Source organism: Cheilinus undulatus, linkage group 16, assembly GCF_018320785.1.
Source record: "Cheilinus undulatus linkage group 16, ASM1832078v1, whole genome shotgun sequence".
In the NCBI taxonomy this organism is placed as follows: Eukaryota; Metazoa; Chordata; class Actinopteri; order Labriformes; family Labridae; genus Cheilinus; species Cheilinus undulatus.
In genome coordinates this window covers 36,543,761-36,597,274 of record NC_054880.1, presented here as the reverse complement: position 1 = coordinate 36,597,274, position 53,514 = coordinate 36,543,761, and the positions used below count along the sequence as shown (strand labels likewise).

General features: G+C 39.6%; 2 protein-coding genes across 4 annotated transcripts; one reads left to right on the top strand and one right to left on the bottom strand.

Annotated features, from left to right (window-relative positions):
- Positions 1-23,133: 23,133 nt before the first annotated feature.
- Positions 23,134-36,299, top strand: sp4 (sp4 transcription factor). Of its 3 annotated transcripts, none has more exons than XM_041809153.1 (7): positions 23,134-23,719; positions 23,974-24,044; positions 24,900-25,259; positions 25,349-26,549; positions 26,879-27,077; positions 28,709-28,908; positions 34,077-36,299. In XM_041809153.1, the coding sequence occupies exons 1-7, from the start codon at positions 23,713-23,715 to the stop codon at positions 34,346-34,348; spliced, it is 2,310 nt and encodes a 769-aa protein (XP_041665087.1). In that variant the 5' UTR covers positions 23,134-23,712; the 3' UTR covers positions 34,349-36,299. The 3 variants fall into 3 exon arrangements, with proteins under 3 accessions (XP_041665087.1, XP_041665088.1, XP_041665086.1); XM_041809154.1 differs by having other exon boundaries at positions 25,343-26,549; positions 28,715-28,908; XM_041809152.1 differs by having other exon boundaries at positions 25,343-26,549.
- Positions 36,300-42,186: 5,887 nt separating this feature from the next.
- On the bottom strand, positions 42,187-52,425 carry cdca7b (cell division cycle associated 7b). The gene is made up of 10 exons (XM_041808067.1): positions 52,249-52,425; positions 50,750-50,872; positions 50,548-50,648; positions 49,872-50,085; positions 49,688-49,750; positions 46,878-47,060; positions 46,510-46,683; positions 46,284-46,433; positions 44,107-44,243; positions 42,187-43,067 (listed from the first exon to the last, which is right to left on the bottom strand). The coding sequence occupies exons 1-10, from the start codon at positions 52,264-52,266 to the stop codon at positions 43,046-43,048; spliced, it is 1,185 nt and encodes a 394-aa protein (XP_041664001.1). The 5' UTR covers positions 52,267-52,425; the 3' UTR covers positions 42,187-43,045.
- Positions 52,426-53,514: the final 1,089 nt, after the last annotated feature.

The following is a 53,514-nucleotide window of genomic DNA, read 5'->3' as shown; positions in this document are numbered from 1 at the left end:
ACTAAATATATGAAACACTGAGTTGCCAACATGTAACAGACAAAGAAATAATATGCTTTATCGTTACAAGGTCTCTTATACTAGAACAGAGGAGGGAGTGGCACCTGTGACAAATGCTGGGTTAAACATGACAAATTGCAGCAGATAAGGCTGTAAAAGTCTGTTATTATGGTCACAGCTGGTTCTGACACACTAATTCAGACAAATCAAATCCACATGCATGCACACATCGCCATCTCTGAATCACACACACTCAGATAGCGCCGTGCTTCGCACACCAGGAAGAAAGATGGGGTGAGAAGGAGAGAAGATGAAGAGTAGAGGATGAAGATATGAGAACAGAAAGCCTGGTTATTCCATACGTCAGACATGTTTTCATTTTTTAATCTCTTTTAAATCCATGGAAAGATTTTTTTTTACTCAGCTGAATTTGCTGATGTTCTTCAGCACCAACCTCTGAGGAGCACACCAACTACTCAAGTTGTTCTCAGTCTCTCCTTGATTAAATCCTGCTCTGACCGTGATCTCTGTTCTTCTCCTCACCAATAACGCAGTTCATCCCTCTTTCTGCTTCCCCCCAACACACACACATAACATGCAGACACGCACATGTCTCAGACAGGGAGATTAATTTACTCGTGTTCATTTTTCAACTTCTTCGTCTTCTCTGTGTTTAATGTGTGGTCGAATGCGTGTGTGTCAGCTGATTGATGTGTAGAAGCCCAAGAGCATAATCATACACTTCCAGACGTCATTTTTCACTTTCAGTCCTGATGGATGGACCTGATGCGTCTGATCACTGCTTCCTCAGCGTGGGGGGTCTAGGTCGTACTCGAGCTGTTTGTTGGTGTCTCCTTGGCCAGAAGTCCATCCGTCCATCGAGGTAATGTCATGATTGAGTGGACTTTCCCATCCTCATCAGTGGGCCTGATGGTGGGTCTCTTCTTCCCTCTCTACCAGCCAAAAGCGTGTTTTTATGTGCATGAGAAACACTAACTCTTAGCAATGCTAACTTAAAATATAACATTTCTCTGAATTACATGCCAACATCTGCATCTCAAACACTGTAAGAAAGCTCACTGCGGTTAAATGCCTGACCTCATATGCAAACAACAACAACAACAATAGCAGAGATAAACCTAATCTGACTTGGTCTTCTTTAAGGTAAAATTGACAGATCTAAAGCTTCTGGAAATGATTCCTTTCCATATCACTCACTGGTGAAATTACCTTGAATCAAGGTAAAAACATACGGCTGAGGCTAGCATGTTTCAGACACCCCCTCTTGCAGACCACTTCTTTGAGACACCGCCACTGTCAGGATGGAAATGCAAGCTTAAACATTCAACATAAAATTCAATTAAACTTCTGGTTAGGGTTAGGGTAGGGGTGAGGATACTTAAAGTTAAAAGTCAAAAACTTGACCTACAAAAAGAACTGTGCAAAACATTTAGTAAAGCTGAGTTAACAGATTGATTACAGGAGAAAAGCTTGTCCTCCATGAAAACACTCCAATTAGCTCTATATCCTAAAGCTCATATGGCTAAAGCTAACATAGCTACATTGGCCTTTTGTAGTAACATTTACTATGTAGCTGGCGTAGCTACACTAGCTTAAGCAAAAGTGAGCCACTGTCTGCGTCTACCTCTGGTAAGAGTGAAGGTAATAGTAAGGATACCAACTGTTAAGCGTCAAAAACCTGACATATACAACCTTATTAAAAAGCGGTTGATAAAACCCAGTAAACAGTCTGCTTACAGGTAAAAAGCTTGTCCTTCATGAAAACACTCTAATACAGCTAATGTAGCTTATATAGTTTATGTAGCTCCGTAGCTTACGAAGATACTTAGCTAAAGCTGAACTCACAAGCAGCTAAATATCTGGGTTAATCACGCACGGACCCCAAATTTTGTCAGCTAAAACGATGACTAAAAATGTTCCCTGACAGCCTTTTTCCATGATAACAACTAGATAAGACTCACCAAAACAGATCTGTGATGACTAAAACTAACAAAAAGTAAGCTTAATTTTCATCAAAATGACTGAAACTAGACTAAAATTTAAAATAGTTTTTGTAGAACATTCAAAGTCTGTTGTATTTCTCCACTGTGGGTAAATCTGTCAAAAAACAATGTAGCTGGTGCTATTCTGCCTCTCAGCTGTAGAAAGGAGGGACACCAGGTTTGGCACAGAACACACAAACATGATTTGGTACCAGATTGAAATTAAGAGAATAAATTCTTGGACTAAACGTAAAGACTAAAATGTGAGGACTTTTGATGGACTAAAACTAGACTAAAATGTTTTTGAGTTTTCGCCTACGACAACAAGACTAAAACTAAAATGACTTAAATGTGACTAAAATTAAAAGACATTTCATCTAAAACTGAAATTAAAAATAGCTGTGAAAATTAACACTGACCTATAGATAATGCAGCTACATAGCTAATGTGACAAACAGCTTCATATCTGGCTTAACCAAGTTAGCTTTAGCTAAACCCACTAAATGCCACTTTGCTAAAGTTAACTTAGCTATTTATAATGTTGCTACATAGCTAATGTGGCTAAAGTAGCCAAAGCTAAGCTCATAAAGCAGAAAAATATCTGGGTTAAACACATAACTTAGTTAGCTTTAGCTACATAGCTAACATGCTAAAGCTAAGCCCACAAAGCAGCTATGTAAGCTATGTAGATACATTACCTCTGTAGCTATGGTTTTAGCTACATTTACTAAAGCTCACATTACTTAAGCTAATTAAGCTACATTTTCTTGTGTAGTATCATTAATCACGTAGCAAGTGTAGCTATGTACATTTTATCTAAAGTGAGCCAATGTTCATTTAGCCTGTTCTTAAACAGGTTTACACATAATTAAATCCCCAAGTAGACCTCTGAAGTTTTTCATTTCATTTATGAAATGTTGCTTAGTCTGTAATGTTATGCACTGTGCTTATTTTATGAAGATGACTGCCAGACTTTGTTTATGGATACAATTGATTTTTTAAAACTGTAAATACATTATACGGGCAAATGATGGCACTTCTGCTCTGACAGAGGCGGCATCTCAAATAACGGTCTGTGAGAGGGGCCTGCAGCCAGACTGTCTTGTGATCTTTCATGACATCATTATGTTTGTTCTGTGTCAAGTAGAAGCTCTTTAACCCAAATGATATTTTTAATGCTAAAATATAATTATTATTGTTATCCATAAATTTTCAAATTTTTACTGATTTACAAAAAAAATGAAAAAATAGTCAAGCACATTAATATTTCTTGATTAATATGTCAAATTATAGTTATTTACTTGCATTCGTGAACAGAAAAATGAGTTTTAGTGGTTGACTGGTATGCTTGATTCATTTCTGACTCCTCAGATAAGCCCAGTGAGCCAGCTCAAATTTGGATGAATTCAGTTTGAAATCCCTCATTCCTGTTCAAAATGGTAAAACATGGAGCGCTTACTGAAAATGAAAGAGTCCGCATTAAAGCACTTCATGATGCTGGATGGTCTCTGAGACAAATATGACAGGTGTTCTAATAAATTTGTTAACTATTGTATATATGCTATACTTGGTCCTAAAACATTGTTATGAATAGGACACGTATGCCTCATTCTATATTAACCAAGCATTTCATTGCACAAACTCGTGCAATAACACCCAATCATGCACATGCAAAAATAACCACACACACAGACACACACTCTTCATGCTTTACTCCTACGGGCTCCTCCCACTCATTGCGCTTCACCTCATTACAATGCCTGCCATAAAATTGGGGGGACTGAGGGAGCAGAAGAAGAAGAATAAAAGGGGGTGTTAAGAAAAGCACTGAGAGATGGTTTGATGTTAAATTGACTGGAAAAAAGCTGCCTGCTTTTTCATGCTAATTGCCATGCAACAAATTGTTAATTTATTCCACAAAGCCGTGGAAAACAACCTCAGTTTAAGCTGAAGATGTGGGCACTTTTAAAGACACTTGAGCTTAAACGTATTAACTTTGTCTGCAACAATCATGTATTATACTTAGAGAAACACAGAGGTTATGCTTTGGGTGGATGGAGGCGTGAAAAAGATTAGAGAGAAAGCGTGCAGGTCACTACACATCCTCCACCCTCCTATAGTCTCTATTCTCACATGCACACACATTTTTACACCCTTTCTCGGACCAGGTTCAGGTGGTTTTGAGGTGATTTCACGGTTGCCGTTTTATTGATGGTTCCCGTCAAACATGAAACGCTTCTTTTTCCCACCTAACCGCACACACACATGCAGAGCCTCTAGGCTGTCATTGAGGACATACACAGACAGCCAGAAACAAGCGGTTGGCGTCAGCTGCACCGGGCCCGCAAGTCACGTCAGGTCCTGCTCTGAGCTACTCACACATTAACACACTTATCTTGGATCTTTACGGTGTGCTGCACCCTCCACTTAGCAGCGCTGTAAAAAGGTCTTCCTGAACTCGTACTAGAGGAGCATCTTCAAAGAGGCCTATGCACACACCGACTTCTGAGCGGACTTAATCATTTCACATTTAGCTTCAAAGAGACTGTTTAAACACTCACTGCTCACTGTCTGAATCACAGCATGGGTCCTGTCTCTCTCACTTCTGCATCTGTGGATTCATGGGGACACTGATATTTGAAACTGTGAAAGAAGAGAGATAATGGAGCACACACTTCCTCTGTAGTGTCTTCTCAGTCTTTGTGTGCACTCTCAGCTCATGTAAGAAAGGCAGGAGGTTTCAGTGTCCAGGACAATACAGTAGCTTAATTTGGTTTCTATTTACGTGTGTTTACAGAGGCGAGTTAATCAGAAGTCTATTCATTCCTATAAAAATGTCAGCAATATCCACTGGGACTGCAAAACTCCTCACAGCTGTAATATTTTCATCCTGAACGCCTGAAGCACAGGAGCTTTTTAGAAAGAGCTTTTGCTTTTAGAGAGTGATGTGCTAGATAAGTTAACGGGCTGTTAACTATCTAAAAGGCTATTTCCTTTGATTCAGTCACCAATGATGATTGTTGAGTGAGTTTGTACCATTAAAAAGAACCTGTTTATCTATAGTAAGATCCCCATGACAGTTTACTAAGCATTTATCCACTTGAATAATCTGCAGTGATTTTTCCAGTTACAAATATTTTCCTCAAAAAAGTGGAAGTTTTTTACATTCAGCCAGAGCTAAAAAGCATACTCTCCCAAGAGTTCATTGCACAGTCAAATGCTGTGCATGCAATTCTCTGTGTTTATATTGTTGTTTTTGTGTTGGAGAGGTGTGTCTCTCTTTCACTGCAGGCTGGTTGGTGAGTGCAGGAGCACTGGGCAGTCAAGACCGCAGCAAGATCTCCTTTTAATCACCTCGTGTTCAACCTTCCAATGCCAGAGTATACTGCAGCCTCCAATGTGGTAACCAGGCTGCTTCCTGTCTTTGAGTTTAGTGATTTTCACTAAGACCAGTCCAGGGCATACCCAGGCCCCTTGCCCAATGACAGCTAGGATAGGCTCCAGCCCCTTGCAACACTGAACAGGATAAGTGGAGTAAAGAATGGATGGATGGATTTATTATTTTTCTGCCTTATCTAACACATTTTTTGTCCTCCTCCTGGTGCCTCCATCTCTCTGTCAGTGCCTCTACTAACTAGCAGCCAGTACAGTCAAAATCCTTTGCACTATTGTTCTTGTGAATAGACTCTTTTAACCTATCTAGTCTCGTGCTCTAGTCCTGGGTCCTCCTACAATGTTAGTCACAATTATCTTTTTTTAATATCAGAACACTAATACCGATACATTGGCAAAACCCTCATTTGTTGGTGGTGGAAAGGAACCAGAGAGAGAATTATCTGTTTAGAATAAAATATAGCTTCACATAAAGCATTACCAGTTTCTACATGGAGAAAAGGTTGTTTTATGAGTGATGATGACTCACAGGTCACTGCAGGCGCCACTGATCAGTGATGTTGTGGGTAGTGTTGTTTCTTGTCTTTTCCTTTTATTTTAAATGAAGATTATGGATAAACTATTTTTTTAAATCTTAAAATGAGGTTAATAACTCACGAGCTTGTGTCTTGTACATGAACGTATCGTTTCCCCATTGAAAGTGTTTTTTTCTTTTTCAAAATGACACCAGTAACAGCAGAAAGCAGAACTTTTACAAGTAAAGCCTGGCTCAACCAATCAGAGATAAGACTGTAACGGCAGTATGATTGTAGGATTTTTCTTAAAATGAGGTTGATAATACAGAAACTGCTGAAACTCTGGGGTTTTGTCATGCTTTAAAATGACGCTAATAGGACTTACAGCATGATAGTCCTCTCAAATTTAAAAGTTAAAAAACATTTATGCATACACAGGAATAAAACATCTATATGTGTGCTAATTTAGTGCTAGCTTAATAAGATATTTTAAACTCAAACAGGGTAAATAAATGTTATTCATTCTTGTACATGAGTGTGCATACTTCAGGCCACCCCTGCATAAATCACTTTGACAGTTGGACCACGCCAGTCAAAAAGTCTGGCCACAGATCTGTCATGTACGTAAGTCATGCAGATAGTCTGGTGGATTTTGTGGCACAACTTAAATCGGGAATCATAATTAAAGAGGAGGTATTAATTTTCCATGCTATTTGTTTACAGCAGAACTAATTTGTTTTTAGCAAAAATGTATGATTAATGGGGTCACGGTTAGCCTCAAAGTTCAGTCTCAGTTCAAGGTTTTCACTACTATCTCTCTTAATGATGACCCATCTCATCTCCTGTCCTCAGGAGCTTTTTGCTGTGACCTTTGACCCTCTGGAAGCTGACCGCAGTCTGACTTTTCCCCTCTCCTGGTGCATGTGTAATGTCTCAAACGCCACCTGATTGTGTGTCAGCATCTGTAAGAGGTGAGAGGAGAAGAAGCAGTCTGCTGTATGGACACAGATAAATAAAATGCATAACGCACACAGCAGGACACATGAATGCTCGTAATAAATACCTGCAGTTGTCGCCAGAGCACACATTCTGCAAATTCTGGTCCTTCAGACTCAGGCTTTGAAGGCGCCTTCTGAGTCGCCAGTCTTGTAATTATGCTGTTGGAACAAAGAGTTGTAAACAGAGCAAACAGTTTGTTAGTATGTGAAGTCATCTGGGGAATGTTTGCATGCAGGGAAGTATAAAGCTGAGACAAAAGGCATTACCTGTTAGCAGTCAGTATTTCATAATCACTCATACCTCAGATTATCTGGTCACAAAGATGGAGGTCCTGAGGTTTGGCCTGTTATTAGGAAGTTTCCCTTTGCATGTTTCTCTTTTCATTTCATTTTAGTCTGTGTGCTCATGATGATGAGTATTTTCTGGTTGTTTACGCAAGATCTCAAGTTATTCATGTTATCTTCAGTTGGTACAGCTTAATCTAAATCATTTAGTAGGATAGCTGCCAAGGACCACCACTAATCTTGACATACAGTGCTGGTTTTCTATGACAATGGATACATTTCAGATTTTTACTGAGATCTCAAGAAATTTACTCTTTGAATTATTAATATTTTTCTGTCAGTTTACGATAGTCATAGTTAGTTACTTGTTCATAATACTTTCTACAGATTCATACAACTCATAGCAAGCTGGACCTTTTCTTTGCAGCACATATGTTGTGATGGTTCAAAGGTTTTAAACACAATCAAAGATGTCTGATCATCCTATCAGACAGAGCAGCATAAACAGATGTTGGAGTTCTCCTTAAGTGAAGGTTTCACCCCTACCCCTTACCATTCTGTTTCAAGGGGCGGGGTAGACGAAGGGGAAGAGTTACCACAAGGGGTAGAAATGGGATTTGCCCTTATCGTATATGTGCTACATGAGAAGTTAGTACAAGTAGGTCTGTCGTGTGTTATGTTCAGTCATGTTGTCCTGAGGTCAAGAAAAAATACTGGCTGCCTCCTGTTAATTCTAATAGTACGAATCCTTCCTCTTATAAGAAGAATATATGCAACATACATCCTTTCTAACCTTGCAAAGCAGATGGATACGCCTGTTTCCTTGTTTTTCACTGGTGAATTCATCTTGCAAAGCTCCCATCTGAACTGTTTGGGCCCGGTTAGAAAGTGACAGAACCAATCAGCGACTAGGGGCAGTACTTTCAGGCGCAGCAGAGTTGTGACATTAACAAGCATCACTATGAGCTGGTGCAGTTATGGAGGAAGAGCTTAGTGCGGATGCTGCTAAAGTGCCAGTTTTATCAGAACTTAACAACATTTCTTTGTTAAAAGAAGAGCAAAGAACAGCAGTGAGTTGTTTTCTTTTCAAAAACGACAAAAGTCGAGTACCTACATGTCTATAGTCACCATGTTTCGCATTATTCCTCAGTAGCTGCGCACACACAGCTCGATAGCGGCTAAGTCACGTTTTGTTGCTCTGATTGGCCCGTAGAGATGTGACAGACAGAACGTTCACCCAACCATCCTCCGAGTTTTTTTCAAAGCCTCTGCCTTTTCTCAGACGTTTCCTGTTGAAGCTTTCCCAGATGGATGTGTGAGACAAATCCATCTGGCGTGTCAGGTTACATCCTTTCTGCTCTTTAATACAAAAAAGCTGATGGCAAAGTTGTGAAAATCAGAAAGATGACAAGAACAAGGCCACAGTATGTAATGATGGCTTCAACATATGCTGCCAGCCTGCCACAAGCCTGTTTAGCTCAGCTTTTGTGGTTACCTGTTGTTAGCCCAAGGGAGGCCAAAGATAACTTAGGCCTCCCTTGGGCTCTGGGGTCTTAAGGTATTAGCTTTGTGTTGCTGCATTCGCAGGTGTTTAGAAAGATCTGAACACAGCAGTCAGAGAGTTGTTTTTGGTCTCGGCTTTGTTTACACTTCACTGTCACGTTCTAGTCCTTTTTGCACAACAAATCCAAAGCAGTGTTCGTATCTCCACACGTCTAAAGACGTCCTTATTTGAACCGCTTCACTGTTTCCCTCTCCCTGCTCTGTGGACTGTCTGTGTTGCCTTTGTCTTTTGTTCAAGATTATTAAGGCAACTGCTGTGATCTAATCACAACTGTACCAACACACAACAGGTTTGGAAAATCCAGCTTCCTTGCAGCGGAGTCACGCGAGATGAGATTTTACGAGAATTGCGAGGCCCATGCCCAAAACTCCCTTCAATGGAAACACATTCAAAGCGCATTTTTACTTCAACATAATTTAAGGAATATTGCTTTGTGGAAAAACTGTAATGGAAACCCAGCTACTGATGCCTGCAATACAGTTCCTTATACATTAAAAGGACTTCCTTTAGTCTCCAAAAAAACTCAAATAGCACCCCTGAAATATTTCACAGGATTAACTTATGAGTCCTTTAAGTCTAGAGATAAATTGGAAACCATTTCAGTCAAAAAGACAGTATTTTGTGAAAATTATCATTTCTAATTAAAGCTATCCTCCCCTGCAGAGAGGCCTGATTCACTCATTATTTCACAATAGCACATCTAATCTGAATACAGTATACACACTGCATGGTTCAAAAGGACACAGTAAAAGCACACAGGGCTTCAGAGTGACCTTGGCGTTTGTTGAAGGGACACTTCTTCTGAGGGTTCAAATCAAACAAGAAGAGTTGGATCTAAAGTGAACTATGGGATAATCTGGGTGAAAGTTTTTCTCCTTGGAGGTCTTTGGGAGTTATTTCATTTCTGAGTTGAGCCCAGCAATCACAAGCACATGCACACAAGTACAAAACCATTCATTTTAAGGGCTAAATTGCTCCAGTTGTACTTGAGAAAATAAATCGTATTTGATAAATGTCTCTGGTATTGATGGCATCTGTCTGACTGTATCCTGTTGACACACCCCTTCACTAACACACACACACTGACACCAACTCACTCAAAGTATTGCTGTTTGCTTTAACAGGCACACACCTTCTATCAGCCTCATGAGACAGACTCGTAACATTTCCAACAGAGAGACGATGGGCCTGCTGATTCATAACAGTTCACTACTTTGCCTTCATGTCTGAGCTGAATCATTTGGATGAACTACAGCCCTCTGTCACTCTGACTCTGTAGTCTGTCTAAATTTATGATTTGGAAGTCAAAGGTGATGGTAGTTTCTTGCCTGTTCAAGATAAAAGATGTAAGAGGTAGTAAATTCAGGCAAAAAAACATTTAGAAGGTGCTCAAAAATTCCCCCCAATTCAAACATCAAAAAGTAAATCAATGAAGCAACAAATTCCTCTCTGTACAGTTATTGTGTAAAATTTGTGTCATGTTTGCAGAGTTGTACTGGTACTGTCTACACGTACTAGGGTGCACTGGGAAAAAGCTGCAGCTTCAGGTGAATGCATTCTAAAAAGTGAAACACTGTCAAATAAATCATCTGTACTCACATTTTCAGAGGATTTTTTTGATGAGTAGAGGAGTGATTCCCATAGTGGGGGTCATGACTAATCTTCATTTTGTCAGCAGAAAATTCGTCAAACGTTTATTAACTCACTGTTCTCCATGAGGAAGACAGATTTAACCCTGTATAGGGAGGGATTGTCCAGGTTCCATGTCTGTCATCATGCAAACCCATCATTAGCTCCGGTCTAAAACTGTTGTGCCAGGTCTGAGAATGGATCTGACCAATCAGTGTCATTTGAAGAGAATAAGGTGGTACGTATTCTTATCATTTCGTATGCATCATATACCATACAGATAATACATATCGTATCATACATATCACATTGTACTTATCGTAACGTATTTATTCTATTGTGCATATTTTATCATACGTATCATATCGTATGTATCGTAAAGTACATATTGTGCCATACATATGGCATCATACATAGTGTAAAGTACATGTCTTATAGTACATATTGTATCATATGGTATGTTTCATATCATATCTTATTGTACGTACTGTATAGTACATATCGTACCGTACATATCGTATGTATCGTATATATTATACGTATTTAATAGTATGTCTTGTACGTATTGTATGTATCATACATATTGTATCGTACATATTGCACCCTATGTATTGTTTGTATCGTATTTTAAGTAACATGTATGTAACGTATAATATCATAACCTATCATAGGTATTGTATCGTGTGTATTGTATCATACGTGTCGTATAAGACCTACCATATTATAGGTATCATCCATATCGTATTTTTCTGATCGTAGGTATCATATCTACATATCGTACATATCATATTGCATTGTACATATCGAATCATACATACCCTTTGTATCATATGTATTATACATATTTAACCGTATGTAACAAACAAATTCTATTGTATGTATCATACATATTGCATCATAGGTATCATATCGTACTTTCGTATCATACTGTACGTATCGCATGATACTTAAAATTGTATTATTATCATATTAAGATCATATTGTACCATATCGTATGTTAATCATATTGCATTATAACTGTAGTCTTTTCATATCATTAAGGGTCACAATTTTATTGCCACAACCACGCCATATCGTACTTATGTTGTGAGACACATTTGGTTTATGCTGGATTCTGCCCAAAATTGCTTTGCAGGGGTTTGGTATAAAGTTGCAGTTGAATAATTCTGGGAAAAACTTTAAAACATCTGACCAGAATTTATTCTGTTTAAAGCAAGATCAGAATAAATGGCCGAAAGTGCACTCTGCTGATTCACACTTTAGGAAGTTTGACAAGAAGGACGGGTAAAAAACTTGGTGCAGGAATAATGAATCTTGTGGAGCATTTTGAATTAAATTAGTTGGTGTCTAGAGCTTATACAACAACAGTAAATGTTTTAAGAGAATTTTTACAGGTTTCATACTCAATAGTTACACAAAGATCTTTTCCCAGGCTTCTTTTAAATTTTGCATGGAGATTGTGTTATGTGCTGTTAAAAAAAAATCAACTAGACTAGTTATTTTGAATCAGGCTTCTGGTTAAAAGGATTATGAAATTCACACTGGGTTGGGTTTTGACTGAAAGTTTAAAACGCTTGACCCTTTTTGCTGGTTTAAACCAATTTCCTGCACTTTCTAATCCCATTTTACCACAGTATGCCACTGTTAACATTTTTTATACCTTTAAATGCCCTTTTTGTCCACTTTGTCCCATTTTTGCAACTTTTAACCCATTTCTACTACTTTTTAAATCCCATTTCCCGACCTTTTACGCCAATTTTTGCCATTTTTAACCCATTCCAGCCATTACGAAAAGGGATTTACATTTTTAAGATGGCTGTGTACTACGGCACAAATGAATTAAACAAGACATTTGTATCAGTAAGAAGGGTTATTATTCTGGTACAAAAATAAAATATGGCTTTCACATGTCAAATTTACAATGGACCAATGGGCCCCCTGTTTACCTGGGCCCCAGAAAGCTCTCCCCAATATCCCCCCTTATGGACGGCCTTGTCTGCACGTGACTATTTTTGAATGTGCATGGCTGTGTTCAACCACCTTCAGGTACAGTAGGGGTCCTCGGACTCTGGCACCTTTATTATGGGGTCACGAGCTGAAAAGTTTGAGAACCCCTGATTCAATTAGTAAAAAAAAAACATGAAATCCCACTAAACGGCATATTTCCAGATGTTTCTTCTTTAGTTTCTTTTTCAAAATTCTTTGTATACGCCAATGTCAGTGCTCTAAACTGTGATTTCTGAGATCTTCTACAAGTGATAATTGAAAAACAAGTTCCTAAAGATTCACTGAAAATAAAAAAAAATTCTTGCAAGAACCTGTGGTTGCAAACTGGTCTGATGGAAAGTGAGCTCCCAAGCTGGCATGTCAAAACAAAAAACAAGAGTTGCAATAAAAAGACACTTAAACTATTCAGACAGGGAGACAAAAGGTGTTTCTCACTGTAGGTTGCATGCACATCCTGTCCAAACCCTAAACTGGCACCGTGCCTACTAAGACACACCAGTTTTTTTTTTTCCTTTAAATCCAGACACCAGGAAGCATCAATCATTCAGCCATCATTAGAGAGGCATGCTGCCAACTTTCACAGAGATAAACACTGCTCCAGTCCAGTGGAAGTGTGTCATGTTTCAGTATATCACACCAGCATGTGTCAGGTTTAAATTTTATTCCTCATAACATAAAAGTGTGGAAATTATTTCAGTTTCTCTATCCTTCACAGCAGTAAGTGTATATAAATGTAGGAAGTTATGAGCCACAGTGAGGCGGTGACATCATCCATCTCATTCATATTTACTGGCACTAAAGCGTGAGCACTGAATGACTTTATATCGTGTCGATCCTTTTATAATCACTGCTTGTAGCTTGTTACAGGAAAGTTATGTGAGACACGTCTGTTATCACCTGTCAACAAGTTCCCCAGGTCTACACACACGCAACACACACTGTTTGTATGACCGACAGAGGCATCTGCCAAAACATTAACTCATGGTAGTCATAAATCTCTCTGTCTTTACAGCCTAACCTTTCGGAGAGGGAGACATCCTGACGCCAGGACCGCATGTGACAAACACACACCTACGCATACGGCTTAGAGTGTATGCGTGTGGAGAATGTTTGGGTTCATCACGCCAAAAAGAAAAAAATCTGACTCAGATATGACGCCATTTTCATGTAGCTACAGACACTGAGGTGGACAGTCAGCATTATGTCTGAAAGACAAGGTGGATGTCTGAACTATCACATTAAAATGTGTTTTATTCTCACTTACTTCTCGTAGGACGACAACCTTTTCAAAGCTGATTTCGGCCCCTTTTGATGACAAAATGGTACCTTCTACTTATGCTGTCTTGATCATGCTTAAAATAAGGTCATTGTACAAGAACATTTTTACTGTCTTTAACCAGCCAAACATACCATCTTTGCTAACCTTTAACAATTTAACAACTAGAATAACTACATAGAAATAATCAGTCTTCATGCTGATTGTCTCTCTTGCTTTTGAGGTTCATGAAGAAGCCTCAGGATAAGTGTTATCACAAAAAACTCCTTACATTAGCTTTAAATGAACCCTTAATGCCAAGACATTATTAGTTTAACATTAACTTCTTTATGTTTGTAGTCGAAAGAGCCCAATAGATTTAGGCTACACTGTAGTGACAAAAGTATCCTGGCACCTGACCATTACACCAACATGGGTACAGTCATGTTGGAATAGAAAAGGACCTCCCCCAAACTGTTGCCACAACGTCAGAGGCATAGCATTGCCCAACGTGTGTTGGTATGCTGAAGCATTAAGATTAAGGGGTCTAGCCCAAACCCTGAAAAACAGCCCCATACCATTATCACTCCTCCACCAGATTTCCCAGTTGGCACCATAGAGTCAGATAGGTAACGTTCTCCCAGCATCTGCCAACCTCAGACTCACCCATCTGACTGCCAAACAGAGAAGTGTGATTTGTCACTCGACAGAACACGTTTCCACTGCTCTACAGTCCAGTGTCTGCATGCTTCACACCACTGCATCTGACGCTTGGCGTTGGACTTGGTGATGTGAGGCTTGCAAGCAGCTACTCTGCCATGGAAACCCGTTCATAAAGGTCCCTCTGCAGTGGAAGTTCAGAACACCAGTGATGGAGTCAGATTTTACTGGTCTCCCGCTTCGTGGCTGAGTTGCTGTTGTTCCTAAACGCTTCCGCTTTCTAATAATATCATATATCCAGCAGGGATATTTCACAATCTTATTGCAAAGGAGGCATCCAGCACAGTACCATACTTGAAGTCACTGAGCTCTTCAGAACGACCTTTTTAGGATCACAAATGGAGACTGCATGGCTTGGTGCTTGATTCTGTTCACCTGCAGCTACAGGTCTGATTGAAACACCTGAATTTGATAGTGAACAGGTGTGGCCAAATACTTCTGTCCATATAGTGTAACTTGAGTGCAGTGTTAGTGGAGAGGACTATAAGAAAAAGAAGATCAAGGTAACCACTATCAAAATGATGAGAAAACGATGCAATCATTTGACATCACTACCCAGAGTGCTTTGCACAACAATGGATTTATTTCTAAAATGTTCTCAACATATAGACAGCTAGTGTGTTTCTTTGTATGACACACATTTAAAAGACACTTATGTTGATCCAGTAATTTCAACATGTCTTCATATGGAGGATTCTTTTTAAGCAAATTTCTGTCTAAATAAAATCCTACTTATGTCTAAACGTAGAAATACATATCAGCTTATTTGCATGAGCATTTTAAAATGACAGCTCCCTTTTTTTCCCACTTTTCTTTGCAGATTCTGGATGATACTTAACTTTCTTAGACAGTTTCAAGGCCTTTGCTCTCAGCTGGAGTTGGCCGGAAAGAGATACAAACTGCCAACTAAGAGAGCACAGCTTTGAGGATAAGTCAGCCTTACTCCTAGCTTTAATCTAAAGTAAGGATGTTTTTCTTGTGAGCTTAAGACATTCACATCGCTCACACGGTGTCGAGGTTGCCAGTAAAATTATTTGCATTAAAAGTGATTTGTCTCAAATGTTTTATGAGAGTAAAATCTCAGGGTGAAGTCATTGTACAGTCCTGAGTGTCTGCTGTATCTACTGAATCTGAACTCCGACCCTTTAACAGGAGACTTTAGGCCAAATCCAACTGGATAGTGTTTTTACCTGGCTGTAGAGAAAATTTCCCCCTGGAGACAACAAGGCTGAAGCTGGAGTCATCATTTCTTCTCTCTTCACTTATCTGTGTTTGCACATTCCAAGTCATGACCCGGACATTTGTTTACACATTCATTTAGTTTTGTTTTGTATTTGCTCAGTAATTTTGTCACTTATGAAATTGCAAAGCAAACAGGGCGTATTGATGGAAGAGAAATGTTAATGGCATTATTGTTTACATATATATGCATTTATGAAGAAGGGGCATGAACCTCTACACTAATGTTGATGCAAAGCAACGATTATTCAAACCATGCAGGCTATAAATGTTATTTTATGTTGCAGCCTGATGCTATAATTGTTTAAATTCATTTTTTCTCATCTCTATAAAGGCCTTAAAGCTGACAATGTATGTCAGAGCAAAAACCAAGCTATGAGGTCAAAGGAACTGCCTGCAGAGCTCAGAGACAGGATTGTTGCAAGTGGAAGATCTGGGGAAGAACACAAGCAGGGATTCTGCTGCACTGTAGGTTCTCAAGATCACAGAGGCCTCCAGAATTCTCCAAAACGAAGACATTTGGCACAACCAGGACTCTTCCAAGATCTGGTTTTTGGGGATATGTTTGTATATTCCAGTGAGTTCTATTAGAAGCTTTAAGGAAAGTCTGCTTTAACATTTTTGGGGACTTTCATATGAATTTTGAAAATTTGTTTTAATGTTTGGGAAAATATGCTTTGTAATTTTTGGGTATTTCTACTGAATTTTGGGAAATTTATTCTTATTTTTGGGAATCGATTTGGAATTTAGGGGGATGTCCTTTGAAATTTTTAAGAAGTTTTACAGGAGTTTCAAGGGAATTCATGTGGAATTCTTGGGGAATTTTCCATCATTTTCACCATATTCTGGGAATCTATTTGTAAATTTGGGGGAAATTCAAAATTGATTTTTTTTTCAGGAATTTTAATGAAATAAAAGGGGAAATTTTACTGGAATGTTTAGGCTTTATGATCATTTTTTTCCCTGAAACATTTGGTGAGTATTTGAAGTAATCCTGGGGTACTTTTTAAGGGAAACTTTTTTTTTTTAAAGAAATGCTTTGGTAATTTCTTCAAAATTTTAAGAATTTGTGTGTGTATTTCAGTGTTTCATTTGAAGTTTTGGGGGAAATTTGCTTTTAAATTATTGGACATTTTAATGGAAATTTGTAAAATTTATTTGGAATTTCATTGTGAATTTGGGGGATATTCTTAGAAATTTTCAAGAATTTTCACATAAATTTCAGAGGAATTCGTTTGGTGTAATTTTCCATAATTTTCATCAAAATTTGGGGAAATTTTACATTTGTGGGAAATGTAAAAGATTTTTTAGGGGGAGTTCTTCAGAGTTTTGGGGAATTTGCTAAAAATCTCTCAGGAATTTACATGGGAATTTGTTGGAAACATTTTTTTTTTTGGCTATTTGATATTTTTTTTGGGGGGGTGACTTGAAATTTTGGGGAATGTCTTTGAAATTTTCAAGAATATTCATTTAAATATCAGGGAATTTGTTTCAAGGTATTTTCCATCATTTTTAGGTAACTTGGGGAAAGTAACTGTACATTTAAAAACATTGATAAGAAATGTCAGGGGGGATTTCCTTGAACATTTTCTGGAATTTACATGGATTTTTTTGTGGGGGAATTTTTATGCAACGTCTAGGCTAGGAGTAATCTTGAGGTTCTTTTTATGGAATACTTTAAAATACACGTTTAAGAATTTCACAGAAATTGTTGAAGTTGTTGGGATGTTTGGAGGGATTTGCCATCGTTTTCATTAAATTCGGGGGAATGTATTTTTAGAAACTGAATTTTTTCAGGGGAATTTGCTTTGAAATTTTCAAGGAATTTGCTTGAATTTTTCAGGAATTTACATGGAATTTTGTGGGGAAATTTTATGAGAATGTTTAGACTTCATGATAAAGTTCACTGAAAAATTTGGAGAACATCTGAGGTAATCTTGGAGTACTTTTTATGGGACACTGTAGAAAGTACTTAAGAATTTTCACAGAAATTTTAGGTAATTTCTTTAAAATTTTAAGGAAATTGTGTGTATTTTGTAAATTATTTTAGAACTTTTAGTGGTAAATTGTGTTCATGCTCATACGTCTTGTTTATTTTTCTATTTGCTCGTAAAATATACGATTTGTTGTGGCATTAATGCATTTTTCAAAGGGAAATAGTAAAGTGAAGAATGTCCAGGTGAGGTTTTCTTTCTTTCTTACTCTGTTCTTTCACCCCTGTGTTATAGATAATATTTGTCTTTTTCTGTATTTATGTTATTTTGCTACTGGAAAATAAAAAAAAAACAGTCCTTGTGGTCCATCATGAAAATGACTCCCATGACTGACGCTGTTTATCACTGACTGACTGACAAACTTCCAGCACGTGCAGTTATGAAGCTCCGGCTGGTAAATGGCGCCATCTAGTGGCCACTACTGCAAACAACTTCTAACAACCAGTGTGACTTTCCTCACATGAAAGGGTTAGTTTTTTATTTACCATTTCATATCCAAGTTTCCTTCTGCTCTTCTCTGACTTTTGTCTCCTATGTGAGCTAATTGCTAATGTAGCTTACCATTCTGGATGATTTACGCAGATTTTCACGACAACAAACAGTTTTACAGCACTGAATATTAAAAACAAGCTTTCTAAATGAATGTACGGTGTGGTTATCTCTCACGGACGATAGCTTTCTCTCCTCAACACCACCTTTCATCACAAGCACACAACCACCACAGTCAGACTCAAACAGACAACAACCCTTCTTCAGACCAGACCCCGTTGCCTAGCAACATCCTGCCGAGTGGCCCAGGGGGCGGGAACAAGGCGCGCGGCTTCCACAGTAATTACAGTGCATGTGATTGTATATGTGTGTTTGTGGGTCAGCCCAGGTGTGCCTGGTTGTCTGTAGTTTGGCTGTGAGCACGTTTAGAGTACAGACAACATCAGCACTGAAACAGAGAGATCACTACAGGAGAGTAGGTTTACTGTATAGTCCAGGAACTGTTACCCTATAGATCCAAAACCTCCTGACACCTGAGTTTTAGTTGAATATTTTTTTTTTTATTTCTCCCTCTTATTAAGGATAAGTAGGAGCTGATCAGTTTAAAACCTCAAGTAGTTTTTTTATATCATAAATGATGTCCAGGTCCTGTTTCTGCAGAAAATAAAGACCTCGATCGGTTTTAGAACAGGTGTTCAGGCTGTTATGGGGGTTTTCAGTTCGTCAGGACTGGTTTCAGTTATTGAGAGAGGGACAGGGGAGTCATTTTAATGATGGACCACAAGGACTGGTAAAGGCCAAGCATCAACAACACTTCCACTAAAGTTCTAAATGTCTTTGAAATGTTCCTCGACATCCCTTAAAAATTTCCCCACAGAATTCTTTGGAATTTCCAGAAAAGAATCAAGAAAATCCCCCTTACGATTGTCTATTAAATTCTTAAAAATGTACAAATAAATTCCCCAAAATTGCTTGAAAACATGGGAAATACTTTCAAACATTAAAATTCAAAGAAATCACCTAAAATTTTGGTTAAAAATGTCTTAAACATTACTATCATCCCACAAAAGTACTTTAACATTCATTTTAATATTCCCCAAATGTTTCAGTGAAAACGTATCATACAGCCTAAACAATCCAATAAAATTCCCCCCTGAATTGCTACATGTTTCAAGCAAATTCCCCAAAATTTACAAATAAATTCCCCCAAAATACAAAAAAAAAAAAAAATAATAATAATAATAATACATTCAAACATCCAAACAAATTCTTTGATATTTTGATGAATATTCTGGAAATTTTTAAAAAGACATCACCCACAATTCCCAATAAATCTCCACAAAATTTAGAGATAAATTTCTCAAATTTCCATGAAAATGCTTGATAAATTATATTGTACATTTTCCTCCAAAGAATGCAAATCAAATTCCGAATAAATTTCCCAAATTTCCATCAAAATGCCACCTGAAACACAAACTTATCCCCAAAAATTTCCATGAAAATTTTTAACCCAGTATTACAAGCAAATTACCTGAACTTTCATGGACATTTTATCAAAAAAAATTCCAACAGCAGAAATGATCACTATGTTGTAGGAAAGCCAAACTATACTGTCCTTATATGCAGAGTCTTGGAGGTTTTAAGCCCTCAGGTAAGAAGAAGGCTGACTTCAAACTTAGTAATTCTTGACTGTTTGACTTTAATGTCAGTGCCAGACTACTTTAGCCACCACCTTTGCTTTGTCTGACAGCCTCTAAGCCTCAGTATTTCCCCACAGTGCCATGGGCATATCCTCAGTAGGCTGCCTGCTAATGATGTTTTCTGCTTGGTGAACCAGCGCTGTGACTCCACTCAGCTAAAGTCACTCAGCTCAGGGAGAGTTGTTCTAAAGGAGAGGAGGAGAAACCAGTGTCTGAGAGTGAAGCCTACTAAATCAGCAGTCACCCTGTCTGCTGATATGAACTGAACACAACTGCCATTCAAGAGAGTGAAAGACATTTTGGTGTGTGGGTGGGATACACGACTTCTGTTCCAGACTGTTACGCAAACTCCCGACAAATGACTCCTCTCTGTAGGCCTAATGTTTGCTGTTGCTCATCCTTTTCTAACAACGATTCAGAATTTGACTTGAATGCTCTCCAAATGCATTTATTGGCAGAGTAGTTTTCCAAATAATAATTACTCTGTCTCCTCCAGGCCATCTCATCGGTGTCCTGGTCCAGCTTCTCTGAACTATACTCCTCATCTGATCCAGTATCACTCATCATCACTGCCACCAGTGTCTAGACTCCATAGAGGGGATCCTATCCTGCCGATTGCCTCACTACCCTCCAAGTACATGATGTTATCATGATGGAGTCTAATCTTCAAAGACATTGCACCTCCCTTTCATCAAATTTGAAAATAAATAACTGTTCGCTCATATCCAAGTCTCCTGATTGAACTGGCTTTGGATTGACTGGTGACACTCCATTAAACATTTGACTATGCCACCTTCCTCCTGTTTTTAAGAATATATCAGTGTCTTCAGAGACATTGATGCTACTAGGACAGAGTTTACAAGGGGACAAAGTAGGTTTACAGAGATTAACAACTTTGCTGATGCCTCAGTGGCAGTGGCCATTCATTTAACATTGTGGACCCCAAAAAACTTACCAAGTGGTTTTAATGCATCTGAAAGCAAAGCATGCCAATCAGTGCTAGTAGTCTCACAATTAGTGAAATGAGGATCATTTGAGGGCAGTGAAAGTGTCTTAGTGAGTGTAGTATAACAACACCTGTGTCTAGAAGGTCCAGTCACTGGGTAATGAGTATTCCTGGCTACCATTACACCATGAAGACAAAAGAACACTCCAAGCAACTCAGAGAAAAGGTTATTGCAAGTATAAGTTGGGATGGGTACAAAAAAAAAAATCCAAGGCACTGAACATCAATCCATCATCAAGAAATGGAAGGAATATGGCACGTGTTCGTCTGCCTAGATCAGTCCATCCTCACAATCTGAGTGACTCTACAGAAAGGAGACTAAAGAGAGAGACCACCAGGACACCTGTGACTACTCTGAAGGAGTTACAAACTTCAGCAGCTGAGATGGGAGAGACTCTGCATACAACAACTGTTGGCCAGGTTCTTCATCTGTCAAAGCTTTATGGGAGAGTGGCAAAGAGAAGAGACCAGTGTTAATTATTAATATTAAAATAAAGACTTTAGCCTACTATAATAAAGACCAGTGTTAATCAGTACAGTAAATAGATTAAATTAAATCAGTAATTTGGATGGTGAGTAGGTTCATTAATGCAGAAAAGCATATGAAGTGAGACATTTTACCACAGAGAGCCTTCCTATAGCATTTGAGTTAAAGCAAATAGATTAATTATAACAGCATTTGAGTATAGTAAAAGATTAAATTATTAATTAGTACAGTTAATACATTAATTAGTGCAAATATGCATATGGAGTGAGGCATATTACCACAGAGAGCCCTATAACAGTGCTTGAGCTACAGTGTATAGATTATTTACTTGCAGCATTGGAGTACAATAATTAGATTACATTAAATTGGAAACTAGTATGGTAAGTTCATTGATTCGTGCAAATGCATATGAAGTAAGGCATTTTACTACAGAGAGCACTTCTTTAGCATTTGTGTTACAGTAAATAGATAAGTTACATAAGGTTTTTAAGTGTGGTAAATAAATTAAATTAGTAATAAGTATGGTAAATAGCTAAATTATGAATTATTACAATAAATAGATTAATTTGTGCAAATGTGCATATGGAGTGAGGCATTTTACCACAGAGAGCCCTCCTACAGCATTTGAGTTATAGTGAATGGATTCATTATTGTAGCATTTGAGTACAGTAAACAGATTACGTGAAATTAGAAATGAGTATGGTAAGTACATAAATAACTGCAAATGTGCAAATGAAGTAAGGCATTTTACCACAGAGGACTTACTTTACAGTTAATAGATTTAGAGCTTACAGCATGTGAGTGTGGTAAATAGATGATTAATATGAATATGAATTAGTACATTAAATAGATTAATTAGTGCAAACGTGCATATGGAGTGAGGCATTTTTTTTTACCACAGAGAGCCTCCTTACAGCATTTGAGTTATAGTGAATTGAGTATTGAATAAGTATTTAAGTGCGGTAAATAGGTTAAATTAGTAAAAAGTATGGTAAATAGATAAATTATGAATTATTACAATAAATAGATTAATAAGTGCAAATATGCATATGTATATGGAGTGAGGCATTTTTACCACAGAGAGCCTCCTTACAGCATTTGAGTTATAGTGAATTGACAAATAAGTATTTAAGTGTGGTAAATAGGTTAAATTAGTAAAAAGTATGGTAAATAGATAAATTGTGAATTATGATAAATAGATTAATAAGTGCAAATATGTATATGAAGTGAGGCATTTTACCACAGAGGGCCATCTTAAATTATTTACAGTGTTGAGTTACAGTGAGTAGTGATCACCACTGGATCTACTACTATTATTACTACTAATTATAATAGTAATTTTTAAAACTGTCTCTCAATCTCCCTTTTAGAAAAACTCATTTCTAATGACCACTGTTTGTTGAAGGGAGCAGGTGTTGGTATTTAAAAATAATACAGGACATTTAATTTCGCCATTTTACCACAACAGTAGACTTTATTCAGCCTATCATTTGTTTTTCCCCCCAAAGAAATAGAGATGAGCCGTAGTGAATCTTTATAGCTTCCTCGTTCTCTCACTCCGACTGTCACCCTGTGACACCACGGTACACGGAGAGTGGAAACAAACACACATACACTCACGCCTCCTTTTCCCGTTCGCCCAACCCCCCACAGCACAGAAGTCACCGCCCTTCCCTCTCGCTCTCACACCAACATGACTACTAAACAGCCCCGTTCTAACCGCCCGACGCGCCAGAGCATCATGGGAGGTGTAGTCCCGGCCGCCCAATCCAGTTCGAGAAGGCAGGGCCTTAGCAAAATACAACTCCCATCTCGACCCTCGCACGCCGAGCACTGTCGTCCAATCTGAATAAGTGGGAGGAGCGCGTCCGCCCACAAAGCCACATCTATCTCCGTTTCTCCCCTTTTAAAAAAATCACGAAAATAACGGAATACGCGAAAAATACAAACAGTGGTGACGGGTTGATTTCGGTGCACGACGGACGGCGACGAGGCGTCCCCGCGTCGTGCTGCGAGAGAAAGGTTGGCGCCAGGCAGGAGCAGCGGAGAGGGTGTTGTCCTGATGCTTAAATGGAAGTGGGTGGGCCTCTACGGTCACACACTGCCAACTTCTCTGTGGAGATCATTCTGACAAGCGCTCGTTTTCTCCTTTATGGACTGCTTATCCGGTGAAAGAGACCTACGACACAGGGCTGCGAGGGGGCCAGCGGGCCGGGGACGGTCGCTGGGTTGTCCGTTATCTCCCTCATTGTGGGCTGCTTGATTGTGCCTGCGCTTGGCACCGCCCTTCCTGGCCGGTGGGTGGTTTCGTCAAACGGGCAGATCCGACACGGCCCAGCGCCGAACATATAGGCCGTCCTCCGCCTCCGTACCCGGCCGGCCTTCTACCGTGAACTACACCCTCTCCCTCTCGGTATATTAATGCGTTATGAGTGGTAGGTACCCTCCCCCCTCTCCGTCTCCACCCCTCTCTCTCTGTCTGACAGATAGGAGGCTACATCCCCTTTGATATTGATGATAAGGTTACCTCTGCTTTCACTGATCATCTTTCTTATCATACATCTGCACTTTTTTCCACTCTGCATAGCATCTTCATGGCTGTGACTCATACTGGAACTTTGCACTATTCAAGCATGTGATGATGATGATATAACTGGGAATATTTTTACATTTGACTCTCCTCTCGCAGACTCGAAGAAGGAATCATCTGGAACTGAAGGAGGGAAAGCATCTAAAAAGGGGAAAAGTTCTGGATCACAGGTAAAAGACATGAGAGTTTATAACAGTTCATTACTTTTGCTTTGCCTGGAGGCCAAAATATGTACTGCCTCCCCTCCTAGCCAGAGCAGACACCTCTGGGGGCGTTTCTCTGGTGAATTCCACTTCCTGCTTCTGTGCAGCCCTGCTGAGAACCAGCCTAGAGATTCTTGAATAGGCTTTACACGGCTGTCACACTTCAGCCACTGTACTTTTGATTTGTCTGTTTGAATTAAGGTCAAATCGGTTTAATTCTGTGTATGTATTTGTTTAAAAATCAGCCGCATGGCTCTCCATTTGGCTATATTAATCTTCTCGTGGTTGTGTTTCATTTAAGCCACAAATTAAACACATAATAAACATTTATGACAGCCATTGTTGCTCTTATTCCACACTATTGTGGCACCATCAAGGCTGTTTGCACACAAGGTTTAGAGGTGTATAGCATTAAAAATTTGCCTGCGACCTAGTTCCTTTGAAAGGGAGGAGAGCGAGAGAAGGCGGCATTTTCTTCCAGTGTTCTGAGAAAAGAGAAATGTGGTTCTCACACGCCCACCCACTCGCTTCCTGTAATACCGCCCACTTCCACTGACAGCTCTCTCTCTCTCTTTCTCTCAGCTTTTTTGTTTCTTTTTTTTCTGCACCATGTTTCTCTCCACCCCTCGCTCTTTTACTATTTCTCCTCTTTGTTTCCACTGGTGCACACTGTGATGGTGCTTCATAATATCTGCCCATCTTTTTTACTTCTGCGCTCCTCTTACCCAGACTGGCTTCTCCTCCTCCTCCTGTCACTCCTTTCTCTCTCCTCCCCTCTCTTCCACATCACCTCCACCCTCTCCTCTGCCGTGTCGCCTCCAGGATTCCTCACAGCCCTCTCCGTTGGCTCTGCTTGCTGCAACCTGCAGTAAGATCGGAGGGCAGGGGGGAACTGAGGGGGCCCAGGCCCACACGGGGGCCCAACAGATCCAGGTCCAGGCGGGTCAGATCCAGCTGCAGGCAGGTCAGCTGCAGGGTCAGATAGTGGTGGACACAGCTGGAGGCCAGGCTCTGGTGCCCCAGCAGCTGGAATTGGTCCCTGCTCAGTTCACAGGAAACGGCTGGCAGATCATCACAACAGCGCCTACCATGGCCAAGGAGACCACCAATCAACCTGTAGCTGTAACCGTGGCAACCACCTTGGCCAATGACAGCTCACCTGGAGGACGGAAGGTGAAGGAGGTAGGAAAGTAGCAGGTTTATGTTAATACTTCTTGTGTGCTGTCTTTTAGTGTTTGTTTTCATTGCCCCTGTCCTGTTGGCAGGTGAAGCCAGTGGGTGGGACCAACAGTGTTGCAGCCAATCAACAACAGCAGCAGTTCCAGATTATCCAGGTTCAGAACCTGCCCAATGCCGGGGGCGGGGTCCAGTATCAGGTCATCCCTCACCTGCAGACTGCAGATGGACAACAGATCCATATCAGCCCAGCTCAAACAGCCTCCATTGGGGGTCTACCAGAGCAGGTTCAGCTCATCCAGACCCCCAGTCCAAGCCAGCCCCAGACCATTCTCCAGCCAGCCAACCAGCAAGCCATCCTGACGAGTACAGCCAATCAGACGGTCCCACTGCAGATCCGTCCTGCACAGTCTTTCCCATTGCAGCTGCAGACTCTGCAGGGCTCCCAGACTCCTGTTATGACCACTTTACCCATAAACCTCGGCGGTATGACGCTGGCTCTGCCTGTGATAAATAACGTCGGAGGGGGTGGGGCTGTACAGCTCATCCAATCAGCAGATGGCACATTCTCCGTTGCCAATGGCAACCAGCTAGTGACAACAGCAGTGACTGGTACAGCTCCTGCCACAACATCAGCTGGCTCCACAGTGGCTATAGCCGAAGGTGACAGCGTGTCTGATGGGACACAGGTGGTTTCTGCTTCATCAGAGGCCACACCAGCTGACACCCAGGTTCAGAGCAGTGAGGCGGACTCTCAGAACCAGAACCAGCCGAACGGGGTGCAGAACCAGACAGAAACAACAGGAACAATCCAGCAGGTGATCGTAGGCCAGGTGGGGCACCAGTTGGTGCAGCAGATCCAGCTGCAGCCTCAGACTCAGAGTCAGGCTCAGGCTCAGGGCCAGCAGCAACCTCAGCACATTCAGACCCTCCAGCTGGCCCCAGGACAAACCCTGCAGCCCATCCAAGCCTTCCAGAATCCAGCCCAGGTCCTTATTCGTACTCCGACCCTGTCCCCCTCTGGGCAGATCACCTGGCAGACGCTGCAGCTGCCTGGTGGAGTCTCCCTGCAGGGTGGCCTGGGGACAGCTGTGCCACAGCAGCTGACTTTGGCCCCGGTGGCTGGTGGGACGACAGTAGGGAGCGGAGGGCTGGTCTCCCTCAGCGGAGCCCCACTGACGCTAAGTGCAGCCCAAATCAACCCAGGGTCTGGGGTTCAGACGGTCAGCATCGCAGGGCTGGGCACTGCCGGGGTTCAGGTGCAGGGAGTCCCCCTCACCATAACTGGTCTACAGGGTGAGTGCGCACCAAGAGTTACTGTGTGAATATTTACTGACTGATCTATAACTGATTTATTCAATAATATCAATAGAAATGTGGCAGGAAGAGGAAGCTCTATGATCCTGAGAATATTTAAGCACCATCCAATCTTCCAGTATACAGTTGTGTGTGCTCTAAAGCCGGCTTTGTTTTGAATATACCATTATGTCCGTTCAATAGTGTGTCTGAAACTGCTCATGAACCTGAATGTAATTTTTTTCTATCACATAAATGCTCCAGAGATCCCATGAGCAATACATTGTTCATGTGTGGTTCACATTTTGTCTCTTTCCATCTCCTCTAAGGTCAACCACAGGGTCAGGATGGGGTTAAAGTTCAGTCATCTCCTGTAACGGTCACTGTCGGGAACGTGGCATCAGGCTCATCGATGAGTCCAGACCAGCTGGGCTCCGTACAGAGTTCTTCGGACCAGGAAGGACCGCCAAGCAAGCGCCTGCGTCGTGTCGCCTGCTCATGTCCAAACTGCAGGGACGGGGAGGGAAGGTATGACACATTAGAAACACAGACCGCCATTTGGAGGATGGAGAAACTACAATCAAACACACACACTTGAAGGGAATTACAGGATGAGCGTATTCCAATTTCCAGATCGAAATTACATTTAGCATTTGGTTTAATTGACAGGATTTGGAAAGGCACACACCTCTCTATGGAAGGCTGCAAAAAATTAAGGACAACCATCACTGCAGCCCTCCAGTGATCTTGGCTTTATGGCAGAGTGGCTACACAGAAGCCTCTCCTCAGTGCAAAAGACACGAAAGCTTGCTTGCAGTTTGCAAAACGCTCCATGTGAAAACCAAGTGGACTTTCATGTGTTTTGCACTGATGAGAGTCTTCCATCTATCCGCTCTGCCATAAAGCCCTGATCAGTAGAGGGCTGCAGTGATGGTTGTCCTTCTGGAATTTGGTCCCATCTCCACACAGGATCTCAGGAGCTCAGTCAGTGACCATCAGGTTCTTGGTCACCTCTCTTTCTAAGGCTCTTCTCCCCTGATTGCTCAGTTTGGCTGGGCGGCCAGCACTTGGAAGAGTCCTGGTTGTGCCAAATTTCTTCCATTTGAGAATTCTGGAGGCCACTGTGCTTTTGGGAACCTTTAGTGCAGCAGAAATGTTTCTGTAGCCTTCCCCAGATCTGTGCCTGTCAACAATCCTGTCTCTGAGCTCTGCAGGAAGTTCCTTTGACCTAATGTCTTGGTTTTTGCTCTGATATGCATTGTCAGCTGTGAGGCAGTCTGTAGAGAGGTGTGTGTCTCTTCAAATCATGTCCAGTCAGTTTGATTTAGCACAGATGGACTCGAATCAAGGTGTAGAAACATCTCAGCAATGAATGCACTGTACACTGGTGCTCTAAGGATTTGGGATCATGATTAAATGTTTCATCCTGTTGAAAATGGCCAAACTTTTCATAAAAGGAAAGGGACATAAATTTCACAAAGACCCTTGATAATTATAGTCAGTCTATTTTAATAGCTTCTCTGTGATTCTATACAGCTTCAGTATGTCTGTTTATTTGTAAATATATTTTTACTATACAAGCATTTATTTTAACTGGGATGTATTTAGAAATTCTGATTTTAAACTTAAATGTCAGAGGGATATTGTCAGAGCTAAATAGGATGACCTGTTTTTTATAAATGCACGCTCAGAGTTAAAAGTACAGTTAATTTGACTAATTTCCAAGGAAACTGGCTTTTGTCCATCAATGTTCTCTCTAAGTTTGCTTTTTTCCTCTGTTCACATTCAGACCCTGAAGTCAAAATAATTTTGTTATTACTGTGATTTTTCCGAAATAATCAATACATTTCATGTCATTGTGGGACAACTGGTTTGACAGATGGTCAGAATACAGTGCAGCTTGTATCACAAAGTGAGAGATCAGACCTCTCACCACCCAGCGTGTCACAGTGTAAGAGGCAGAATCACCCTAAAAATATGCAGAGGCCCGTCACATATATCTTTCCAGATTACTCATCAAATCCATTTTTTAAAAGTTTGACTAAATTAGTTTTTAGAGATTAAAACACACTTTATTTTTAATGTTTTATTGGAAACAAGTTGTTGTTAATATAAAACATACCCTCTAGACACCTTTGTAACTCAAGTGTCTGTTGCAGAAACAGCGGTGACCCCTCAAAGAAGAAACAGCACATCTGCCACATGGAGGGTTGCGGAAAGGTTTACGGCAAGACATCCCACCTGAGGGCTCACCTGCGCTGGCACACCGGTGAGAGACCGTTCGTCTGTAACTGGATCTTCTGTGGCAAGAGGTTCACCAGGAGCGACGAGCTGCAGAGACATAGGAGAACACATACAGGTAGGAGAGGACGGTGATGTGGTTCCCCCTGGTCATGCTGGCAGGGTATGGCTTTGGTTACAAATATGAGTACAGTTCTAAAGTGGATGTGGATGCCATGGATCATTTTGGTCATCATCAGTTAATCTTAAATTTATAAATCTGAGTAAATAATCCTAATCTGTCTACATGCCTGGACATCATTCTCTAAAGTGTTTGACTTGCAGAAGAAACCTGAAGGAAATTCGGTTTCCAAAGATGCATGACAAATGGTTTTAAAAAATAAATACACAAAACTCCTGAAATTTCAGGAAGTCATTACTGGGTTGAGTTGCATTTGTGAATGCAAAGAGTTTAAATCTTCACCCTGACTTTACCCAGAATTTTCCTGCCAGCCCCTTAATACATTTTCTGTGTGAGGTTGATTTGAGCTAATGTTAACCTGCCACGTCAGATAGACTGTTTCATAAATCCATCATATTAATATATATTTCACATTCATTTGGGCAACTTCCCATACAAAGCGTTTGGGAAGGGCAGGACTTTTCATAAAGGTAGCTGGAAGAACGTTCTGTCACATTTATAGTTGTAGACCGTAACCTTAGCTTGACAGTCAGGCGCTGCCGTAGTTTATGCATGGTGGATCAAACTCATCAAACCCAGGCTGGTTAGGACAAGAGTGTAAAAGTAGAGTATTCACCAAGAGAAGCTTTCAGTGTGGCTCTTTGCTTTCTGTTATAACCCGCAGCTGGTGTAAAGTAATTTGTTACATTCACGGCCTGACCAAAAATGTCAGCATACATAAATAACAATAAAAAATATATGATTCATATTTTTTCCAACTTTTGATTTACAAATTTTGATTTATTTGGGGAAATTAAAACCTTTAAATCCCAGTTTAAGTGCAAAACCCAGTTTTTTGTTATGTAAAAAAAAAACGCAAAATTAGGAAAAATTTGTTATAAACTGCATGCAAATTTGATTTTTTGAGGGGGATTAACACAGCCTTAAATATGTTAGTAATGAGCAACAACTTTGATTTTCATGCATTTTTTTAACTCAAAGATCAAAGATTTTAATTAATTGTTACACTTATATTGTTCAGGACCAAAAATGGATGCCGTACATAAATAGTTCAAAAAATAAAACACCTTTTTTTTGTTTTTGTACTGTAAAAAAAAAAAAAGTAAATATTTTTTTATATACTACATGCTCATTGGATTTCCTTGAAGGGGATCATCACAGCCTTGAATATGATATGAATGAGCAACAACAGTGATTTTTATTCATTTCTTTTTTTATTCAAGATTTTAATGAATTGTTACACTGAGTGTGTATGTGACCAAAAATGAATGCCATGCATATAGCAAAACAAAACAAAACTATCCTTTACATTTTTCTTTTTTTTCCCACTTTTTTACATTAATTTTTTCGATCAAAATCAGACCCGATCATAAATATGTATATTATACATTTTGGAATTTAATCCTTTAAATGCCAGTTCATGTGCAAAACTTTGATGTCTGTAATGCAAAAACACATAAAAAATATGTATATTAATCAGGGCTGTCAAAAAACTTAAATTATTAATTGGGCCAATCTCTTATTTCTGTAATTAATCGCGAATAACCACACCCTTTTCATCATATTTAAAATATTTTGGAATTTAATCTGTTTTTGTGCCTTGAATGTGTAAATAATGAACAACAACTTTATTTTTTTTTATACTTTTTTTAAAATGGGTGTCATACATAAATAGCCAAAATATCATCAATTTTTTTCTACTTTTTGCATTTTTTTTTTAATTAACTTAACCTGATCATGAATATCAAATATTGTTAATTTTGGGGGGAATTTTACCCTTTCAATAACAGTTTAAGTGAAAACATTTTTTTTTTTGTAATGTAAAAAAAAAAAAAAAACATTAAAAGACTGTTTGTTTTTTTAATTATACATACAGGTTGAATTTCCTTGAAAGGGGTTATCATGGGCTTGATAATATTAATAATGAGCAACAAGTTTGATTTTTATGCATTATTTGAATATTTTTCTTATTTTGAGATTTTAATCAGTTGGTACAACAGTTTCCAGGAAAAAAAGCATGGAATTTCCCCTCATGCTGAATATGGACAAATGGCTGACATTTGGAAATGAACAAAAAAAAAACTGCAAATTTGAGTTAATGGCTACAGAATAAAAGCCTCATATCATGTAATGCATGTTTCTTTTTTTTTTTATTTACTGTAATGACTGGGGAATCAGAAACTGTGGTTTTAATGGATTCAACAGGGCATTTTTGGTCACGAACACCCCGAGTGTGTGTAAAAAGTCTACAGAGCTCATTAATGACCCATTTAAGGTTCTGATATTAATATTTTATTGAAAAAAATCCCTACCCTCCAAAATGTATGTTGTCAGCATTAAAACAGAATAACAAAAAAAATAAAACATAAATGACCAAAAAACTGAAAAATGGCCTCAACACCCTCTATTGGTTAATAAATAATGTGGTCCAGTTCTTCTAAAAATGCTGCTTTACTATAGCTACATCAGAGCTTAATGCTACACCAGCAGCAGCCTCTGCTGTCAGCTTCCAGTACCCTGCCTGTAGCTACAACCATGTTCTCCTCAAACAACGCTGATTGGGCACAGATGTTGCAGATTGAAGCTCTGGTGAATGGATTTGCATGATGACAGACATGAAATCTGGCTGATCCATCTGCTTTGCAAGGTTAACCTTTGGTTAGGAACGCAGGAGGGAATACTCAGATGGTTCACTTCAAGCAGGTAGACGGGGATGAGGATCTTTATCAACATAAACAGTGTGATGTAGTGCAGCAGCTTCGCCCTTCTTTGCTTTCCACTTCTTCATTGGTATTGTAAATATGTCAGTTACATATAACTTGGAGTATAAGTTGCGTGGATGTATAAAATGCAGTCCATCTTTGTGCTGGTTTCAGAAGGTTTACTTTCTGTGTGATCATTTCCGTTGCAAAGACCACAACGTCTAGTCGCTTCTGTGAAGCTCTGCTGCTCTTTCTGTCATCATCCATGACTAATTTTCCTCCAGTCTAGTCTAATGTTTTCTTGATGTGAAGTTAAGATTTCGATAATTTTGAGTAACTACATTTACTCAAGAGCACAAAGAGTAGCTTAGTCAGCTAATGTTGGCTGTGTGAATAAATGTCAGAGATGTGATGCAGGCAGCTCTCGGCCACTTTCATTTTTTCAGAGTGGCTCTCAGATGAAGAAGGCTGGAGACCCTGGGCCAGACTCATGAAACCCACATCCACTGCTCACTTGTCTTTAATGTAGAGCCTTGTCAATCAAAGCAGCTCTCATCAAGGTTTATTTTAGCCCTGTCAAACTATTAAAGTTTCAATCGCAATAAATCAGAATTTCTGTAATAAATTGGAATTAAACCCACCTTTTTCCCATATTTTAAGAAACATTTTGGTTTCATGTGGACCCACGGGTGTCTGCAGGTCTTAAAAAGTATTAAAAGCTGATAAAAGTTGATTCAGCAAAAATTCAAACTTTTAAAAGTCTTAGATACAAGACTTTAAGGTCTTTTTTACTGTTTTTATATAGCTTATTCATATAAGACATTGTAGGGTATTTTTTGCGCTTTGATTTTTATATTTAATCACACCTGAAACTTTTTGTCAGATCTGACCTGAATTCTTCCCAGACTGATGGAGATAGATTATTGACATAAATACATTTCATTGCGCTAGCGATGGCTGATCAGCTTCAACAGTAAAGTAATGCTTTAAAATCTGAATTCAGGATTACAAGTGTCCTGAAATTGGCAATCTTACCTTGTATTTTGTCTTAAAACCTTGTTGTAGGCTGTTTGACTTGTTAGTTTTAGCCACAGTGCTTGTGATTGGGCATTCCTTGATTGTAGTGTAGGTTCTTTGCAGATGACGTCATGCAGCAGTGGAGAACTCCCCTGGGGGGCAAGTAGTGATTTCTGCATACAAACTACCAAAAACGTCATGTTTTGAGCTTTTTAGGACTTTGCCAAAGGTTCGAAGTGCGAATATATAAATATTATTCATTCTTAAGCTACTTTAGTGTCCTGAAAGTTGTGAAATATTCAAGCAAAAATAAAAATTAAAAGTTTCAAAACTCACAGAGAAAAGGCAGCAGGGAGGAATTCTCTAAAGCCTCAACAAGTGGGGTCACACAATGCTCCGTATGGTCCGGTTTGTTTGTCATGGTTTAGTTCATAAAACTCTGATCTTACCCTTCAACCTCCAGTCTCACTCATGTGACAGGAAATCTTTTTAGAGATCCAGCTCATTTGGCTCAGCTCAGTAAAACTGGTTCTTTTGCTCCCAACGCTCTTCATTTGGTACCAGTTTGACTTTTTAAATGTGAACTGAATAATGACAAAGGATGGAGGAAAGGAAACTGGCAGTCACACAGAAGCTAACTACCGCAGCTAACATAAATGTGCTGTTTCGTAGAACAGGCTTGCCAGTTTGTGAAAAAACGAGGATTTTTCTATGTTAAAGGGGCTCAGCTAGCCTCTTAGCTCAGTACTAGACTCATCTAGACTCTTGTCTCCCTTTATCTGGCGACATTACACGTTAGGAGGTCTGCAGTAAGATGTGATACTGATAGCCTCCCTGCCAGGTAAATCTGTTAAACTGTGGTAAAATCCTTTTTTGTAAAGTGTACTGATAGTATTCAATATATCAAGAAATGTTCTGATGATAATTGCAGTGTACAGGTCCGTTCAGAGCTATAAAGTACTAACTTTTCTCTGTTATTCTTAATGGCTGTTCCCACTTTCTGACCCCCAACGGACATTGGGAATCATGTGATTACAAACAACCTATAACTGCTGTAAAAATAAGACCTTCCATTTATCTACCTTATAGTATCAGGTCTTTTTTCTTATAGTCTAAACTTGAAATGCTCTAAGAAAGCTTCATTTGCATACCATAATAAAAATACCTCTAATATTTTCTATTCTTTTGGTCACATTTTTGTCTTATCAGCACAAAACATACATAAGTGTCTTTAAGGTAACGCTTATGCACAGGCCTTAAAAAGTATAGAAAATATAATGCCAGATTTTCTGTATATTTATCCTGGGTGCCAAACAGGTGCAAACCAAAGCCCATCTGAATGTAGAAAGTTGTTTTTTACATTTGTCTCTACATGTTTGTCTTTAGGAGAAAAGCGTTTCGAGTGTCCTGAATGCTCGAAGCGCTTCATGCGCAGCGACCACCTCTCCAAGCACATCAAGACCCACCAGAACAAGAAGGGTGGGGCTGCCGTGGCAATCATCACCACTGATGACATGGAGGAAGACGCACCCGTAGGCCTGGGCGCCATCCCTCAGATTGTCACCGTGGCGACACTCTCACGTGACTCTGACCCTGCCACACCCACCACCTCTAATCACATGGAGGAAGAGGAGGAGGAAGAGGAGGAGTTTGAATAGGCTGGAGGCTTCTGTCTCTGTTGAAGGCTGACTTCCTGTTTTTTTGGGAGTCTTTGCATGGACCGTAAAGGTGACAACCTTTGTTTTTTATTTTTAATTTGACATCATTTAAAAAATGTTCTTTGATGAAAGGACTCAGAAGAGACGGGATCATGCAATGAAGAGAAAGCGTAAAATATAAGCATCTAAAAAGAACTAACACTTATAATAAGAACTAAACTTAGTCTAATCTTGTGACAGATTAGTTTGGCATTTATAAAATAAATCTATGAGAAGTCCATTCCTGATGGAAGAGAGGAACAAAAGTGTGTCTAGATTAGCACAAGACAGGGGGACCTGCTGAATCAAACACCATCAAACATCAAGAGACATTTTCCTAATCGCAGAATCTTTCTCTATGCACAAAGTTGTGTTCCTGTTTCCTGTCAGACAGCGCTGAGGGTCAATCATCGAACAGGAGCCGTGGTAGAGCAGCGGCAGAGCAGAGGCAGTCTTGGGTCGGTGTATCAGGCATGTGTGTGTGCGTGTGTGAATGAGTGATTTGTATTCCCATGCTGTCATGGAGAGGATCTACCTAATGTGAGGTTTATTTATGGTTCAGGTGAAGTCCTCGGATCAGATTCAGGTGTCGAACCTTCGGAGACCAGTCTGTGGATAAACTGTTATTGAAAAGGAGAGTGGATGGTTCTAGAAAAACAGAAAAAGAATAGTAAAAAAAGCACATATGAGAAGATTTATAAATAATGCATTCCTATTGAGGCACAGTGGCCATGAAAAAAGGTTTCTATAGAGGAAAAAAACAATCTAGCTTTCTACAACTTTGTTTGTGTAGTGAAAGCAATACTTTAATGACAATCTTAGTGAAACCATGTTTACATTGTCAGGGGAAGTTTTCTCTGTTATAAAATAAGCCAAGGCGAGGGAGAACATCGAGAGCAGCGCTGTCGTTCAAACAAAAAAGCCAGTTACTTTGCAGGTACCACAGGGTGGCTTTAACATCGCAGCTTCAGTCCATCCTGTGTGGCTTCGTCTTTTTGTACTGATCCTTTAACATCCGATGGTACCTGGTGGATTCAGTGACAGCTTCGTCTGCACCTTCACTTTTGCTCTCTGTGCTCCTTCTCGACGTACGGCATTTGCCTTAACACAAGCTGTCGTACGGAGGGAGTGTCAGGTGGACGGTGGGCGGCGCACAGAGAGGGAAACGTGACCAGAGGGTGGGAGTGGGGCGGGTATTTAGCTCTGTGGATATTATGAGATGTGTTTGGTGGTGTTGCTCTGTGTTAGTTCAGTGCGTACATTCTTTTTCAATTTAAATAATTTTATTTGACAAAGTTTATCATTTGTTTAAAAAAATCCCCTCCCACAATGTTAACACACATGACCCCTGTGTGTTGGGCTAATTTATTATTTATCCTTAATTTGTATTTTTGCCTTTTGCTGGACTTGTATTTGTGTGCGTTGATTCTGAGGTTGTGTACAGCATGTTTCAGTTTTTTGCCGTAGTGCTGCTTCTTTTCTTCTTTACTCTCTGTGCTCAGATTTTCTTTTTCTACGTCTGACCATTGCTGTTCGCTTCTTCTTCTTCTCTTGCGCCATAACGTGTTTTTGAAGAAATAAAAAATAAAAGAAGAAGAAAGCAAAAAAAGGCTACTCTTGTTTAAAGTTGAAAAAGGTTGATACCAAACAAATTTAGATGTTTTTGGTAATATTTTGTGTGACAACCAACTCTTTTGTTTTCTTTGATATTTTGTAGTGACATCTCATTTGTAAATCTTTTTCTAAAAGATGTTTGTTCGTCTCCATGACATTTGATAATGGGTTTTTTGCCGGGTTAGCCTCAAAGGCTCCAGTTTGTTGATATTTTTAAAACTGGTTTGTACAAACGTCTTATGTCAATTTAAAAAAGGAAAAAAGATTAAATCGAGCAGAAAACGTTTGCCTGCGTAACACTTGACAATAAAGTGATTTAAAAATGACTTTATTTCTTCTCTGAGGTGTTTTTTTGGAGTCTAAATCAATTAGAAGGAAACCAATTACACAAATCACACAATCAAAAGCATCATTGTAATACTCTGGGGCTTTAAAAACAACCAATTTTCTTTTATTATCAAATGCAAACAAAAGAAGGAAAGCTTAGTGATGGAGAGGAGCTAGAGGGAGCCAGACAGGGAGGAAAGCAAAGCAGTTGAACTGAAATGATAAATAATTTATTTAAAAAATAACATGTAAAAGTTGGCTTTGTGAAATAGAAACATGCCACTATTGACAGGCAGAAATGCCAAAAAAACATAACAAAAACTAGAAAATAGAGAACCACAGCAGACGCTACCACACACTGCAGAGGAAATATTTGCCCCTTCCTGATTTTTTTTTTGCATTTTTGTCACATTTACACGTTTAAGATCATCACACAAAAATTTCATTATAAGACATACAGTACTGTGCAGAAGTTTTAGGCATGTTTGGGCCAAAATTTGAGGCTGAAGTAAGGCGTGTAATGGCGAGAAAGCCCACCTGAGGGCACCATCGGGCAGGAAGGAGGATTGACACAACCCAGGTCATAATCTGGATGTCTTTGCACATTTCCAAGAGCATGGGAAAATTATCTGATGAAAACAAAACAAAAACCACAGCTTTAGGGCAGTATTATGGGTAGATGTGGCACTTAAACATAGTTTAGGGTACTGTTAGGGCGGGTAGGAGGGTTGCCACAACCCCCTGGTTGTCGTGTGTATGTTCTAAACACCTGGAAACTGTTGGTGGTTGCTGGGCGTATTACCAGGGGTGCAAAGGCCCGGACAAAACTGCTGTTAAGCTCAACCTTGGCTGCTGAGCGACACACATACATGTCAAATGTGTTGACATTAACTCTAGCCGCCCTCCCTCCTCTCCTCAGCCCGGGGCTGTGGAACATCAAGAACCGTCAGCGCTCTACATGCCTAAAGCTTCTGCACAGTACTGTGGATACCCAAAGTAAATATAAAATGCAGTTTTCAATTGCTGATTTCAATTAGAGAGGGATTAACGTCATCCAAACCCACCTGGACCTATGTGAAAAAGTCATTCTTCCCTAAACCTAATAACTGCTTGTTCCATCTGTGGCAGCAACAACTGCATGTAAACATTTGCAATAGAGTCTTTCACTTAACGATGGAGTTAAGCTGTTAAATAAGGCCTTCCTGGTTCATGCTGTTACCTACTGGCAGCATTAACCAGAATGGCTGCTTTAAACACCTTTTCTCTGTCATTTTGTAAAATTCATCCATGTAGCTTTGGGGATAGAACGTGCCAATAATGGCAAAGAATTATCGTGATCTAATTTTATTAAATGAAAACACTTCAGTACAAAAATGTACATATACCTTTAATTTTGCAATCTATGTTTTTTTTTTTTGCAAAGTTATTGTATAATTAGTTTCTTAACTGTATCATATTTAAAATGCCTGTAAAACTATTCACCCCGTTGGATGTTTTACCCTTTTATTGATTTTATAAATCAACAGTGGTCAATCTGATTCGGCTTTTTTGACAAAATAGATTACAAAAAAATAACTCTTTGATGTCAAAACAAAAACAGATTTTCTACAAAGTAATGTCAATTAAATAAGAATATGTAAGGTAAAATAAGTGGCTGCATAATATTGACCTTCTTTAAAGTGACTGACCTAATTCAACAGAAGCCCAGCCAAATGGTGCTAGTAGTCTCACAATTATTGGAATGGGAATCTGGTTAATCAGTATTCCTGGATGTCATTACACCACAAAGATAAAAGAACACTCCAGGCAACTCAGAGAAAAAGTCACTAAAAAATTGTCAGAGGATGGGGACAAAAAAATTCCGAGGCACCCAACACCGTCCAGAGTTCAGTTAAATCCATCAATAAGAAATCAAAGGAATATGGCACATGTAAATCAGGCCGTCCTCAAGAACTGAGAGACTGTGCAAGAAGAAAACTAGTGAGAGAGGCCACCAAGACACCAATGACTACTCTGAAGGAGTTACAAGCTTCAGCAGCTGAGATGGGAGAGACTCTGCATACAACTGTTGCCTGGGTTCTTCACCAGTCAAAGCTTTATGGGAGAGTGGCAAAGAGAAAGCCACTGTTGAAGAAAACTCAGATTTAATCTGGACTAGAGTTCATCGAAAGGCATGTGGGAGACTCTGTAGTCAAGTAAAAGAGAGTTCTTTGGTCTGATGAGACCAAAATGGTGCTTTTTGGCCATCAGACAAGACACCACACACACCATCCCCACTGTGAAGCACAGTGGTGGCAGCATTATACTGTGGGGATGATTCTTGGCAGCCGGCCATGACAGGCTTGTTAAGGTTGAGGATAAAATGAAAGTGGTGAAATATAGTAAAATCCTGGAGGACAATCTTATTCAGTCTGCAAGAGAGCTACAGCTTGGGAGAAAATTGTATTTTCTAGCAAGACAATGACCAGAAGCACACAGCGAAAGCTACACAGAAATGGTTTAAAGAAAACAAGATGAATGTTTTGGAGTAGCCGAGTCAAAGCCCAGACTTCAGTCCAATAGAGAATTTGTGGCTGGACTTGAAAAGGGCTGTTCATGTCCAATCTCCATGCAAACTGACAGAGCTTGAGCAGTTTTGCAAAGAAGAATGGAGTAAAATTGCAGTGTCTTGCAGACTCATTGCTGTGATTGCAGCTAAAGGTGACTCTACTAAACACCAACTTGAAGGGGGTGTAGTATTTATGCAGTCAATTATTTTACACGTTTTTGTTTGACATTACTTCGTAGAAATCTGCTTTCACTTTGACATTAAATAGATTTTTTTGTCAAAACATCCGAATCATATTGACTATGACTGATATAAAGAATCAATAAAAGGGTAAAACATCCAAGGGGGAGAGTACTTTTTATAGGCACTGTGATTTTAGAAGTCTGGCAAACTGACAGGTCTATTTCTAACCCTTCAGGCCCTCAGCACTGAATAAATGTTAGCTCTGTTGTGAACTGTCGCCTTTTCACTGTTTGATGAATGCCTAAATTGCTGGTGCAACAGTCTAACCTGTGATCATGCCTCACTATCTGCCCTAACAACGGAGTCATTTCGATTTGTGCGGAAGGATAATTAGTCAACAAACCACCAACTTCACAGAGTTTACTAAAATGGCGTAGCTCAGCAGTGATCAAAGGTTGACTTGTGAGAGTTCATCGCCAGTTCACCCTCAATTTACTAAAAGCATCACGTAGTCGTCAGCTCATGAACACCTTTGACATGTCATGCCTTTGAAGCACTTCAAAAACACCAAAATCTACAACCTCTGTGTGCACCCTCGGGTGTTTTGTGAAAGGTAAAAGGGAGTTTGATGTAATGAACCATCAAAGTATCAGGGCAGGCTCATTTTTCTTGTTTTGACTCAATTTTTTTCATAAGTTTGGACATTAAATGATGCACTGAATTACTCAGACTGCAGAATCACCTGTTGTGTTGCCCACTGTTAAGATTGTAAAGACACCTGTGATTAGATAAAAGTGTTTCTTGTTCTCACGCCTATGCACAGCAGTGATTCTCAATGAGAAAGCTGGGACCTAAGGGTGTCACCTGACTGCGCCCTGCAGCAGACGTACCTGGTGATTACATGAGGTCAGCTGACTGTCTCTCCCTGGTTGATTAACCTGGACGTGGCCCCTCTCACCTGAGACCTGCAGCAGCTACACAAACATACACATCTACAATTAAGCCTTCCACTCAGACAACTTTATCATCAGAAATGTGGAGCTGCAATTATTTTCAGCTGTTTTGATTGTACTGTTGGTTTTACAACCCCAATTCCGAAAAAGTTGGGGTGCTGTGTAAAATGTAAAAAAAAACCAGAAGTCAATGATGGTCAAATCTCATAAACCCATATTTTATTCACAATAGAACATAAACATGTCAGATGTTGAAACTGAGACATTTTACCATTTCATGAAAAATATTAGCTCATTTTGAATTTTGATGGCAGCAGCACATCTCAAAAAAGTTGGTACAGGGCAACAAAAGGCTGGAAAAGTAAGTGGTACGAATTAGAAACAGCTGGACGAGCATTTTGCAACTAACTATGTTAACTGGCAAGAGATCAGTAACATGACTGGGTATAAAAGGAGCATTTTAGAGAAGCAGAGTCTCTCAGAAATAAAGATGGCCAGAGGGTCACCAATTTGCAAAAAAAGTTTTGTCTAATGATTGTGGGACAATTTCAGTAAAATGTTCCTCTGCAGTCGGCAATATAAAAATCGCTGTGCACAAGAAGGCAGATACTGGCTGCTCATGATTTTTGGTTTAAAAACAGGCATGATTCTGAATGGGCTCAGGAGCACTTCAAGCAATTATTATCTGTCATCACAGTTCAAAGTGCCATCCACAAATACAAGTTTAAGCTGTATCATGTAAACAAGAAGCCATATGTGAACAGGATCCAGAAACTGTCTCATGATCAGAGGAATCAAAATGTGAATTCCCTTTGGAAACCATAGATGCCATCTCCTGTGGACTTAAGAGGAGAGGGACCATCCAGTTTGTTATCGTGGCACAGTTCCAAAGCCTGCATCTCTCATGGTATGGGGTTGCATTAGTGATTATGGCATGGGCAGCTTACATCTGGAAAGACACTATCAATGCTGAAAAGTAGAGGTTTTAAAGCAACATATGCTCCCATCTATTCTCTCTTCAGAGAGTCTCTTTCAGGGAGGGCCTTGACTATTTCAGCTAGACGATGCTACATCACATCCATCACAACAGCATGGCTTCACAATGGAAGAGTCCGGGTGCTGAACTGGCCTGCCTGCAGTCCAGACCTTTCACCAATAGAAAACATTTGGACCATCATGAAAGGGAAAATCAGACAACCCAGGACTGTTGATCTGATATATTCTTGTATCAGAAAAGAATAGGACAACATTCCCAAAAACACCCAAAACTCCGGCAACTGGTCTCACTTCCCAGACATTAACAGACTGTTATAAAACCCTAAGCCTTTACCAAGGGGTGCGGGTAGCCAGCTTAAAGAAGAGAGGATGCTACACAGTGGTAAACATGACCATGTACCTACTTTTTTGATGTGTTGCTGCCATCAAATTCAAAATGAGCCAACATTTTTCATGAAATGGTAAAATACCTCTGTTCCAACATCTGTTATGTCATGCTCTATTGCAGGGGTCAAGATGTGGAAGGCCTGATCTGGCCCCGGGACGCCAGTTGATTATCCCTGCTCTATTGTATATAAAATATGGATTTATGAGATTTGACAATCATTAGTTCTTATTATTTACACTGCGCCCCAACTATTTGGAACTGGGGTTGTGTATTTCTACTGTTAAATATGTTAATACTTGTCAGAGTGATAGCCAAGGGGTCAGCATCAGGTTTATGGGTTGTCCAACAGAGTTTTAACTCACTAAAACTAGACTATATAGGTCAAAATGACTAAAATGTAACTAAAACCAATGATCACTGTAATCTAAAGACTAAGGCTAAATCTAAAACAGCTGCAAAAATTAACACTGGTTTTGTGATATTACAGCATGCCTTTGATTGCAGGAGTGGAAGTAACTAACACACTACATTAAGGACAGGTCATGATTCATTGTGAAAGCTACTTGGCTATCAAAAGTAGCTACTCAGTACTTTTAGTAAATTTTAAATGATTTACTTTTACTTTTACTGGTGTAGATTTATAGACCAGTACTTTTACCTCCACTCAAGTAAATGTAATCCAGAGTATCTTATCTCTTTTATCTTTTCTCTGTGTGATCTTGTTTTGTCAACCACTCTCAGCTGCAAAAACAACAAACATCAGTTTTAAAAAAGACATGAAAACATGGCAAATCTTTCAGAAGATGCTATTTTTATTAAAATGTACAGTGAACTGACAAGAAAGATGTGACTTTACTCACTTACAGACAAGCTTTTGCTGTAGAAGGCTACTTTTGCATCCGTATTAAAAACAAAAACAAAACCATACCTCACTGTGGCTCTAAAGCAGTGGTACTTAACTGGTGGGGTCCCTTTTGGGTCCACCCAAAAGGAGGTCGAATGGCTCTTTCCAGTGGGTCACGAGTTTGTGCCATGATAAAAAAAAAGGGCAGAAAGGCTATGTACATAAGCTGTAAGTGCATTTACAGTAAAATAAATCCCAGATTTTATAGGTTTTCCTATGTTTTTCTCAAGATTTCTACTTATTTGGATAGGAGCAAATTCCTCCAGAAATTACCACATTCCCATGCTGTCTCTGAAGATGGAGCAAAATAAGATGCATGCGTGCTTTTAAAAATGTTTGCTTTGTCCTGACTTTTTCATTCATTTGGGGTCCAAAGAGTAACATTTTTCATGCAACAAATTTGAATGGTTGGAAATGTTAAAAACTTGGGTCACAATTTCACTTAAAGAGTTGGTGGTGGGTCCTGAGGACATGAGAGCAGAAACATTCAAATGAAAACATTCAGACATGAGCTCTGACTTAAAAACTATAAAAAAAAAAGACAGCCCTGCATCACATGCAGCCTTTATCAAGATATATAAAACATATAAACAGTGTCTGTTCCTTATGTTAAGGGGACATTTTAAAAAGTTTTTTTTTTGGAGAAAGACAAAAGGTCGATTGAAACTTTAAAAACATGTGCGTCACAATGAGCTCTACAGTACTGTGCAGCTCGACAGCTGGCTCAGGTTCTCCTCTGTGGACCTTACTGCAGCTCCTTCTGGATGCTGTGATGACAGGGAAACAAAAGATGTACCTGCTATTAGAAGAGGTCTCAGTAAATCTACAAATTAAAATGCTTTCATCAAAAATTAATCAACAGCTACATGCTATGTTTTTGTTTGCTGTGAGGCAAAATTTCCAAATCTATCAGCGACAGTGGCCTACGGGTCATTGAAAGTGTCATAATAGAGAGATCTGTACCAGAAAACAGTAAATTTAGTCCCCAACGTCTGTCTCTCTGTTCTGGCACATGGCCAGGCAGCTGCGCTCTGATCATAGGTCATCATAAGGTCAGGGGGAAGGCTAATTGCTGGAGTGCTTGTCTATTTTTACGTGAACCAGATGCAGCAGGAACAAACATCTTATTTGCTGAAGGTATGTTTTACAAATGAGATATAAGGAAAACCTGAAGAGTTAAATGCAGGATGAGAAAATGAAATGTTTTAGCTCTAACCTGTCTGCCTGTCATGACATGAAAGTAATCGTTTCTCTGATGAGCTGTAAAATAGCAGCATAACAGACAGATGATTCCTCCTGTCAGGTTGTATAGCATTTTTTTAAATCTAAGAGGATGGCATTTCTCGTGAGTGGGCGTCGATTCAGCTAATTCAACAGACCGCCCACACCATCCTAGAGCAGAGTTTACTGCCTCTTTTCTTTCATGATTTTGAAGCTTTATTTTATAAACTTAAAGATGTTTTCACTGAAATCTGGCCTGGTCGGTCATACAACAAACCTAAAAATATTTTTTTCACATTACAGGGACTTTAAACATCGGGAACACTACAAAAGCTTATTGAAACTAAGAATTACAAACCCCCAAAACAGATTTTTTTCCACTGTTATATAAACAAATATTAAAGTCTTATTGTATTGTTCTTCCAAGAACAATGCATAATCAGACATTTCCAAACTGCTTTTCTACACTTCTTAAATACTGCAGAATTTCTCCATTTAATTCCCTTTGTTTTTAGATCCAGACAGTTTTACTACCGCCTCTAGGTCTGTCTTGTTGAACTGTGCAGTGAGAATGAGTTGTCATACCTCTCCAGATACTCGTGGACGTTGTCATGGCCGTTGTAGCGAGCCAGTCCCACCAGGATGCCGGTGGCACAGCGGCCCTCCTTCTTACGACACAGGCTGCAGTTGCACATCCCTCGGCAGATGGGACACGACCAGTCCTGCAAATTAAACTAAAGTTAATCTTTTTTTCCACAGGAAATTTAAAAGACAAGTTAAACAAGTTGAGGATTTTTGTTCTTTACCTAAACCGCTGTCCTTTCCTGTTTCTAGAAAAGACATTTGTAATACTAGTGGTTGGTATTTGTGTCAATAAGACACACACAATGACAAATGTTTGCTTCCTCTAAGGTTTTTCCTGCTTTTCTAATTTGGCAGGATCTTTGTTGATAAGTGGGCACTGCTTTGGACTACATTTCTCACTGAGAAGGTTTCCAGACTGCCACTGTTTCATTCCAAGTATTAACTATTTATTTATAAAAGTAAGCAAAAAGAAAAACACACAAGGACACAATTCAAACAGTTTAAATCACAATCTAATAAATAGGGTTCATATACTGTATATCATATGGTATGTGTGTTTCTTTTGGTATCACAGCAGCCACAACAAGTAAAAGTGCCTGTCTGAACTATGACGTTGACTCTGACATCTGTGTCGCCTCTTTGCTTTGGACATTCAGCCATGTTAGCTTCCACTGCTCCTGCTCAACAATCAGGATATCTTTTATTAAAGGTGTAATATGCTGCTGTGAGGGCAGATGTCCACTAGATGTCGCACCAGACTCTCAAAACAAAAACCCTCAGCATCCTCCTCCAACCCCCACTCAGTGTTAGGTGGAGACTTGGTGCAGCCGTTTTTAAAACCGAGAAGATACGCAGCCTTTATGAGACATGGACCCAGTTTAGACTTTACATTAACACAGAGTAATGCACATTTTGGGATCCAGATTTCAGTCCTTAACCCTTCATCTACTGAGTTTAAAATGGCGATTTGGACAGATTTTGTTATTATGGCTGGAAGTTTGAGAGCTTTGGTCCCTTTTTTCCCCAGGAGTATTTGAACTTGACTTTTTAACATGTGGTTAATGATTATTGCACATTATATGGAATTGTCAGCAGTTTAAAAGAAGAACAATACAAAACTGGTGTTTTGCTATGAATGTCCATGTCATATTGTTGTGAGTACTGTAATGAGCCACACATGTACACATGCACACAATTCGCAGCTTTCCAACACCTTTGAAATTATTCTGATCGGACAAACTTTGACAGAGTTATGGTAATAATACTCCGGACATATAAAACACATCGCCGGCGCGGGAACAGTAGGTAAAGGGTTAATGTTAGCTCAATACATCCTAAAGACAATCTGATATCTAATAGTCCTGCATTGTACACCTTGATTGGAGTCCACCTATGCTAAATCAAAGTGATTGGACATGATTTTGACAGACGCACACCTCTATATAGAACGCATCGGCCTCCATAGTTCTCAAATGGAAGAAGTTTGGCAGAACCAGGACTCTTAAAGGGCACGTTGCCTAATCAATCTGAGCAAGTGAGGGGGAAGGGCCTTAGTAAGAGAGTGCAAAATGCATGAAAGCCCTCTTGGAGCACCTGAAGGGCTAACTGTGAGAAACAATACTCTCAGGTCTGATGAAGAAAGATTGAACTGTTTGGCCTAATTCTATATGTTTTGTCTGGATGAAATTAGACACTGCTCATTACCTGCCTACTACCATCTCAACAGTGAAGCATGGTGGTGGCAGCATCATGCTGTGGGGGTGTTTTTCAGAAGCAGGGACTGGGAGACTGGTCAGGGTTAAAGGAAAGCTGAGCAAAGTTCAGAGAGATCCAGGATCTCCTGTTCTGCAGCTCTCAAGACCTCAGACTGGGCTGAATGTTCACCTTCCAACATGACAATGATCCTAAGAGCATAGGAGTGGCTGAAGGACCACTCTAAGTGTCCAAAAAGGGCCAAGCCAGAGTCCTGGCTTTAACCTTATGGAATGTCTCTGGAGGGACCGGAAAATGACTATCCACCAACAGTCCACATCTAACCTGAGATGATTTGCAAAGAACCAGTGGTGCTTAAACCTGACATGTAACTAACTCACTTTTCTTTGTGACATAATTCTTTAGTTGATTGTTTGATTAAACTTATTTAATCTAATTTTAGAAGAAAGAAAATGAGCACTAACCGGGTCAAGCAGCACTTCACGGACGTCCTCCCCGTAGCGGTTCTTCAGGCACGGTCCACAGAACTGACCTTTGACTCCCACACAGACTCCACTTCGACACACTGTCTTGGTGTCCAGAGTCTTCTGTCTGCACTGGTGACACGAGCTGCCCTAAAGAAAAACACACATATTAAAGACAGCACTAAGACCTGACAGGACAGGTCAGCACAGGCATCAGCTAACTCACATTCTCCTTGTCCCAGATCTTGTCTTTGCTGCGGTACGCAATGTTGTCCAGATCTTCTTTGGTGATCTCATCTACCGACCTCACCACATACTGGCTCCTCCGGGAACCCTGGCTCCTCCGGGAACCCTGGCTCCTCCTCTTTTTCTGTCCCTCACCTACAAGCTCCTCGTCCACCTGTCAAACCACAACAGCAGAGGAGCATTTCAAACAGAGAGGACACACCGGCCTGGTCATTAAAGCTGTGATGTTTACACCCCTGTGATGTTTTGCCTAAGTTTTTTTTATATATTTTTACCTAGACTGGCCACACTGAGCAACCAGTCACGCCTCTTTTCTACACAGTGAGACAAATGCGTGACACATCGTACCTCCACCAGTCTCCTGATGTCCACAGTCCTCTGGACTCTGACAGTGAGTGGCTGGATTTTTTCCTCCACAGCAAAGTTCTCAGGAGGACGAGCCTTACGGGACGGGTTTCTCCTCTCTGACCCCACCTCTGGCTCAAATTTACGCTTCCGTGGTGTTGCTTTCTCTGGCGCCCGCTTTTTCTTCTGCAAATGAATGAATGGAGGCAAATTTTCAGCGATGTGTCAGCTGCACTTGTAGTATTGAAAGCATGTGCCTTAAGATTTTATACAGGTAAATAGGTCACAGGTAGCTTTTTGAATGAAAAGTCAGGTATTTAAGGTGCTCCTTTTACAATAAGTATTATAATACATTTCTTCTTAAAATGTTTGTATAAGGCAGTGGCAGAGTTCAGAAACAGGAACCACAAAAGCACTTACACAACTATTAATTAGGCACATAAATATTGCATGTCATTGAACAAATTAGTCATTTTTTGGTTTAGTTTAAACAATACACATTTACTTTATTGCAGCATATTGCAGTACAACACATAGATTTAATGAACAGAATTTTATCATAAGGTTACAGATCATTTTGTAGCATAAGATGCAGCTTTTTGGACTTATAGCTTAAAATTTTGTCTATTCATATATATTTAATGTGCAATAGTGCTTCAGCATAAGGCTGCTTTAAGTTTACAAACCACCAGATGTCACTGTATTTACCTTGCTCATAAACTTAAACTTCATATATTTTTTCTGCACAAATAATCATCGGTTTCAAGTCTTTATTGTAGGATTACTTGTGTAAAAGAATGAATCAAATGAGTACTACAAGCTGTTAAGGGAGATCCATGGGGAGTTTGGTGCATGTCGTCACAAGACAATTGCATCTGAACTCTTTCCCCAGTCTGTGGTCTGAAAGGAAAAAAAAACGGTATTTATAGACACCTGCAATCCATGTGGCAGTGACACTCGTTGCAGTTTGCTATCTGCTTCGAACAACAAAGAAGAGGAGGAAGCAGGCATGACAAAACAAAGAATTAAAGTAAGCTGCAGATGCAGAAGCAGAGAAATGACCAGACTAGTCGGCTTCTTTCTCTCACCAACTTCTCTGCACGGTTTTTAAAAAAGCCTCTGGATGTCAAAGCAGAGAAAATTGAAGACCTTAGTGATGGTAATACAGTTTACAGGCTATTCGCAGAAATGCAGAAGTAGAGAACAGCGGCTACAAGTGTGTATTCAGGCGCTCAGCTTAGACTCTATTACAACATCCCATCCTATGTGCACATAGGATGTGTGCTATTGTGCAGTCACTCACTAACGTTATGATTTTGCACAGTGGGTGCACACTTAAGCCAGTTTTACCTCTATATATCTGCATATAGCCTTTAATATTCTGTTTACTCACATGTTACAGCATTACTACATAAATCATAACTATGATACTTTAAAAAAGCTCTAAGATACAGGTAATTTATTGTCATCATTACAATTAATAGATGTAATCATTCTAAGGTGATAATACACCATTGATTTTGAGATAGTAGATATTAACTTTTTTAGTTTGCATCTTTTTATCCCTTTTTTTTTTTTTACTCTTTTTACATGTTTAATACACCACAGACTGTACCAACTATCACAGGCAGCTCCCAATAATATGAGAAAAAGATACATAACTGTCAGGAATAAATGAGGGAAACCTAGAATTGTGCTGATAAATCTGTGACTTTTTTTTAACCAATGAACTAAACCTGTGACCCAAAAAAACCAAGGGACTAGCTAAACCATGGCCTCACTCAACACCTAGTGATCAGAGATATGTTTATCCCCTCGGTGTCCCCCCAGGAAAACTTACACTTGGGGTCCTTGGGACCCAAACGGGTCCCTGCAGAAAAAATGCTATAGAAATCATCTTAATTATTTCCATATCAAAGCTTGAATCTTCTACTCAGCCTCATCCCTAATAAACACATACAGTTTGTATTTGCTTTAATATGTTTTTCTTACATTTCATGCCATTTTTGTCACAATGGCATGCCATAGTTTAACAAGAAAAACACAAAATACAAATTATGGACTGATTTTGTTGCACTATTTTTGAGCAGGACGGGCTTACATCAAAAACTTATACACCCCAAATGGGTCCCTGCAGAATAAGTGATTAAGAAAAAATCATATAAATAAATATTTTTTCCACTTTCAAAGCTTTAATCTTTAATCAGCTTCAGCCCTGATCAGAACTATGCAGTTGTTATTTATTTTTTAAAAATCTTTTTACTTTTTTTGGTTGTTTTTTCATAATGGCAGCCCGTATGTTACAAGAGATTCACATAATATCAAAAAAATTCCAGATATGAATTACAGAGTGCAATGTTTGTGGTGAAGTTATTAGTGGCTTGTATAATTCAATAAATCACAACAACATTGATTGTGTTGCATTATTTTTTTGAGCAATACAGGTTTATATCAAAATCTCACCCTGAGGACCCTTGCAGGTCCCTGCTGAAACATTGCTTTAGGAATCACATAAATTAATATTTTTCCACTTTCATCAGGTTCTGTCCTAATCAGAACTAAAACATTAACATCAGCTTTTTTTTAATTAAACATATGAATAAACTAGGGCTGTTCATGTTAATGCTCATGATTAATTTTGAAACCTTAATGTGTTAACACAGGCAAAAATATCGACTATTAAAAAATAAAAAAGTGGCTAAAATGACCCAATCGGGTCTCAGGGTCCACAGAGGGTTAAAAATGGTAAATTCCCTGATGAGCGTTTGTTCATTTTCTGTTAAATTGTAATGAGGAGATGCTGCTGATCTTACTTGAGGGGTGGTTGGTGGAGTCAGGTCAGCCATGGTGCTCAGATCAGCAAACAGCTTCGCCAACTGCAAGACAACATAAGACCAAAGTTTAACAGCCTCTTATGAAGGTGGAGGGCATGATTGATTTTGGAGATTCTGAAGTTTGAATGTGGAGACAACATCTAAAGTGTAAAAGGTTCATCACCATGGCCTTGTTTTCCTGGATATTCTTGTCTCTTTTCCTCAAGCTCTGAGACAGGACCTCCTCTTTGTCTTCATCTCCCTCCTCTTCCTCATCTTTCTGCTCCTGCTGCTTTATCCTCTTTCCTCTCAGTGAAGGAGGAGTGTCTTTAACTGGCTTTTTGATGTCTTTCTCTTGCACGTCCTGCTTTGGGGTGGACAGTCTTTTGGGTGGAAACCTGAGGGGCAAGATAACCATTAGATTTTAATCCAATCACTGAACAACTGACACAGCTGTGTTCATATATTCTTTGCTCTGTAACATCTAGTACATCTGTTTGTTTTTCAAATCTTCCGAAGGAGACCAAAAAAGTTTAACTTGTCAGTTTTTGTGCAGCTGTTCTGCTCTTTTAGTACCATCTGCTTTCATGAAATGGAGTCTGTGCATCTACTGGCTATGATACAGTAGTTGAGCTCTTAGCCTGCAATGATGAGACAGAATCACAGCTCTCGAGTCACTCCACCCTCGCCGCCATCACCTGTTATCTTTACAGCAGAGTAATCTTAGTCAAACCAGAACTCCATATGGTTTATCTCAACGGTATACCGCCTGTTTTTCTTTAAAATGCATGGTTATGAAATGGTGAAGGGGGAAAGCAGTTTAAAACTGGCCCCAACCCAGTCAGAAGGTCCACACACACCTTAAAGCTACTAAAAGACTCCTCCTCTTCGGTGGAGGAGCATCCTCTCCATCAGAGTAGAAACCTGTATCCACGTCGCTATCTTCTTCTGAATCCACCGTCTGAAAAACACCACAGAGAAACAGTTCAACAGGATGATGTGGCTGCTTAATTACACACAGTTTGGATAATAACGTAAAAGAAAAGAAGAATGAAAAAATACCTTTGTCTTTTGCCGTGTATCCTCCTCATCTTCACTGAAACCTTCAAACTCTTCCTCACTGTCTGACTGGCTGAACAGATGAGCCAGCTCTGCAGTGATGAACTTGGATTTGAAGCGCTGAGCCTGTTGGCACACATGAAGCAACAAATTTACCAAGATTCACAAATCGGCAATATTGCAGCAGTGAATTTCCCTGCAGATTTAATCTTGACAGATGAAGAGCTTCACTTTCAGGGTCAGACTTTGGTCGGATCAGAGAGAGGCTATGATCAAAAGAAGATTAAAGGTTCCCTGTGGAGAAACTTCATCTTCAGTAGTGTGGACTTTTTCTAGTAATAAGGGATCAGTAGTTTGTCTGGCCTTAACCCATGTTTGGCGGGTAGCAGAGCTTCAACGATGTAATGTGATGGAAGCTTCAAACGTTTACATATTTCAACAACTTTTATAACGATAGGATGTATTCTCTGCTGCATTTTATAGACATCAAGGAAACAGACTGGAGTAGTTTGGGAAGTACTGAACAACAGCTTTTTGTTTCTTTATAGAAAAACTCCAGATGGTACCTCAAGGCCTTAAAATGTTTCACATTCACAGTCATTTCATGCTTTACACCAGAGGGAGTCTTCTGTCAACAGACATCCTTACACAGGGTTCCTACACACTGTAAAACACACACAGCCAAATTTCAAGTGTTTTTAAAGGGTCTGAATGCTTATTTAAATGTGATCTTGTGTTTCTTATTTTCTATAAACTTGCAAAAAATTTAAAAATTCTGTTTTCACTTAACATGATGGGGTACTAAGTGTAGATTAATAAGAATGAAAATGGATTTTATCAGGCTGCAACATAACATAATTGAAACGAGTGAAGGGGGTCTGATTAATTTCTGAATACACTTTATATTTTTAGGTTGGGTATTTGTGTGAAACTATAATTGCTATAACAGCTGATCAGATCAGGTTTTGTCTGCTCTATGAATTTGTCCCAGGTCAGACTTGTTGACATGAAAAGTGTTGAACTTTGACCTACAATGAAGTGGACGACACTAATTTGTCAAGCTTACTCCTATATAAACACTAAAACAGTCCTGTAGTTTGACTGTTTTGCTTACAAATCAGATAATAAAAGTGATAAACCATCATTTACAAACCGCAACGGCAGCGATAACATGCTATGTTCAGTGGGTTGGTCTGATAGACAAAGACACAAAGCCAAATCTACGAAAGTCTAACGCATATTATTTTAACAGAATATCTGGGTTATAATCCTGAACTGGCTCTAGCTAAACTCGAAGGTCTGGTATCACACAGATAAGGAGACGTATCCATATCTATGAGGTATCAGTTTATCTTTACAGTGTCCCATTCAGCCAACAATAACTGCTGTTAACAACGCTAGCTGTTCACAATGCCGCACTTCACTAAAGTGTGACTTTTTCTTGACATAAACGCCAAAAACAAAGAGAAAGCTAAGATACCACGTCAAGTTCCCACGCTTACCTTCGACGTTAGGGTCATTTTAAAAACTTTCACAGCAAATATTCGTCCAGAAAGGAGTTTTCCGTGTCAACATGCAAACCAACGGGTATAGGTAGATTTAAAAGTTAACCGCTAAGCGAATCTGGTGTTCGCAGACGAAGGGTTTTACTTTTGTTCGGCGAACACAAGCATCTGTTATAAAGTAAACTAATAGTATTTTCTTAAATCAGTTCAATGCTGGTTACATATAAACACCTTCTCGTATTCATATTTCGATACCATTTTTTTTCTCTGCATGTTTGTGAGTATTTTATAATCGCATCGACCCCCCGGACACACAATGGTACAGTCCATACTTTCGCGCGAAAACGGCACGTAGGCGTGGATATCCAGGGAAACCAGCCCCGGCTACGCTGTACAGTCAGCGTCAAAAACTGATCACCGGACTTTGAGACTGTTGTGGTGCCATTTATTAACACTAACATCAGCTACACTGGAAATGAGAGGACAACAACTAGCATTTACTTACTTGGCAAACTTAAAGGGCCACAAAGACGACCTTCCCACTCAGAGGGGGTTATGTCCATGCCAAGAGAAAGGAGAATGGCAAACAAAAAGCTTTGGATGGACAATTTTAAAAAAAAACAGCTTTTAAATGGGATAGGGAGCTTAACAGTGATCCCCGCGGTGTCTCAAACATGCCACCATGGTTAATGTAGGAGATTGATGTAGATATGAACTTCTTTGGATTTAAGCAGAAAAGAACAATCAAAGAAAGCCAAATAACAAAACACATAAGACAGTACAAGTATTATCTTCACAGATGCTTCTAAAGCTCAAACTGATGATTTCTTTCAGTATTCCACAACTGAACATCATGTCAAACAACACATCAATATTCACAGGGGAACTGCTGGCAATTCTTTTGGCTATAACCATGTCACGTTTTAATCTGTTCATTATCTGTAAGCACACTGTCATGTAGGCTATCAAACCATGCAGTCACAAGTAAGATATTATTGAAGAAATCATTCAAACAGTCTTAAGCAATAACAAAATAGGAACAATAATTAAATTCATCTGGATCCTAGCTCACATAGGCACTGAAGGAAATGAATTGCCATACAAATTTGCAAAGGAAGCAGCAATGAAACCAGAAGTTGATACTGTAAAATATCGCTATAAGGTTAACACACTGCATTGATGAAGCAGTGTCTTTGCCTAGAAATAATAGTCACCAGACAGTTTGGTAAACTGTCTGTGCGTTTGATAAACAGAAAAGGGAAT

Coding starts and splice junctions, on each gene's coding strand:
- sp4 (XM_041809152.1), top strand. Junction 24,045..24,899: donor GGAAAAGTTCTGGATCACAG/GTAAAAGACATG, acceptor TGTCGCCTCCAG/GATTCCTCACAGCCCTCTCC. Junction 26,550..26,878: donor CACCATAACTGGTCTACAGG/GTGAGTGCGCAC, acceptor ATCTCCTCTAAG/GTCAACCACAGGGTCAGGAT.
- cdca7b (XM_041808067.1), bottom strand. Junction 50,086..50,547: donor AGTCTTTTAGTAGCTTTAAG/GTGTGTGTGGAC, acceptor CTTGCCCCTCAG/GTTTCCACCCAAAAGACTGT. Junction 46,684..46,877: donor ACATCAGGAGACTGGTGGAG/GTACGATGTGTC, acceptor GTGGTTTGACAG/GTGGACGAGGAGCTTGTAGG.